Below are 72089 nucleotides of genomic sequence, written 5' to 3'. Positions count from 1 at the left end.
GAAATACTGGTTTTCATCCCCAGAAGAAGACATTTTCTCTACAAAATGAAGCTTTGTAGCAAAATAGGACACATTGCTTCCAGAATACCTTTTCTCTTCTACCAATTGAGGACATTACTAACAGAAACACCTTTTCTCCTCTACAAAATAAGGACATTTCCAACAGATATATCCTTTTCTGACAGATTTTAGAAAAATTTCACAGGAATATCAATACTTAGACCAGAAATAAAAAGGTCTCTCTTAGGTATCACTCTTTACCCTTGCAAAAATATGCTTTTCTTACCCAAATAATGTTTTTCATCTCTACAAACAGCATTTTCTAGACATAAAGGTGGTTTTCATCAACAAAAGAAATCGATTTCTCTTCAAAATTAGTGTTTGTAGCCAAATATGACACATTGTTTCCAGAATAACTCTTTTCATCTAAAAAAGAATGACATTTCCAACAGAAGTATCCATTTCTGACAGATTTTAGAAGTAGGTCACATGAATATCAATACTTATCCCAGAAATGAAAAGTACACTCTTAAGTATCACTCTTCATCCTTGCAAAACTATGGTTTTCTTCCCAAACTAATGCTTTTCATCCCTACAAATAGCAATTTCTCCCTAAATTACTGGTTTTCATCCCCAAAAGAAGACACATTCTCTTTAAAATGATGCTTTGTAACAAATGATGACTCACTGATTCCAGAATATCTCTCTTCCCCTACAAAATAATGACATTAACATAAGAATTATCCATTTCAGACAAATTTCCGATGTATTTCACACTAATATCAAGACTTACACCAGAAAAAAATGTGTTCTCTCTTAGGTATCACTCTTGAATCTTGCAAAAAATTCATTTTCTTACCAATACAAAGCTTGTCATCATTACAAGTAGCATTTTCTACCCAAAAAAGTGGTTTTCATCCCCAATAGAAATCGTTTTCTCTACAAATGGTCCCCTGTAGCAACATATGAAACACTGTTATTGGAATACCTCTTTCCCTCTTCAAAATAAGGACATTTCCAACAGAAATATCGATTTCTGACAAATTTTAGAAGAATGGCACACAAGTATCAGTACCTATCCCAGAAATAACTAAGTTCTCTCCTAAGAATCATTCTTTATCCTTGCAAAAACATGGTTTTCTCACCAAAATTATGCTTTTTATCCCTTTAAAATAGCGCTGTTTCTCAGAAATACTGGTTTTCATCCCCAGAAGAAGACATTTTCTCTACAAAATGAAGCTTTGTAGCAAAATAGGACACATTGCTTCCAGAATACCTTTTCTCTTCTACCAATTGAGGACATTACTAACAGAAACACCTTTTCTCCTCTACAAAATAAGGACATTTCCAACAGATATATCCTTTTCTGACAGATTTTAGAAAAATTTCACAGGAATATCAATACTTAGACCAGAAATAAAAAGGTCTCTCTTAGGTATCACTCTTTACCCTTGCAAAAATATGCTTTTCTTAACCAAATAATGTTTTTCATCTCTACAAACAGCATTTTCTAGACATAGAGGTGGTTTACATCACCAAAAGAAATCGATTTCTCTTCAAAATTAGTGTTTGTAGCCAAATATGACACATTGTTTCCAGAATAACTCTTTTCATCTAAAAAAGAATGACATTTCTAACAGAAATATCCATTTCTGACAGATTTTAGAAGTAGGTCACATGAATATCAATACTTATCCCAGAAATTAAAAGTACACTCTTAGGTATCACTCTTCATCCTTGCAAAACTATGGTTTTCTTCCCAAACTAATGCTTTTCATCCCTACAAATAGCAATTTCTCCCTAAATTACTGGTTTTCATCCCCAAAAGAAGACACATTCTCTTTAAAATGATGCTTTGTAACAAACGATGACTCACTGATTCCAGAATATCTCTCTTCCCCTACAAAATAATGACATTAACATAAGAATTATCCATTTCAGACAAATTTCCGATGTATTTCACACTAATATCAAGACTTACACCAGAAAAAAATGTGTTCTCTCTTAGGTATCACTCTTGAATCTTGCAAAAAATTCATTTTCTTACCAATACAAAGCTTGTCATCATTACAAATAGCATTTTCTACCCAAAAAAGTGGTTTTCATCCCCAATAGAAATCGTTTTCTCTACAAATGGTCCCCTGTAGCAACATATGAAACACTGTTATTGGAATACCTCTTTCCCTCTTCAAAATAAGGACATTTCCAACAGAAATATCGATTTCTGACAAATTTTAGAAGAATGGCACACAAATATCAGTACCTATCCCAGAAATAACTAAGTTCTCTCCTAAGAATCATTCTTTATCCTTGCAAAAACATGGTTTTCTCACCAAAATTATGCTTTTTATCCCTTTAAAATAGCGCTGTTTCCCAGAAATACTGGTTTTCATCCCCAGAAGAAGACATTTTCTCTACAAAATGAAGCTTTGTAGCAAAATAGGACACATTGCTTCCAGAATACCTTTTCTCTTCTACCAATTGAGGACATTACTAACAGAAACACCTTTTCTCCTCTACAAAATAAGGACATTTCCAACAGATATATCCTTTTCTGACAGATTTTAGAAAAATTTCACAGGAATATCAATACTTAGACCAGAAATAAAAAGGTCTCTCTTAGGTATCACTCTTTACCCTTGCAAAAATATGCTTTTCTTACCCAAATAATGTTTTTCATCTCTACAAACAGCATTTTCTAGACATAGAGGTGGTTTACATCACCAAAAGAAATCGATTTCTCTTCAAAATTAGTGTTTGTAGCCAAATATGACACATTGTTTCCAGAATAACTCTTTTCATCTAAAAAAGAATGACATTTCCAACAGAAGTATCCATTTCTGACAGATTTTAGAAGTAGGTCACATGAATATCAATACTTATCCCAGAAATGAAAAGTACACTCTTAAGTATCACTCTTCATCCTTGCAAAACTATGGTTTTCTTCCCAAACTAATGCTTTTCATCCCTACAAATAGCAATTTCTCCCTAAATTACTGGTTTTCATCCCCAAAAGAAGACACATTCTCTTTAAAATGATGCTTTGTAACAAATGATGACTCACTGATTCCAGAATATCTCTCTTCCCCTACAAAATAATGACATTAACATAAGAATTATCCATTTCAGACAAATTTCCGATGTATTTCACACTAATATCAAGACTTACACCAGAAAAAAATGTGTTCTCTCTTAGGTATCACTCTTGAATCTTGCAAAAAATTCATTTTCTTACCAATACAAAGCTTGTCATCATTACAAATAGCATTTTCTACCCAAAAAAGTGGTTTTCATCCCCAATAGAAATCGTTTTCTCTACAAATGGTCCCCTGTAGCAACATATGAAACACTGTTATTGGAATACCTCTTTCCCTCTTCAAAATAAGGACATTTCCAACAGAAATATCGATTTCTGACAAATTTTAGAAGAATGGCACACAAATATCAGTACCTATCCCAGAAATAACTAAGTTCTCTCCTAAGAATCATTCTTTATCCTTGCAAAAACATGGTTTTCTCACCAAAATTATGCTTTTTATCGCTTTAAAATAGCGCTGTTTCCCAGAAATACTGGTTTTCATCCCCAGAAGAAGACATTTTCTCTACAAAATGAAGCTTTGTAGCAAAATAGGACACATTGCTTCCAGAATACCTTTTCTCTTCTACCAATTGAGGACATTACTAACAGAAACACCTTTTCTCCTCTACAAAATAAGGACATTTCCAACAGATATATCCTTTTCTGACAGATTTTAGAAAAATTTCACAGGAATATCAATACTTAGACCAGAAATAAAAAGGTCTCTCTTAGGTATCACTCTTTACCCTTGCAAAAATATGCTTTTCTTACCCAAATAATGTTTTTCATCTCTACAAACAGCATTTTCTAGACATAGAGGTGGTTTACATCACCAAAAGAAATCGATTTCTCTTCAAAATTAGTGTTTGTAGCCAAATATGACACATTGTTTCCAGAATAACTCTTTTCATCTAAAAAAGAATGACATTTCCAACAGAAGTATCCATTTCTGACAGATTTTAGAAGTAGGTCACATGAATATCAATACTTATCCCAGAAATGAAAAGTACACTCTTAAGTATCACTCTTCATCCTTGCAAAACTATGGTTTTCTTCCCAAACTAATGCTTTTCATCCCTACAAATAGCAATTTCTCCCTAAATTACTGGTTTTCATCCCCAAAAGAAGACACATTCTCTTTAAAATGATGCTTTGTAACAAATGATGACTCACTGATTCCAGAATATCTCTCTTCCCCTACAAAATAATGACATTAACATAAGAATTATCCATTTCAGACAAATTTCCGATGTATTTCACACTAATATCAAGACTTACACCAGAAAAAAATGTGTTCTCTCTTAGGTATCACTCTTGAATCTTGCAAAAAATTCATTTTCTTACCAATACAAAGCTTGTCATCATTACAAGTAGCATTTTCTACCCAAAAAAGTGGTTTTCATCCCCAATAGAAATCGTTTTCTCTACAAATGGTCCCCTGTAGCAACATATGAAACACTGTTATTGGAATACCTCTTTCCCTCTTCAAAATAAGGACATTTCCAACAGAAATATCGATTTCTGACAAATTTTAGAAGAATGGCACACAAGTATCAGTACCTATCCCAGAAATAACTAAGTTCTCTCCTAAGAATCATTCTTTATCCTTGCAAAAACATGGTTTTCTCACCAAAATTATGCTTTTTATCCCTTTAAAATAGCGCTGTTTCTCAGAAATACTGGTTTTCATCCCCAGAAGAAGACATTTTCTCTACAAAATGAAGCTTTGTAGCAAAATAGGACACATTGCTTCCAGAATACCTTTTCTCTTCTACCAATTGAGGACATTACTAACAGAAACACCTTTTCTCCTCTACAAAATAAGGACATTTCCAACAGATATATCCTTTTCTGACAGATTTTAGAAAAATTTCACAGGAATATCAATACTTAGACCAGAAATAAAAAGGTCTCTCTTAGGTATCACTCTTTACCCTTGCAAAAATATGCTTTTCTTAACCAAATAATGTTTTTCATCTCTACAAACAGCATTTTCTAGACATAGAGGTGGTTTACATCACCAAAAGAAATCGATTTCTCTTCAAAATTAGTGTTTGTAGCCAAATATGACACATTGTTTCCAGAATAACTCTTTTCATCTAAAAAAGAATGACATTTCTAACAGAAATATCCATTTCTGACAGATTTTAGAAGTAGGTCACATGAATATCAATACTTATCCCAGAAATTAAAAGTACACTCTTAGGTATCACTCTTCATCCTTGCAAAACTATGGTTTTCTTCCCAAACTAATGCTTTTCATCCCTACAAATAGCAATTTCTCCCTAAATTACTGGTTTTCATCCCCAAAAGAAGACACATTCTCTTTAAAATGATGCTTTGTAACAAACGATGACTCACTGATTCCAGAATATCTCTCTTCCCCTACAAAATAATGACATTAACATAAGAATTATCCATTTCAGACAAATTTCCGATGTATTTCACACTAATATCAAGACTTACACCAGAAAAAAATGTGTTCTCTCTTAGGTATCACTCTTGAATCTTGCAAAAAATTCATTTTCTTACCAATACAAAGCTTGTCATCATTACAAGTAGCATTTTCTACCCAAAAAAGTGGTTTTCATCCCCAATAGATATCGTTTTCTCTACAAATGGTCCCCTGTAGCAACATATGAAACACTGTTATTGGAATACCTCTTTCCCTCTTCAAAATAAGGACATTTCCAACAGAAATATCGATTTCTGACAAATTTTAGAAGAATGGCACACAAATATCAGTACCTATCCCAAAAATAACTAAGTTCTCTCCTAAGAATCATTCTTTATCCTTGCAAAAACATGGTTTTCTCACCAAAATTATGCTTTTTATCCCTTTAAAATAGTGCTGTTTCCCAGAAATACTGGTTTTCATCCCCAGAAGAAGACATTTTCTCTACAAAATGAAGCTTTGTAGCAAAATAGGACACATTGCTTCCAGAATACCTTTTCTCTTCTACCAATTGAGGACATTACTAACAGAAACACCTTTTCTCCTCTACAAAATAAGGACATTTCCAACAGATATATCCTTTTCTGACAGATTTTAGAAAAATTTCACAGGAATATCAATACTTAGACCAGAAATAAAAAGGTCTCTCTTAGGTATCACTCTTTACCCTTGCAAAAATATGCTTTTCTTACCCAAATAATGTTTTTCATCTCTACAAACAGCATTTTCTAGACATAAAGGTGGTTTTCATCAACAAAAGAAATCGATTTCTCTTCAAAATTAGCGTTTGTAGCCAAATACGACACATTGTTTCCAGAATAACTCTTTTCATCTAAAAAAGAATGACATTTCCAACAGAAGTATCCATTTCTGACAGATTTTAGAAGTAGGTCACATGAATATCAATACTTATCCCAGAAATTAAAAGTACACTCTTAGGTATCACTCTTCATCCTTGCAAAACTATGGTTTTCTTCCCAAACTAATGCTTTTCATCCCTACAAATAGCAATTTCTCCCTAAATTACTGGTTTTCATCCCCAAAAGAAGACACATTCTCTTTAAAATGATGCTTTGTAACAAATGATGACTCACTGATTCCAGAATATCTCTCTTCCCCTACAAAATAATGACATTAACATAAGAATTATCCATTTCAGACAAATTTCCGATGTATTTCACACTAATATCAAGACTTACACCAGAAAAAAATGTGTTCTCTCTTAGGTATCACTCTTGAATCTTGCAAAAAATTCATTTTCTTACCAATACAAAGCTTGTCATCATTACAAGTAGCATTTTCTACCCAAAAAAGTGGTTTTCATCCCCAATAGAAATCGTTTTCTCTACAAATGGTCCCCTGTAGCAACATATGAAACACTGTTATTGGAATACCTCTTTCCCTCTTCAAAATAAGGCCATTTCCAACAGAAATATCGATTTCTGACAAATTTTAGAAGAATGGCACACAAGTATCAGTACCTATCCCAGAAATAACTAAGTTCTCTCCTAAGAATCATTCTTTATCCTTGCAAAAACATGGTTTTCTCACCAAAATTATGCTTTTTATCCCTTTAAAATAGCGCTGTTTCCCAGAAATACTGGTTTTCATCCCCAGAAGAAGACATTTTCTCTACAAAATGAAGCTTTGTAGCAAAATAGGACACATTGCTTCCAGAATACCTTTTCTCTTCTACCAATTGAGGACATTACTAACAGAAACACCTTTTCTCCTCTACAAAATAAGGACATTTCCAACAGATATATCCTTTTCTGACAGATTTTAGAAAAATTTCGCAGGAATATCAATACTTAGACCAGAAATAAAAAGGTCTCTCTTAGGTATCACTCTTTACCCTTGCAAAAATATGCTTTTCTTACCCAAATAATGTTTTTCATCTCTACAAACAGCATTTTCTAGACATAGAGGTGGTTTACATCACCAAAAGAAATCGATTTCTCTTCAAAATTAGTGTTTGTAGCCAAATATGACACACTGTTTCCAGAATAACTCTTTTCATCTAAAAAAGAATGACATTTCTAACAGAAATATCCATTTCTGACAGATTTTAGAAGTAGGTCACATGAATATCAATACTTATCCCAGAAATTAAAAGTACACTCTTAGGTATCACTCTTCATCCTTGCAAAACTATGGTTTTCTTCCCAAACTAATGCTTTTCATCCCTACAAATAGCAATTTCTCCCTAAATTACTGGTTTTCATCCCCAAAAGAAGACACATTCTCTTTAAAATGATGCTTTGTAACAAATGATGACTCACTGATTCCAGAATATCTCTCTTCCCCTACAAAATAATGACATTAACATAAGAATTATCCATTTCAGACAAATTTCCGATGTATTTCACACTAATATCAAGACTTACACCAGAAAAAAATGTGTTCTCTCTTAGGTATCACTCTTGAATCTTGCAAAAAATTCATTTTCTTACCAATACAAAGCTTGTCATCATTACAAGTAGCATTTTCTACCCAAAAAAGTGGTTTTCATCCCCAATAGAAATCGTTTTCTCTACAAATGGTCCCCTGTAGCAACATATGAAACACTGTTATTGGAATACCTCTTTCCCTCTTCAAAATAAGGCCATTTCCAACAGAAATATCGATTTCTGACAAATTTTAGAAGAATGGCACACAAATATCAGTACCTATCCCAAAAATAACTAAGTTCTCTCCTAAGAATCATTCTTTATCCTTGCAAAAACATGGTTTTCTCACCAAAATTATGCTTTTTATCCCTTTAAAATAGCGCTGTTTCTCAGAAATACTGGTTTTCATCCCCAGAAGAAGACATTTTCTCTTCAAAATGAAGCTTTGTAGCAAAATAGGACACATTGCTTCCAGAATACCTTTTCTCTTCTGCCAATTAAGGACATTACTAACAGAAACACCTTTTCTCCTCTACAAAATAAGGACATTTCCAACAGATATATCCTTTTCTGACAGATTTTAGAAAAATTTCACAGGAATATCAATACTTAGACCAGAAATAAAAAGGTCTCTCTTAGGTATCACTCTTTACCCTTGCAAAAATATGCTTTTCTTACCCAAATAATGTTTTTCATCTCTACAAACAGCATTTTCTAGACATAGAGGTGGTTTACATCACCAAAAGAAATCGATTTCTCTTCAAAATTAGTGTTTGTAGCCAAATATGACACATTGTTTCCAGAATAACTCTTTTCATCTAAAAAAGAATGACATTTCTAACAGAAATATCCATTTCTGACAGATTTTAGAAGTAGGTCACATGAATATCAATACTTATCCCAGAAATGAAAAGTACACTCTTAGGTATCACTCTTCATCCTTGCAAAACTATGGTTTTCTTCCCAAACTAATGCTTTTCATCCCTACAAATAGCAATTTCTCCCTAAATTACTGGTTTTCATCCCCAAAAGAAGACACATTCTCTTTAAAATGATGCTTTGTAACAAACGATGACTCACTGATTCCAGAATATCTCTCTTCCCCTACAAAATAATGACATTAACATAAGAATTATCCATTTCAGACAAATTTCCGATGTATTTCACACTAATATCAAGACTTACACCAGAAAAAAATGTGTTCTCTCTTAGGTATCACTCTTGAATCTTGCAAAAAATTCATTTTCTTACCAATACAAAGCTTGTCATCATTACAAGTAGCATTTTCTACCCAAAAAAGTGGTTTTCATCCCCAATAGATATCGTTTTCTCTACAAATGGTCCCCTGTAGCAACATATGAAACACTGTTATTGGAATACCTCTTTCCCTCTTCAAAATAAGGACATTTCCAACAGAAATATCGATTTCTGACAAATTTTAGAAGAATGGCACACAAATATCAGTACCTATCCCAAAAATAACTAAGTTCTCTCCTAAGAATCATTCTTTATCCTTGCAAAAACATGGTTTTCTCACCAAAATTATGCTTTTTATCCCTTTAAAATAGTGCTGTTTCCCAGAAATACTGGTTTTCATCCCCAGAAGAAGACATTTTCTCTACAAAATGAAGCTTTGTAGCAAAATAGGACACATTGCTTCCAGAATACCTTTTCTCTTCTACCAATTGAGGACATTACTAACAGAAACACCTTTTCTCCTCTACAAAATAAGGACATTTCCAACAGATATATCCTTTTCTGACAGATTTTAGAAAAATTTCACAGGAATATCAATACTTAGACCAGAAATAAAAAGGTCTCTCTTAGGTATCACTCTTTACCCTTGCAAAAATATGCTTTTCTTACCCAAATAATGTTTTTCATCTCTACAAACAGCATTTTCTAGACATAAAGGTGGTTTTCATCAACAAAAGAAATCGATTTCTCTTCAAAATTAGCGTTTGTAGCCAAATACGACACATTGTTTCCAGAATAACTCTTTTCATCTAAAAAAGAATGACATTTCCAACAGAAGTATCCATTTCTGACAGATTTTAGAAGTAGTTCACATGAATATCAATACTTATCCCAGAAATTAAAAGTACACTCTTAGGTATCACTCTTCATCCTTGCAAAACTATGGTTTTCTTCCCAAACTAATGCTTTTCATCCCTACAAATAGCAATTTCTCCCTAAATTACTGGTTTTCATCCCCAAAAGAAGACACATTCTCTTTAAAATGATGCTTTGTAACAAATGATGACTCACTGATTCCAGAATATCTCTCTTCCCCTACAAAATAATGACATTAACATAAGAATTATCCATTTCAGACAAATTTCCGATGTATTTCACACTAATATCAAGACTTACACCAGAAAAAAATGTGTTCTCTCTTAGGTATCACTCTTGAATCTTGCAAAAAATTCATTTTCTTACCAATACAAAGCTTGTCATCATTACAAGTAGCATTTTCTACCCAAAAAAGTGGTTTTCATCCCCAATAGAAATCGTTTTCTCTACAAATGGTCCCCTGTAGCAACATATGAAACACTGTTATCGGAATACCTCTTTCCCTCTTCAAAATAAGGACATTTCCAACAGAAATATCGATTTCTGACAAATTTTAGAAGAATGGCACACAAGTATCAGTACCTATCCCAGAAATAACTAAGTTCTCTCCTAAGAATCATTCTTTATCCTTGCAAAAACATGGTTTTCTCACCAAAATTATGCTTTTTATCCCTTTAAAATAGCGCTGTTTCTCAGAAATACTGGTTTTCATCCCCAGAAGAAGACATTTTCTCTACAAAATGAAGCTTTGTAGCAAAATAGGACACATTGCTTCCAGAATACCTTTTCTCTTCTACCAATTGAGGACATTACTAACAGAAACACCTTTTCTCCTCTACAAAATAAGGACATTTCCAACAGATATATCCTTTTCTGACAGATTTTAGAAAAATTTCACAGGAATATCAATACTTAGACCAGAAATAAAAAGGTCTCTCTTAGGTATCACTCTTTACCCTTGCAAAAATATGCTTTTCTTAACCAAATAATGTTTTTCATCTCTACAAACAGCATTTTCTAGACATAGAGGTGGTTTACATCACCAAAAGAAATCGATTTCTCTTCAAAATTAGTGTTTGTAGCCAAATATGACACATTGTTTCCAGAATAACTCTTTTCATCTAAAAAAGAATGACATTTCTAACAGAAATATCCATTTCTGACAGATTTTAGAAGTAGGTCACATGAATATCAATACTTATCCCAGAAATTAAAAGTACACTCTTAGGTATCACTCTTCATCCTTGCAAAACTATGGTTTTCTTCCCAAACTAATGCTTTTCATCCCTACAAATAGCAATTTCTCCCTAAATTACTGGTTTTCATCCCCAAAAGAAGACACATTCTCTTTAAAATGATGCTTTGTAACAAACGATGACTCACTGATTCCAGAATATCTCTCTTCCCCTACAAAATAATGACATTAACATAAGAATTATCCATTTCAGACAAATTTCCGATGTATTTCACACTAATATCAAGACTTACACCAGAAAAAAATGTGTTCTCTCTTAGGTATCACTCTTGAATCTTGCAAAAAATTCATTTTCTTACCAATACAAAGCTTGTCATCATTACAAGTAGCATTTTCTACCCAAAAAAGTGGTTTTCATCCCCAATAGATATCGTTTTCTCTACAAATGGTCCCCTGTAGCAACATATGAAACACTGTTATTGGAATACCTCTTTCCCTCTTCAAAATAAGGACATTTCCAACAGAAATATCGATTTCTGACAAATTTTAGAAGAATGGCACACAAATATCAGTACCTATCCCAAAAATAACTAAGTTCTCTCCTAAGAATCATTCTTTATCCTTGCAAAAACATGGTTTTCTCACCAAAATTATGCTTTTTATCCCTTTAAAATAGTGCTGTTTCCCAGAAATACTGGTTTTCATCCCCAGAAGAAGACATTTTCTCTACAAAATGAAGCTTTGTAGCAAAATAGGACACATTGCTTCCAGAATACCTTTTCTCTTCTACCAATTGAGGACATTACTAACAGAAACACCTTTTCTCCTCTACAAAATAAGGACATTTCCAACAGATATATCCTTTTCTGACAGATTTTAGAAAAATTTCACAGGAATATCAATACTTAGACCAGAAATAAAAAGGTCTCTCTTAGGTATCACTCTTTACCCTTGCAAAAATATGCTTTTCTTACCCAAATAATGTTTTTCATCTCTACAAACAGCATTTTCTAGACATAAAGGTGGTTTTCATCAACAAAAGAAATCGATTTCTCTTCAAAATTAGCGTTTGTAGCCAAATACGACACATTGTTTCCAGAATAACTCTTTTCATCTAAAAAAGAATGACATTTCCAACAGAAGTATCCATTTCTGACAGATTTTAGAAGTAGGTCACATGAATATCAATACTTATCCCAGAAATTAAAAGTACACTCTTAGGTATCACTCTTCATCCTTGCAAAACTATGGTTTTCTTCCCAAACTAATGCTTTTCATCCCTACAAATAGCAATTTCTCCCTAAATTACTGGTTTTCATCCCCAAAAGAAGACACATTCTCTTTAAAATGATGCTTTGTAACAAATGATGACTCACTGATTCCAGAATATCTCTCTTCCCCTACAAAATAATGACATTAACATAAGAATTATCCATTTCAGACAAATTTCCGATGTATTTCACACTAATATCAAGACTTACACCAGAAAAAAATGTGTTCTCTCTTAGGTATCACTCTTGAATCTTGCAAAAAATTCATTTTCTTACCAATACAAAGCTTGTCATCATTACAAGTAGCATTTTCTACCCAAAAAAGTGGTTTTCATCCCCAATAGAAATCGTTTTCTCTACAAATGGTCCCCTGTAGCAACATATGAAACACTGTTATTGGAATACCTCTTTCCCTCTTCAAAATAAGGCCATTTCCAACAGAAATATCGATTTCTGACAAATTTTAGAAGAATGGCACACAAGTATCAGTACCTATCCCAGAAATAACTAAGTTCTCTCCTAAGAATCATTCTTTATCCTTGCAAAAACATGGTTTTCTCACCAAAATTATGCTTTTTATCCCTTTAAAATAGCGCTGTTTCCCAGAAATACTGGTTTTCATCCCCAGAAGAAGACATTTTCTCTACAAAATGAAGCTTTGTAGCAAAATAGGACACATTGCTTCCAGAATACCTTTTCTCTTCTACCAATTGAGGACATTACTAACAGAAACACCTTTTCTCCTCTACAAAATAAGGACATTTCCAACAGATATATCCTTTTCTGACAGATTTTAGAAAAATTTCGCAGGAATATCAATACTTAGACCAGAAATAAAAAGGTCTCTCTTAGGTATCACTCTTTACCCTTGCAAAAATATGCTTTTCTTACCCAAATAATGTTTTTCATCTCTACAAACAGCATTTTCTAGACATAGAGGTGGTTTACATCACCAAAAGAAATCGATTTCTCTTCAAAATTAGTGTTTGTAGCCAAATATGACACACTGTTTCCAGAATAACTCTTTTCATCTAAAAAAGAATGACATTTCTAACAGAAATATCCATTTCTGACAGATTTTAGAAGTAGGTCACATGAATATCAATACTTATCCCAGAAATTAAAAGTACACTCTTAGGTATCACTCTTCATCCTTGCAAAACTATGGTTTTCTTCCCAAACTAATGCTTTTCATCCCTACAAATAGCAATTTCTCCCTAAATTACTGGTTTTCATCCCCAAAAGAAGACACATTCTCTTTAAAATGATGCTTTGTAACAAATGATGACTCACTGATTCCAGAATATCTCTCTTCCCCTACAAAATAATGACATTAACATAAGAATTATCCATTTCAGACAAATTTCCGATGTATTTCACACTAATATCAAGACTTACACCAGAAAAAAATGTGTTCTCTCTTAGGTATCACTCTTGAATCTTGCAAAAAATTCATTTTCTTACCAATACAAAGCTTGTCATCATTACAAGTAGCATTTTCTACCCAAAAAAGTGGTTTTCATCCCCAATAGAAATCGTTTTCTCTACAAATGGTCCCCTGTAGCAACATATGAAACACTGTTATTGGAATACCTCTTTCCCTCTTCAAAATAAGGCCATTTCCAACAGAAATATCGATTTCTGACAAATTTTAGAAGAATGGCACACAAATATCAGTACCTATCCCAAAAATAACTAAGTTCTCTCCTAAGAATCATTCTTTATCCTTGCAAAAACATGGTTTTCTCACCAAAATTATGCTTTTTATCCCTTTAAAATAGCGCTGTTTCTCAGAAATACTGGTTTTCATCCCCAGAAGAAGACATTTTCTCTTCAAAATGAAGCTTTGTAGCAAAATAGGACACATTGCTTCCAGAATACCTTTTCTCTTCTGCCAATTAAGGACATTACTAACAGAAACACCTTTTCTCCTCTACAAAATAAGGACATTTCCAACAGATATATCCTTTTCTGACAGATTTTAGAAAAATTTCACAGGAATATCAATACTTAGACCAGAAATAAAAAGGTCTCTCTTAGGTATCACTCTTTACCCTTGCAAAAATATGCTTTTCTTACCCAAATAATGTTTTTCATCTCTACAAACAGCATTTTCTAGACATAGAGGTGGTTTACATCACCAAAAGAAATCAATTTCTCTTCAAAATTAGTGTTTGTAGCCAAATATGACACATTGTTTCCAGAATAACTCTTTTCATCTAAAAAAGAATGACATTTCCAACAGAAGTATCCATTTCTGACAGATTTTAGAAGTAGGTCACATGAATATCAATACTTATCCCAGAAATGAAAAGTACACTCTTAGGTATCACTCTTCATCCTTGCAAAACTATGGTTTTCTTCCCAAACTAATGCTTTTCATCCCTACAAATAGCAATTTCTCCCTAAATTACTGGTTTTCATCCCCAAAAGAAGACACATTCTCTTTAAAATGATGCTTTGTAACAAATGATGACTCACTGATTCCAGAATATCTGTCTTCCCCTACAAAATAATGACATTAACATAAGAATTATCCATTTCAGACAAATTTCCGATGTATTTCACACTAATATCAAGACTTACACCAGAAAAAAATGTGTTCTCTCTTAGGTATCACTCTTGAATCTTGCAAAAAATTCATTTTCTTACCAATAAAAGCTTGTCATCATTACAAATAGCATTTTCTACCCAAAAAAGTGGTTTTCATCCCCAGTAGAAATCGTTTTCTCTACAAATGGTCCCCTGTAGCAACATATGAAACACTGTTATTGGAATACCTCTTTCCCTCTTCAAAATAAGGACATTTCCAACAGAAATACCGATTTCTGACAAATTTTAGAAGAATGGCACACTAATATCAGTACCTATCCCAGAAATAAAAAGTTCTCTCCTAAGAATCATTCTTTATCCTTGCAAAAACATGGTTTTCTCACCAAAATTATGCTTTTTATCCCTTTAAAATAGCGCTGTTTCCCAGAAATACTGGTTTTCATCCCCAGAAGAAGACATTTTCTCTACAAAATGAAGCTTTGTAGCAAAATAGGACACATTGCTTCCTGAATACCTTTTCTCTTCTGCCAATTAAGGACATTACTAACAGAAACACCTTTTCTCCTCTACAAAATAAGGACATTTCCAACAGATATATCCTTTTCTGACAGATTTTAGAAAAATTTCACAGGAATATCAATACTTAGACCAGAAATAAAAAGGTCTCTCTTAGGTATCACTCTTTACCCTTGCAAAAATATGCTTTTCTTACCCAAATAATGTTTTTCATCTCTACAAACAGCATTTTCTAGACATAGAGGTGGTTTACATCACCAAAAGAAATCGATTTCTCTTCAGAATTAGTGTTTGTAGCCAAATATGACACACTGTTTCCAGAATAACTCTTTTCATCTAAAAAAGAATGACATTTCTAACAGAAATATCCATTTCTGACAGATTTTAGAAGTAGGTCACATGAATATCAATACTTATACCAGAAATTAAAAGTACACTCTTAGGTATCACTCTTAATCCTTGCAAAACTATGGTTTTCTTCCCAAACTAATGCTTTTCATCCCTACAAATAGCAATTTCTCCCTAAATTACTGGTTTTCATCCCCAAAAGAAGACACATTCTCTTTAAAATGATGCTTTGTAACAAATGATGACTCACTGATTCCAGAATATCTCTCTTCCCCTACAAAATAATGACATTAACATAAGAATTATCCATTTCAGACAAATTTCCGATGTATTTCACACTAATATCAAGACTTACACCAGAAAAAAATGTGTTCTCTCTTAGGTATCACTCTTGAATCTTGCAAAAAATTCATTTTCTTACCAATACAAAGCTTGTCATCATTACAAGTAGCATTTTCTACCCAAAAAAGTGGTTTTCATCCCCAATAGAAATCGTTTTCTCTACAAATGGTCCCCTGTAGCAACATATGAAACACTGTTATTGGAATACCTCTTTCCCTCTTCAAAATAAGGCCATTTCCAACAGAAATATCGATTTCTGACAAATTTTAGAAGAATGGCACACAAGTATCAGTACCTATCCCAGAAATAACTAAGTTCTCTCCTAAGAATCATTCTTTATCCTTGCAAAAACATGGTTTTCTCACCAAAATTATGCTTTTTATCCCTTTAAAATAGCGCTGTTTCTCAGAAATACTGGTTTTCATCCCCAGAAGAAGACATTTTCTCTACAAAATGAAGCTTTGTAGCAAAATAGGACACATTGCTTCCAGAATACCTTTTCTCTTCTACAAATTGAGGACATTACTAACAGAAACACCTTTTCTCCTCTACAAAATAAGGACATTTCCAACAGATATATCCTTTTCTGACAGATTTTAGAAAAATTTCGCAGGAATATCAATACTTATACCAGAAATAAAAAGGTCTCTCTTAGGTATCACTCTTTACCCTTGCAAAAATATGCTTTTCTTACCCAAATAATGTTTTTCATCTCTACAAACAGCATTTTCTAGACATAGAGGTGGTTTACATCACCAAAAGAAATCGATTTCTCTTCAAAATTAGTGTTTGTAGCCAAATATGACACACTGTTTCCAGAATAACTCTTTTCATCTAAAAAAGAATGACATTTCTAACAGAAATATCCATTTCTGACAGATTTTAGAAGTAGGTCACATGAATATCAATACTTATCCCAGAAATTAAAAGTACACTCTTAGGTATCACTCTTCATCCTTGCAAAACTATGGTTTTCTTCCCAAACTAATGCTTTTCATCCCTACAAATAGCAATTTCTCCCTAAATTACTGGTTTTCATCCCCAAAAGAAGACACATTCTCTTTAAAATGATGCTTTGTAACAAATGATGACTCACTGATTCCAGAATATCTCTCTTCCCCTACAAAATAATGACATTAACATAAGAATTATCCATTTCAGACAAATTTCCGATGTATTTCACACTAATATCAAGACTTACACCAGAAAAAAATGTGTTCTCTCTTAGGTATCACTCTTGAATCTTGCAAAAAATTCATTTTCTTGCCAATACAAAGCTTGTCATCATTACAAGTAGCATTTTCTACCCAAAAAAGTGGTTTTCATCCCCAATAGAAATCGTTTTCTCTACAAATGGTCCCCTGTAGCAACATATGAAACACTGTTATTGGAATACCTCTTTCCCTCTTCAAAATAAGGCCATTTCCAACAGAAATATCGATTTCTGACAAATTTTAGAAGAATGGCACACAAATATCAGTACCTATCCCAAAAATAACTAAGTTCTCTCCTAAGAATCATTCTTTATCCTTGCAAAAACATGGTTTTCTCACCAAAATTATGCTTTTTATCCCTTTAAAATAGCGCTGTTTCCCAGAAATACTGGTTTTCATCCCCAGAAGAAGACATTTTCTCTACAAAATGAAGCTTTGTAGCAAAATAGGACACATTGCTTCCAGAATACCTTTTCTCTTCTGCCAATTAAGGACATTACTAACAGAAACACCTTTTCTCCTCTACAAAATAAGGACATTTCCAACAGATATATCCTTTTCTGACAGATTTTAGAAAAATTTCACAGGAATATCAATACTTAGACCAGAAATAAAAAGGTCTCTCTTAGGTATCACTCTTTACCCTTGCAAAAATATGCTTTTCTTACCCAAATAATGTTTTTCATCTCTACAAACAGCATTTTCTAGACATAAAGGTGGTTTTCATCACCAAAAGAAATCGATTTCTCTTCAGAATTAGTGTTTGTAGCCAAATATGACACACTGTTTCCAGAATAACTCTTTTCATCTAAAAAAGAATGACATTTCTAACAGAAATATCCATTTCTGACAGATTTTAGAAGTAGGTCACATGAATATCAATACTTATACCAGAAATTAAAAGTACACTCTTAGGTATCACTCTTCATCCTTGCAAAACTATGGTTTTCTTCCCAAACTAATGCTTTTCATCCCTACAAATAGCAATTTCTCCCTAAATTACTGGTTTTCATCCCCAAAAGAAGACACATTCTCTTTAAAATGATGCTTTGTAACAAATGATGACTCACTGATTCCAGAATATCTCTCTTCCCCTACAAAATAATGACATTAACATAAGAATTATCCATTTCAGACAAATTTCCGATGTATTTCACACTAATATCAAGACTTACACCAGAAAAAAATGTGTTCTCTCTTAGGTATCACTCTTGAATCTTGCAAAAAATTCATTTTCTTACCAATACAAAGCTTGTCATCATTACAAGTAGCATTTTCTACCCAAAAAAGTGGTTTTCATCCCCAATAGAAATCGTTTTCTCTACAAATGGTCCCCTGTAGCAACATATGAAACACTGTTATTGGAATACCTCTTTCCCTCTTCAAAATAAGGCCATTTCCAACAGAAATATCGATTTCTGACAAATTTTAGAAGAATGGCACACAAGTATCAGTACCTATCCCAGAAATAACTAAGTTCTCTCCTAAGAATCATTCTTTATCCTTGCAAAAACATGGTTTTCTCACCAAAATTATGCTTTTTATCCCTTTAAAATAGCGCTGTTTCTCAGAAATACTGGTTTTCATCCCCAGAAGAAGACATTTTCTCTACAAAATGAAGCTTTGTAGCAAAATAGGACACATTGCTTCCAGAATACCTTTTCTCTTCTACCAATTGAGGACATTACTAACAGAAACACCTTTTCTCCTCTACAAAATAAGGACATTTCCAACAGATATATCCTTTTCTGACAGATTTTAGAAAAATTTCGCAGGAATATCAATACTTATACCAGAAATAAAAAGGTCTCTCTTAGGTATCACTCTTTACCCTTGCAAAAATATGCTTTTCTTACCCAAATAATGTTTTTCATCTCTACAAACAGCATTTTCTAGACATAGAGGTGGTTTACATCACCAAAAGAAATCGATTTCTCTTCAAAATTAGTGTTTGTAGCCAAATATGACACACTGTTTCCAGAATAACTCTTTTCATCTAAAAAAGAATGACATTTCTAACAGAAATATCCATTTCTGACAGATTTTAGAAGTAGGTCACATGAATATCAATACTTATCCCAGAAATTAAAAGTACACTCTTAGGTATCACTCTTCATCCTTGCAAAACTATGGTTTTCTTCCCAAACTAATGCTTTTCATCCCTACAAATAGCAATTTCTCCCTAAATTACTGGTTTTCATCCCCAAAAGAAGACACATTCTCTTTAAAATGATGCTTTGTAACAAATGATGACTCACTGATTCCAGAATATCTCTCTTCCCCTACAAAATAATGACATTAACATAAGAATTATCCATTTCAGACAAATTTCCGATGTATTTCACACTAATATCAAGACTTACACCAGAAAAAAATGTGTTCTCTCTTAGGTATCACTCTTGAATCTTGCAAAAAATTCATTTTCTTACCAATACAAAGCTTGTCATCATTACAAATAGCATTTTCTACCCAAAAAAGTGGTTTTCATCCCCAATAGAAATCGTTTTCTCTACAAATGGTCCCCTGTAGCAACATATGAAACACTGTTATTGGAATACCTCTTTCCCTCTTCAAAATAAGGCCATTTCCAACAGAAATATCGATTTCTGACAAATTTTAGAAGAATGGCACACAAATATCAGTACCTATCCCAAAAATAACTAAGTTCTCTCCTAAGAATCATTCTTTATCCTTGCAAAAACATGGTTTTCTCACCAAAATTATGCTTTTTATCCCTTTAAAATAGCGCTGTTTCCCAGAAATACTGGTTTTCATCCCCAGAAGAAGACATTTTCTCTACAAAATGAAGCTTTGTAGCAAAATAGGACACATTGCTTCCAGAATACCTTTTCTCTTCTGCCAATTAAGGACATTACTAACAGAAACACCTTTTCTCCTCTACAAAATAAGGACATTTCCAACAGATATATCCTTTTCTGACAGATTTTAGAAAAATTTCACAGGAATATCAATACTTATACCAGAAATAAAAAGGTCTCTCTTAGGTATCACTCCGTACCCTTGCAAAAATATGCTTTTCTTATCCAAATAATGTTTTTCATTTCTACAAACAGCATTTTCTAGACATAAAGGTGGTTTTCATCACCAAAAGAAATCGATTTCTCTTCAAAATTAGCGTTTGTAGCCAAATATGACACATTGTTTCCAGAATAACTCTTTTCATCTAAAAAAGAATGACATTTCCAACAGAAATATCCATTTCTGACAGATTTTAGAAGTAGGTCACATGAATATCAATACTTATCCCAGAAATGAAAAGTACACTCTTAGGTATCACTCTTCATCCTTGCAAAACTATGGTTTTCTTCCCAAACTAATGCTTTTCATCCCTACAAATAGCAATTTCTCCCTAAATTACTGGTTTTCATCCCCAAAAGAAGACACATTCTCTTTAAAATGATGCTTTGTAACAAATGATGACTCACTGATTCCAGAATATCTCTCTTCCCCTACAAAATAATGACATTAACATAAGAATTATCCATTTCAGACAAATTTCCGATGTATTTCACACTAATATCAAGACTTACACCAGAAAAAAATGTGTTCTCTCTTAGGTATCACTCTTGAATCTTGCAAAAAATTCATTTTCTTACCAATAAAAGCTTGTCATCATTACAAGTAGCATTTTCTACCCAAAAAAGTGGTTTTCATCCCCAATAGAAATCGTTTTCTCTACAAATGGTCCCCTGTAGACACATATGAAACACTGTTATTGGAATACCTCTTTCCCTCTTCAAAATAAGGCCATTTCCAACAGAAATATCGATTTCTGACAAATTTTAGAAGAATGGAACGCAAATATCAGTACCTATTCCAGAAATAAAAAGTTCTCTCCTAAGAATCATTCTTTATCCATGCAAAAACACGGTTTTCTCACCAAAATTATGCTTTTTATCCCTTTAAAATAGCGCTGTTTCCCAGAAATACTGGTTTTCATCCCCAGAAGAAGACATTTTCTCTACAAAAGGAAGCTTTGTAGCAAAATAGGACACATTGCTTCCAGAATACCTTTTCTCTTCTACCAATTGAGGACATTACTAACAGAAACACCTTTTCTCCTCTACAAAATAAGGACATTTCCAACAGATATATCCTTTTCTGACAGATTTTAGAAAAATTTCACAGGAATATCAATACTTAGACCAGAAATAAAAAGGTCTCTCTTAGGTATCACTCTTTACCCTTGCAAAAATATGCTTTTCTTACCCAAATAATGTTTTTCATCTCTACAAACAGCATTTTCTAGACATAGAGGTGGTTTACATCACCAAAAGAAATCGATTTCTCTTCAGAATTAGTGTTTGTAGCCAAATATGACACACTGTTTCCAGAATAACTCTTTTCATCTAAAAAAGAATGACATTTCTAACAGAAATATCCATTTCTGACAGATTTTAGAAGTAGGTCACATGAATATCAATACTTATCCCAGAAATTAAAAGTACACTCTTAGGTATCACTCTTCATCCTTGCAAAACTATGGTTTTCTTCCCAAACTAATGCTTTTCATCCCTACAAATAGCAATTTCTCCCTAAATTACTGGTTTTCATCCCCAAAAGAAGACACATTCTCTTTAAAATGATGCTTTGTAACAAATGATGACTCACTGATTCCAGAATATCTCTCTTCCCCTACAAAATAATGACATTAACATAAGAATTATCCATTTCAGACAAATTTCCGATGTATTTCACACTAATATCAAGACTTACACCAGAAAAAAATGTGTTCTCTCTTAGGTATCACTCTTGAATCTTGCAAAAAATTCATTTTCTTACCAATACAAAGCTTGTCATCATTACAAATAGCATTTTCTACCCAAAAAAGTGGTTTTCATCCCCAATAGAAATCGTTTTCTCTACAAATGGTCCCCTGTAGCAACATATGAAACACTGTTATTGGAATACCTCTTTCCCTCTTCAAAATAAGGCCATTTCCAACAGAAATATCGATTTCTGACAAATTTTAGAAGAATGGCACACAAATATCAGTACCTATCCCAAAAATAACTAAGTTCTCTCCTAAGAATCATTCTTTATCCTTGCAAAAACATGGTTTTCTCACCAAAATTATGCTTTTTATCCCTTTAAAATAGCGCTGTTTCCCAGAAATACTGGTTTTCATCCCCAGAAGAAGACATTTTCTCTACAAAATGAAGCTTTGTAGCAAAATAGGACACATTGCTTCCAGAATACCTTTTCTCTTCTGCCAATTAAGGACATTACTAACAGAAACACCTTTTCTCCTCTACAAAATAAGGACATTTCCAACAGATATATCCTTTTCTGACAGATTTTAGAAAAATTTCACAGGAATATCAATACTTAGACCAGAAATAAAAAGGTCTCTCTTAGGTATCACTCTTTACCCTTGCAAAAATATGCTTTTCTTACCCAAATAATGTTTTTCATCTCTACAAACAGCATTTTCTAGACATAGAGGTGGTTTACATCACCAAAAGAAATCGATTTCTCTTCAAAATTAGTGTTTGTAGCCAAATATGACACATTGTTTCCAGAATAACTCTTTTCATCTAAAAAAGAATGACATTTCCAACAGAAGTATCCATTTCTGACAGATTTTAGAAGTAGGTCACATGAATATCAATACTTATCCCAGAAATGAAAAGTACACTCTTAGGTATCACTCTTCATCCTTGCAAAACTATGGTTTTCTTCCCAAACTAATGCTTTTCATCCCTACAAATAGCAATTTCTCCCTAAATTACTGGTTTTCATCCCCAAAAGAAGACACATTCTCTTTAAAATGATGCTTTGTAACAAATGATGACTCACTGATTCCAGAATATCTCTCTTCCCCTACAAAATAATGACATTAACATAAGAATTATCCATTTCAGACAAATTTCCGATGTATTTCACACTAATATCAAGACTTACACCAGAAAAAAATGTGTTCTCTCTTAGGTATCACTCTTGAATCTTGCAAAAAATTCATTTTCTTACCAATACAAAGCTTGTCATCATTACAAGTAGCATTTTCTACCCAAAAAAGTGGTTTTCATCCCCAATAGAAATCGTTTTCTCTACAAATGGTCCCCTGTAGCAACATATGAAACACTGTTATTGGAATACCTCTTTCCCTCTTCAAAATAAGGCCATTTCCAACAGAAATATCGATTTCTGACAAATTTTAGAAGAATGGCACACAAGTATCAGTACCTATCCCAGAAATAACTAAGTTCTCTCCTAAGAATCATTCTTTATCCTTGCAAAAACATGGTTTTCTCACCAAAATTATGCTTTTTATCCCTTTAAAATAGCGCTGTTTCTCAGAAATACTGGTTTTCATCCCCAGAAGAAGACATTTTCTCTACAAAATGAAGCTTTGTAGCAAAATAGGACACATTGCTTCCAGAATACCTTTTCTCTTCTACCAATTGAGGACATTACTAACAGAAACACCTTTTCTCCTCTACAAAATAAGGACATTTCCAACAGATATATCCTTTTCTGACAGATTTTAGAAAAATTTCGCAGGAATATCAATACTTATACCAGAAATAAAAAGGTCTCTCTTAGGTATCACTCTTTACCCTTGCAAAAATATGCTTTTCTTACCCAAATAATGTTTTTCATCTCTACAAACAGCATTTTCTAGACATAGAGGTGGTTTACATCACCAAAAGAAATCGATTTCTCTTCAAAATTAGTGTTTGTAGCCAAATATGACACACTGTTTCCAGAATAACTCTTTTCATCTAAAAAAGAATGACATTTCTAACAGAAATATCCATTTCTGACAGATTTTAGAAGTAGGTCACATGAATATCAATACTTATCCCAGAAATTAAAAGTACACTCTTAGGTATCACTCTTCATCCTTGCAAAACTATGGTTTTCTTCCCAAACTAATGCTTTTCATCCCTACAAATAGCAATTTCTCCCTAAATTACTGGTTTTCATCCCCAAAAGAAGACACATTCTCTTTAAAATGATGCTTTGTAACAAATGATGACTCACTGATTCCAGAATATCTCTCTTCCCCTACAAAATAATGACATTAACATAAGAATTATCCATTTCAGACAAATTTCCGATGTATTTCACACTAATATCAAGACTTACACCAGAAAAAAATGTGTTCTCTCTTAGGTATCACTCTTGAATCTTGCAAAAAATTCATTTTCTTACCAATACAAAGCTTGTCATCATTACAAATAGCATTTTCTACCCAAAAAAGTGGTTTTCATCCCCAATAGAAATCGTTTTCTCTACAAATGGTCCCCTGTAGCAACATATGAAACACTGTTATTGGAATACCTCTTTCCCTCTTCAAAATAAGGCCATTTCCAACAGAAATATCGATTTCTGACAAATTTTAGAAGAATGGCACACAAATATCAGTACCTATCCCAAAAATAACTAAGTTCTCTCCTAAGAATCATTCTTTATCCTTGCAAAAACATGGTTTTCTCACCAAAATTATGCTTTTTATCCCTTTAAAATAGCGCTGTTTCCCAGAAATACTGGTTTTCATCCCCAGAAGAAGACATTTTCTCTACAAAATGAAGCTTTGTAGCAAAATAGGACACATTGCTTCCAGAATACCTTTTCTCTTCTGCCAATTAAGGACATTACTAACAGAAACACCTTTTCTCCTCTACAAAATAAGGACATTTCCAACAGATATATCCTTTTCTGACAGATTTTAGAAAAATTTCACAGGAATATCAATACTTAGACCAGAAATAAAAAGGTCTCTCTTAGGTATCACTCTTTACCCTTGCAAAAATATGCTTTTCTTACCCAAATAATGTTTTTCATCTCTACAAACAGCATTTTCTAGACATAGAGGTGGTTTACATCACCAAAAGAAATCGATTTCTCTTCAAAATTAGTGTTTGTAGCCAAATATGACACATTGTTTCCAGAATAACTCTTTTCATCTAAAAAAGAATGACATTTCCAACAGAAGTATCCATTTCTGACAGATTTTAGAAGTAGGTCACATGAATATCAATACTTATCCCAGAAATGAAAAGTACACTCTTAGGTATCACTCTTCATCCTTGCAAAACTATGGTTTTCTTCCCAAACTAATGCTTTTCATCCCTACAAATAGCAATTTCTCCCTAAATTACTGGTTTTCATCCCCAAAAGAAGACACATTCTCTTTAAAATGATGCTTTGTAACAAATGATGACTCACTGATTCCAGAATATCTCTCTTCCCCTACAAAATAATGACATTAACATAAGAATTATCCATTTCAGACAAATTTCCGATGTATTTCACACTAATATCAAGACTTACACCAGAAAAAAATGTGTTCTCTCTTAGGTATCACTCTTGAATCTTGCAAAAAATTCATTTTCTTACCAATAAAAGCTTGTCATCATTACAAGTAGCATTTTCTACCCAAAAAAGTGGTTTTCATCCCCAATAGAAATCGTTTTCTCTACAAATGGTCCCCTGTAGACACATATGAAACACTGTTATTGGAATACCTCTTTCCCTCTTCAAAATAAGGCCATTTCCAACAGAAATATCGATTTCTGACAAATTTTAGAAGAATGGAACGCAAATATCAGTACCTATTCCAGAAATAAAAAGTTCTCTCCTAAGAATCATTCTTTATCCATGCAAAAACACGGTTTTCTCACCAAAATTATGCTTTTTATCCCTTTAAAATAGCGCTGTTTCCCAGAAATACTGGTTTTCATCCCCAGAAGAAGACATTTTCTCTACAAAAGGAAGCTTTGTAGCAAAATAGGACACATTGCTTCCAGAATACCTTTTCTCTTCTACCAATTGAGGACATTACTAACAGAAACACCTTTTCTCCTCTACAAAATAAGGACATTTCCAACAGATATATCCTTTTCTGACAGATTTTAGAAAAATTTCACAGGAATATCAATACTTAGACCAGAAATAAAAAGGTCTCTCTTAGGTATCACTCTTTACCCTTGCAAAAATATGCTTTTCTTACCCAAATAATGTTTTTCATCTCTACAAACAGCATTTTCTAGACATAGAGGTGGTTTACATCACCAAAAGAAATCGATTTCTCTTCAGAATTAGTGTTTGTAGCCAAATATGACACACTGTTTCCAGAATAACTCTTTTCATCTAAAAAAGAATGACATTTCTAACAGAAATATCCATTTCTGACAGATTTTAGAAGTAGGTCACATGAATATCAATACTTATCCCAGAAATTAAAAGTACACTCTTAGGTATCACTCTTCATCCTTGCAAAACTATGGTTTTCTTCCCAAACTAATGCTTTTCATCCCTACAAATAGCAATTTCTCCCTAAATTACTGGTTTTCATCCCCAAAAGAAGACACATTCTCTTTAAAATGATGCTTTGTAACAAATGATGACTCACTGATTCCAGAATATCTCTCTTCCCCTACAAAATAATGACATTAACATAAGAATTATCCATTTCAGACAAATTTCCGATGTATTTCACACTAATATCAAGACTTACACCAGAAAAAAATGTGTTCTCTCTTAGGTATCACTCTTGAATCTTGCAAAAAATTCATTTTCTTACCAATACAAAGCTTGTCATCATTACAAATAGCATTTTCTACCCAAAAAAGTGGTTTTCATCCCCAATAGAAATCGTTTTCTCTACAAATGGTCCCCTGTAGCAACATATGAAACACTGTTATTGGAATACCTCTTTCCCTCTTCAAAATAAGGCCATTTCCAACAGAAATATCGATTTCTGACAAATTTTAGAAGAATGGCACACAAATATCAGTACCTATCCCAAAAATAACTAAGTTCTCTCCTAAGAATCATTCTTTATCCTTGCAAAAACATGGTTTTCTCACCAAAATTATGCTTTTTATCCCTTTAAAATAGCGCTGTTTCCCAGAAATACTGGTTTTCATCCCCAGAAGAAGACATTTTCTCTACAAAATGAAGCTTTGTAGCAAAATAGGACACATTGCTTCCAGAATACCTTTTCTCTTCTGCCAATTAAGGACATTACTAACAGAAACACCTTTTCTCCTCTACAAAATAAGGACATTTCCAACAGATATATCCTTTTCTGACAGATTTTAGAAAAATTTCACAGGAATATCAATACTTAGACCAGAAATAAAAAGGTCTCTCTTAGGTATCACTCTTTACCCTTGCAAAAATATGCTTTTCTTACCCAAATAATGTTTTTCATCTCTACAAACAGCATTTTCTAGACATAGAGGTGGTTTACATCACCAAAAGAAATCGATTTCTCTTCAAAATTAGTGTTTGTAGCCAAATATGACACATTGTTTCCAGAATAACTCTTTTCATCTAAAAAAGAATGACATTTCCAACAGAAGTATCCATTTCTGACAGATTTTAGAAGTAGGTCACATGAATATCAATACTTATCCCAGAAATGAAAAGTACACTCTTAGGTATCACTCTTCATCCTTGCAAAACTATGGTTTTCTTCCCAAACTAATGCTTTTCATCCCTACAAATAGCAATTTCTCCCTAAATTACTGGTTTTCATCCCCAAAAGAAGACACATTCTCTTTAAAATGATGCTTTGTAACAAATGATGACTCACTGATTCCAGAATATCTCTCTTCCCCTACAAAATAATGACATTAACATAAGAATTATCCATTTCAGACAAATTTCCGATGTATTTCACACTAATATCAAGACTTACACCAGAAAAAAATGTGTTCTCTCTTAGGTATCACTCTTGAATCTTGCAAAAAATTCATTTTCTTACCAATAAAAGCTTGTCATCATTACAAGTAGCATTTTCTACCCAAAAAAGTGGTTTTCATCCCCAATAGAAATCGTTTTCTCTACAAATGGTCCCCTGTAGCAACATATGAAACACTGTTATTGGAATACCTCTTTCCCTCTTCAAAATAAGGACAATTCCAACAGAAATATCGATTTCTGACAAATTTTAGAAGAATGGCACGCAAATATCAGTACCTATTCCAGAAATAAAAAGTTCTCTCCTAAGAATCATTCTTTATCCTTGCAAAAACACGGTTTTCTCACCAAAATTATGCTTTTTATCCCTTTAAAATAGCGCTGTTTCCCAGAAATACTGGTTTTCATCCCCAGAAGAAGACATTTTCTCTACAAAAGGAAGCTTTGTAGCAAAATAGGACACATTGCTTCCAGAATACCTTTTCTCTTCTACCAATTGAGGACATTACTAACAGAAACACCTTTTCTCCTCTACAAAATAAGGACATTTCCAACAGATATATCCTTTTCTGACAGATTTTAGAAAAATTTCACAGGAATATCAATACTTAGACCAGAAATAAAAAGGTCTCTCTTAGGTATCACTCTTTACCCTTGCAAAAATATGCTTTTCTTACCCAAATAATGTTTTTCATCTCTACAAACAGCATTTGCTAGACAAAAAGGTGGTTTACATCACCAAAAGAAATCGATTTCTCTTCAAAATTAGTGTTTGTAGCCAAATATGACACATTGTTTCCAGAATAACTCTTTTCATCTAAAAAAGAATGACATTTCCAACAGAAATATCCATTTCTGACAGATTTTAGAAGTAGGTCACATGAATATCAAGACTTATCCCAGAAATTAAAAGTACACTCTTAGGTATCACTCTTCATCCTTGCAAAACTATGGTTTTCTTCCCAAACTAATGCTTTTCATCCCTACAAATAGCAATTTCTCCCTAAATTACTGGTTTTCATCCCCAAAAGAAGACACATTCTCTTTAAAATGATGCTTTGTAACAAATGATGACTCACTGATTCCAGAATATCTGTCTTCCCCTACAAAATAATGACATTAACATAAGAATTATCCATTTCAGACAAATTTCCGATGTATTTCACACTAATATCAAGACTTACACCAGAAAAAAATGTGTTCTCTCTTAGGTATCACTCTTGAATCTTGCAAAAAATTCATTTTCTTACCAATACAAAGCTTGTCATCATTACAAGTAGCATTTTCTACCCAAAAAAGTGGTTTTCATCCCCAATAGAAATTGTTTTCTCTACAAATGGTCCCCTGTAGCAACATATGAAACACTTATTGGAATACCTCTTTCCCTCTTCAAAATAAGGACATTTCCAACAGAAATATCGATTTCTGACAAATTTTAGAAGAATGTCACACAAATATCAGTACCTATCCCAGAAATAAAAAGTTCTCTCCTAAGAATCATTCTTTATCCTTGCAAAAACATGGTTTTCTCACCAAAATTATGCTTTTCATCCCTTTAAAATAGTGCTGTTTCCCAGAAATACTGGTTTTCATCCCCAGAAGAAGACATTTTCTCTAGAAAATGAAGCTTTGTAGCAAAATAGGACACATTGCTTCCAGAATACCTTTTCTCTTCTACAAATTGAGGACATTACTAACAGAAACACCTTTTCTCATCTACAAATTAAGGACATTTCCAACAGATATATCCTTTTCTGACAGATTTTAGAAAAATTTCACAGGAATATCAATACTTATACCAGAAATGAAAAGGTCTCTCTTAGGTATCACTCTTTACCCTTGCAAAAATATGCTTTTCTTACCCAAATAATGTTTTTCATCTCTACAAACAGCATTTTCTAGACATAAAGGTGGTTTTCATCACCAAAAGAAATCGATTTCTCTTCAAAATTAGTGTTTGTAGCCAAATATGACACATTGTTTCCAGAATAACTCTTGTCATCTAAAAAAGAATGACATTTCCAACAGAAATATCCATTTCTGACAGATTTTAGAAGTAGGTCACATGAATATCAATACTTATCCCAGAAATGAAAAGTACACTCTTAGGTATCACTCTTCATCCTTGCAAAACTATGGTTTTCTTCCCAAACTAATGCTTTTCATCCCTACAAATAGCAATTTCTCCCTAAATTACTGGTTTTCATCCCCAAAAGAAGACACATTCTCTTTAAAATGATGCTTTGTAACAAATGATGACTCGCTGATTCCAGAATATCTCTCTTCCCCTACAAAATAATGACATTAACATAAGAATTATCCATTTCAGACAAATTTCCGATGTATTTCACACTAATATCAAGACTTACACCAGAAAAAAATGTGTTCTCTCTTACGTATCAATCTTGAATCTTGCAAAAAATTCATTTTCTTACCAATACAAAGCTTGCCATCATTACAAGTAGCATTTTCTACCCAAAAAAGTGGTTTTCATCCCCAGTAGAAATCGTTTTCTCTACAAATGGTCCCCTGCAGCAACATATGAAACACTGTTATTGGAATACCTCTTTCCCTCATCAAAGTAAGGACATTTCCAACAGAAATACCGATTTCTGACAAATTTTAGAAGAATGGCACACAAATATCAGTACCTATCCCAGAAATAAAAAGTTCTCTCCTAAGAATCATTCTTTATCCTTGCAAAAACATGGTTTTCTCACCAAAATTATGCTTTTTATCCCTTTAAAATAGCGTTGTTTCCCAGAAATACTGGTTTTCATCCCCAGAAGAAGACATTTTCTCTACAAAATGAAGCTTTGTAGCAAAATAGGACACATTGCTTCCAGAATACCTTTTCTCTTCTACCAATTGAGGACATTACTAACAGAAACACCTTTTCTCCTCTACAAAATAAGGACATTTCCAACAGATATATCCTTTTCTGACAGATTTTAGAAAAATTTCACAGGAATATCAATACTTATACCAGAAATAAAAAGGTCTCTCTTAGGTATCACTCTTTACCCTTGCAAAAATATGCTTTTCTTACCAAAATAATGTTTTTCATCTCTACAAACGGCATTTTCTAGACATAAAGGTGGTTTACATCACCAAAAGAAATCGTTTTCTCTTCAAAATTAGCGTTTGTAGCCAAATATGACACACTGTTTCCAGAATAACTCTTTTCATCTAAAAAAGAATGACATTTCCAACAGAAATATCCATTTCTGACAGATTTTAGAAGTAGGTCACATGAATATCAATACTTATCCCAGAAATGAAAAGTACACTCTTAGGTATCACTCTTCATCCTTGCAAAACTATGGTTTTCTTCCCAAACTAATGCTTTTCATCCCTACAAATAGCAATTTCTCCCTAAATTACTGGTTTTCATCCCCAAAAGAAGACACATTCTCTTTAAAATGATGCTTTGTAACAAATGATGACTCGCTGATTCCAGAATATCTCTCTTCCCCTACAAAATAATGACATTAACATAAGAATTATCCATTTCAGACAAATTTCCGATGTATTTCACACTAATATCAAGACTTACACCAGAAAAAAATGTGTTCTCTCTTAGGTATCACTCTTGAATCTTGCAAAAAATTCATTTTCTTAGCAATACAAAGCTTGCCATCATTACAAGTAGCATTTTCTACCCAAAAAAGTGGTTTTCATCCCCAGTAGAAATCGTTTTCTCTACAAATGGTCCCCTGTAGCAACATATGAAACACTGTTATTGGAATACCTCTTTCCCTCATAAAAGTAAGGACATTTCCAACATAAATACCGATTTCTGACAAATTTTAGAAGAATGGCACACAAATATCAGTACCTATCCCAGAAATAAAAAGTTCTCTCCTAAGAATCATTCTTTATCCTTGCAAAAACATGGTTTTCTCACCAAAATTATGCTTTTTATCCCTTTAAAATAGCGTTGTCTCCCAGAAATACTAGTTTTCATCCCCAGAAGAAGACATTTTCTCTACAAAATGAAGCTTTGTAGCAAAACAGGACACATTGCTTCCAGAATACCTTTTCTCTTCTACTAATTGAGGACATTACTAACAGAAACACCTTTTCTCCTCTACAAAATAAGGACATTTCCAACAGATATATCCTTTTCTGACAGATTTTAGAAAAATTTCACAGGAATATCAATACTTATACCAGAAATAAAAAGGTCTCTCTTAGGTATCACTCTTTACCCTTGCAAAAATATGCTTTTCTTACCAAAATAATGTTTTTCATCTCTACAAACAGCATTTTCTAGACATAAAGGTGGTTTTCATCACCAAAAGAAATCGTTTTCTCTTCAAAATTAGCGTTTGTAGCCAAATATGACACATTGTTTCCAGAATAACTCTTTTCATCTAAAAAAGAATGACATTTCTAACAGAAATATCCATTTCTGACAGATTTTAGAAGTAGGTCACATGAATATCAATACTTATCCCAGAAATTAAAAGTACACTCTTAGGTATCACTCTTCATCCTTGCAAAACTATGGTTTTCTTCCCAAACTAATGCTTTTCATCCCTACAAATAGCAATTTCTCCCTAAATTACTGGTTTTCATCCCCAAAAGAAGACACATTCTCTTTAAAATGATGCTTTGTAACAAACGATGACTCACTGATTCCAGAATATCTCTCTTCCCCTACAAAATAATGACATTAACATAAGAATTATCCATTTCAGACAAATTTCCGATGTATTTCACACTAATATCAAGACTTACACCAGAAAAAAATGTGTTCTCTCTTAGGTATCACTCTTGAATCTTGCAAAAAATTCATTTTCTTACCAATACAAAGCTTGTCATCATTACAAGTAGCATTTTCTACCCAAAAAAGTGGTTTTCATCCCCAGTAGAAATCGTTTTCTCTACAAATGGTCCCCTGTAGCAACATATGAAACACTGTTATTGGAATACCTCTTTCCCTCATAAAAGTAAGGACATTTCCAACATAAATACCGATTTCTGACAAATTTTAGAAGAATGGCACACAAATATCAGTACCTATCCCAGAAATAAAAAGTTCTCTCCTAAGAATCATTCTTTATCCTTGCAAAAACATGGTTTTCTCACCAAAATTATGCTTTTTATCCCTTTAAAATAGCGTTGTCTCCCAGAAATACTGGTTTTCATCCCCAGAAGAAGACATTTTCTCTACAAAATGAAGCTTTGTAGCAAAATAGGACACATTGCTTCCAGAATACCTTTTCTCTTCTACAAATTGAGGACATTACTAACAGAAACACCTTTTCTCCTCTGCAAAATAAGGACATTTCCAACAGATATATCCTTTTCTGACAGATTTTAGAAAAATTTCACAGGAATATCAATACTTAGACCAGAAATAAAAAGGTCTCTCTTAGGTATCACTCTTTACCCTTGCAAAAATATGCTTTTCTTACCAAAATAATGTTTTTCATCTCTACAAACGGCATTTTCTAGACATAAAGGTGGTTTACATCACCAAAAGAAATCGTTTTCTCTTCAAAATTAGCGTTTGTAGCCAAATATGACACATTGTTTCCAGAATAACTCTTTTCATCTAAAAAAGAATGACATTTCCAACAGAAATATCCATTTCTGACTGATTTTAGAAGTAGGTCACATGAATATCAATACTTATCCCAGAAATGAAAAGTACACTCTTAGGTATCACTCTTCATCCTTGCAAAACTATGGTTTTCTTCCCAAACTAATGCTTTTCATCCCTACAAATAGCAATTTCTCCCTAAATTACTGGTTTTCATCCCCAAAAGAAGACACATTCTCTTTAAAATGATGCTTTGTAACAAATGATGACTCGCTGATTCCAGAATATTTCTCCTCCCCTACAAAATAATGACATTAACATAAGAATTATCCATTTCAGACAAATTTCCGATGTATTTCACACTAATATCAAGACTTACACCAGAAAAAAATGTGTTCTCTCTTACGTATCAATCTTGAATCTTGCAAAAAATTCATTTTCTTACCAATACAAAGATTGCCATCATTACAAGTAGCATTTTCTACCCAAAAAAGTGGTTTTCATCCCCAGTAGAAATCGTTTTCTCTACAATTGGTCCCCTGTAGCAACATATGAAACACTGTTATTGGAATACCTCTTTCCCTCATAAAAGTAAGGACATTTCCAACATAAATACCGATTTCTGACAAATTTTAGAAGAATGGCACACAAATATCAGTACCTATCCCAGAAATAAAAAGTTCTCTCCTAAGAATCATTCTTTATCCTTGCAAAAACATGGTTTTCTCACCAAAATTATGCTTTTTATCCCTTTAAAATAGCGTTGTCTCCCAGAAATACTGGTTTTCATCCCCAGAAGAAGACATTTTCTCTACAAAATGAAGCTTTGTAGCAAAACAGGACACATTGCTTCCAGAATACCTTTTCTCTTCTACCAATTGAGGACATTACTAACAGAAACACCTTTTCTCCTCTGCAAAATAAGGACATTTCCAACAGATATATCCTTTTCTGACAGATTTTAGAAAAATTTCACAGGAATATCAATACTTAGACCAGAAATAAAAAGGTCTCTCTTAGGTATCACTCTTTACCCTTGCAAAAATATGCTTTTCTTACCCAAATAATGTTTTTCATCTCTACACACAGCATTTTCTAGACATAAGTGTGGTTTTCATCAGCAAAAGAAATCGATTTCTCTTCAAAATTAGCGTTTGTAGCCAAATATGACACATTGTTTCCAGAATAACTCTTTTCATCTAAAAAAGAATGACATTTCCAACAGAAATATCCATTTCTGACAGATTTTAGAAGTAGGTCACATGAATATCAATACTTATCCCAGAAATGAAAAGTACACTCTTAGGTATCACTCTTCATCCTTGCAAAACTATGGTTTTCTTCCCAAACTAATGCTTTTCATCCCTACAAATAGCAATTTCTCCCTAAATTACTGGTTTTCATCCCCAAAAGAAGACACATTCTCTTTAAAATGATGATTTGTAACAAATGATGACTCACTGATTCCAGAATATCTGTCTTCCCCTACAAAATAATGACATTAACATAAGAATTATCCATTTCAGACAAATTTCCGATGTATTTCACACTAATATCAAGACTTACACCAGAAAAAAATGTGTTCTCTCTTACGTATCACTCTTGAATCTTGCAAAAAATTCATTTTCTTACCAATACAAAGCTTGTCATCATTACAAGTAGCATTTTCTACCCAAAAAAGTGGTTATCATCCCCAGTAGAAATCGTTTTCTCTACAAATGGTCCCCTGTAGCAACATATGAAACACTGTTATTGGAATACCTCTTTCCCTCTTCAAAATAAGGACATTTCCAACAGAAATATCGATTTCTGACAAATTTTAGAAGAATGGCACACAAATATCAGTACCTATCCCAGAAATAAAAAGTTCTCTCCTTAGAATCATTCTTTATCCTTTCAAAAACATGGTTTTCTCACCAAAATTATGCTTTTTATCCCTTTAAAATAGCGTTGTCTCCCAGAAATACTGGTTTTCATCCCCAGAAGAAGACATTTTCTCTACAAAATGAAGCTTTGTAGCAAAATAGGACACATTGCTTCCAGAATACCTTTTCTCTTCTACCAATTGAGGACATTACTAACAGAAACACCTTTTCTCCTCTGCAAAATAAGGACATTTCCAACAGATATATCCTTTTCTGACAGATTTTAGAAAAATTTCACAGGAATATCAATACTTACACCAGAAATAAAAAGGTCTCTCTTAGGTATCACTATTTACCCTTGCAAAAATATGCTTTTCTTACCAAAATAATGTTTTTCATCTCTACAAACAGCATTTTCTAGACATAAAGGTGGTTTTCATCACCAAAAGAAATCGATTTCTCTTCAAAATTAGCGTTTGTAGCCAAATATGACACATTGTTTCCAGAATAACTCTTTTCATCTAAAAAAGAATGACATTTCCAACAGAAATATCCATTTCTGACTGATTTTAGAAGTAGGTCACATGAATATCAATACTTATCCCAGAAATGAAAAGTACACTCTTAGGTATCACTCTTCATCCTTGCAAAACTATGGTTTTCTTCCCAAACTAATGCTTTTCATCCCTACAAATAGCAATTTCTCCCTAAATTACTGGTTTTCATCCCCAAAAGAAGACACATTCTCTTTAAAATGATGCTTTGTAACAAATGATGACTCGCTGATTCCAGAATATCTGTCTTCCCCTACAAAATAATGACATTAACATAAGAATTATCCATTTCAGACAAATTTCCGATGTATTTCACACTAATATCAAGACTTACACCAGAAAAAAATGTGTTCTCTCTTAGGTATCACTCTTTAATCTTGCAAAAAATTCATTTTCTTGCCAATACAAAGCTTGCCATCATTACAAGTAGCATTTTCTACCCAAAAAAGTGGTTTTCATCCCCAGTAGAAATCGTTTTCTCTACAAATGGTCCCCTGCAGCAACATATGAAACACTTTTTGGAATACCTCTTTCCCTCTTCAAAGTAAGGACATTTCCAACAGAAATACCGATTTCTGACAAATTTTAGAAGAATGTCACACAAATATATCACCTATCCCAGAAATAAAAAGTTCTCTCCTAAGAATCATTCTTTATCCTTGCAAAAACATGGTTTTCTCACCAAAATTATGCTTTTTATCCCTTTAAAATAGCGTTGTCTCCCAGAAATACTGGTTTTCATCCCCAGAAGAAGACATTTTCTCTACAAAATGAAGCTTTGTAGCAAAATAGGACACATTGCTTCAAGAATACCTTTTCTCTTCTACCAATTGAGGACATTACTAACAGAAACACCTTTTCTCCTCTACAAAATAAGGACATTTCCAACAGATATATCCTTTTCTGACAGATTTTAGAAAAATTTCACAGGAATATCAATACTTAGACCAGAAATAAAAAGGTCTCTCTTAGGTATCACTCTTTACCCTTGCAAAAATATGCTTTTCTTACCCAAATAATGTTTTTCATCTCTACAAACAGCATTTTCTAGACATAAGGGTGGTTTTCATCACCAAAAGAAATCGATTTCTCTTCAAAATTAGCGTTTGTAGCCAAATATGACACATTGTTTCCAGAATAACACTTTTCATCTAAAAAAGAATGACATTTCCAACAGAAATATCCATTTCTGACAGATTTTAGAAGTAGGTCACATGAATATCAATACTTATCCCAGAAATGAAAAGTACACTCTTAGGTATCACTCTTCATCCTTGCAAAACTATGGTTTTCTTCCCAAACTAATGCTTTTCATCCCTACAAATAGCAATTTCTCCCTAAATTACTGGTTTTCATCCCCAAAAGAAGACACATTCTCTTTAAAATGATGCTTTGTAACAAATGATGACTCACTGATTCCAGAATATCTCTCTTCCCCTACAAAATAATGACATTAACATAAGAATTATCCATTTCAGACAAATTTCCGATGTATTTCACACTAATATCAAGACTTACACCAGAAAAAAATGTGTTCTCTCTTAGATATCACTCTTGAATCTTGCAAAAAATTTGTTTTCTTACCAATACAAAGCTTGTCATCATTACAAGTAGCATTTTCTACACAAATAATTGGTTTTCATCCCCAGTAGAAATCGTTTTCTCTACAAATGGTCTTCTGTAGCAACATATGAAACACTCTAATTGGAATACCTCTTTCCCTCTTCAAAATAAGGACATTTCCAACAGAAATATCGATTTCTGACAAATTTTAGAAGAATGGCACACAAATATCAGTACCTATTCCAGAAATAAAAAGTTCTCTCCTAAGAATCATTCTTTATCCTTGCAAAAACATGGTTTTCTCACCAAAATTATGATTTTTATCCCTTTAAAATAGCGTTGTCTCCCAGAAATACTGGTTTTCATCCCCAGAGGAAGACATTTTCTCTACAAAATGAAGCTTTGTAGCAAAATAGGACACATTGCTTCCAGAATACCTTTTCTCTTCTACCAATTGAGGACATTACTAACAGAAACACCTTTTCTCCTCTACAAAATAAGGACATTTCCAACAGATATATCCTTTTCTGACAGATTTTAGAAAAATTTCACAGGAATATCAATACTTAGACCAGAAATAAAAAGGTCTCTCTTAGGTATCACTCTTTACCCTTGCAAAAATATGCTTTTCTTACCAAAATACTGTTTTTCATCTCTACAAACAGCATTTTCTAGACATAAAGGTGGTTTTCATCAACAAAAGAAATCGATTTCTCTACAAAATTAGCGTTTGTAGCCAAATATGACACATTGTTTCCAGAATAACTCTTTTCATCTAAAAAAGAATGACATTTCCAACAGAAATATCCATTTCTGACAGATTTTAGAAGTAGGTCACATGAATATCAATACTTATCCCAGAAATGAAAAGTACACTCTTAGGTATCACTCTTAATCCTTGCAAAACTATGGTTTTCTTCCCAAACTAATGCTTTTCATCCCTACAAATAGCAATTTCTCCCTAAATTACTGGTTTTCATCCCCAAAAGAAGACACATTCTCTTTAAAATGATGCTTTGTAACAAATGATGACTCACTGATTCCAGAATATCTCTCTTCCCCTACAAAATAATGACATTAACATAAGAATTATCCATTTCAGACAAATTTCCGATGTATTTCACACTAATATCAAGACTTACACCAGAAAAAAATGTGTTCTCTCTTACGTATCACTCCTGAATCTTGCAAAAAATTCATTTTCTTACCAATACAAAGCTTGTCATCATTACAAGTAGCATTTTCTACCCAAAAAAATTGGTTTGGATCCCCAATAGAAATCGTTTTCTCTACAAATGGTCCCCTGTAGCAACATATGAAACACTGTTATTGGAATACCTCTTTCCCTCTTCAATATAAAAACATTTCCAACAGAAATACCGATTTCTGACAAATTTTAGAAGAATGGCACACAAATATCAGTACCTATTCCAGAAATAAAAAGTTCTCTCCTAAGAATCATTCTTTATCCTTGCAAAAACATGGTTTTCTCACCAAAATTATGATTTTTATCCCTTTAAAATAGCGTTGTCTCCCAGAAATACTGGTTTTCATCCCCAGAGGAAGACATTTTCTCTACAAAATGAAGCTTTGTAGCAAAATAGGACACATTGCTTCCAGAATACCTTTTCTCTTCTACCAATTGAGGACACTACTAACAGAAACACCTTTTCTCCTCTACAAAATAAGGACATTTCCAACAGATATATCCTTTTCTGACAGATTTTAGAAAAATTTCACAGGAATATCAATACTTATACCAGAAATAAAAAGGTCTCTCTTAGGTATCACTCTTTACCCTTGCAAAAATATGCTTTTCTTACCAAAATACTGTTTTTCATCTCTACAAACAGCATTTTCTAGACATAAGGGTGGTTTTCATCACCAAAAGAAATCGATTTCTCTTCAAAATTAGCGTTTGTAGCCAAATATGACACATTGTTTCCAGAATAACACTTTTCATCTAAAAAAGAATGACATTTCCAACAGAAATATCCATTTCTGACAGATTTTAGAAGTAGGTCACATGAATATCAATACTTATCCCAGAAATGAAAAGTACACTCTTAGGTATCACTCTTTATCCTTGCAAAACTATGGTTTTCTTCCCAAACTAATGCTTTTCATCCCTACAAATAGCAATTTCTCCCTAAATTACTGGTTTTCATCCCCAAAAGAAGACACATTCTCTTTAAAATGATGCTTTGTAACAAATTATGACTCACTGATTCCAGAATATCTCTCTTCCCCTACAAAATAATGACATTAACATAAGAATTATCCATTTCAGACAAATTTCCGATGTATTTCACACTAATATCAAGACTTACACCAGAAAAAAATGTGTTCTCTCTTAGGTATCACTCTTGAATCTTGCAAAAAATTTGTTTTCTTACCAATACAAAGCTTGTCATCATTACAAGTAGCATTTTCTACACAAATAATTGGTTTTCATCCCCAGTAGAAATCGTTTTCTCTACAAATGGTCTTCTGTAGCAACATATGAAACACTCTTATTGGAATACCTCTTTCCCTCTTCAAAATAAGGACATTTCCAACAGAAATATCGATTTCTGACAAATTTTAGAAGAATGGCACACAAATATCAGTACCTATTCCAGAAATAAAAAGTTCTCTCCTAAGAATCATTCTTTATCCTTGCAAAAACATGGTTTTCTCACCAAAATTATGATTTTTATCCCTTTAAAATAGCGTTGTCTCCCAGAAATACTGGTTTTCATCCCCAGAGGAAGACATTTTCTCTACAAAATGAAGCTTTGTAGCAAAATAGGACACATTGCTTCCAGAATACCTTTTCTCTTCTACCAATTGAGGACATTACTAACAGAAACACCTTTTCTCCTCTACAAAATAAGGACATTTCCAACAGATATATCCTTTTCTGACAGATTTTAGAAAAATTTCACAGGAATATCAATACTTATACCAGAAATAAAAAGGTCTCTCTTAGGTATCACTCTTTACCCTTGCAAAAATATGCTTTTCTTACCAAAATACTGTTTTTCATCTCTACAAACAGCATTTTCTAGACATAAAGGTGGTTTTCATCAACAAAAGAAATCGATTTCTCTACAAAATTAGCGTTTGTAGCCAAATATGACACATTGTTTCCAGAATAACTCTTTTCATCTAAAAAAGAATGACATTTCCAACAGAAATATCCATTTCTGACAGATTTTAGAAGTAGGTCACATGAATATCAAGACTTATCCCAGAAATGAAAAGTACACTCTTAGGTATCACTCTTCATCCTTGCAAAACTATGGTTTTCTTCCCAAACTAATGCTTTTCATCCCTACAAATAGCAATTTCTCCCTAAATTACTGGTTTTCATCCCCAAAAGAAGACATATTCTCTTTAAAATGATGCTTTGTAACAAATGATGACTCACTGATTCCAGAATATCTCTCTTCCCCTACAAAATAATGACATTAACATAAGAATTATCCATTTCAGACAAATTTCCGATGTATTTCACACTAATATCAAGACTTACACCAGAAAAAAATGTGTTCTCTCTTAGGTATCACTCTTGAATCTTGCAAAAAATTTGTTTTCTTACCAATACAAAGCTTGTCATCATTACAAGTAGCATTTTCTACACAAATAATTGGTTTTCATCCCCAGTAGAAATCGTTTTCTCTACAAATGGTCTTCTGTAGCAACATATGAAACACTCTTATTGGAATACCTCTTTCCCTCTTCAAAATAAGGACATTTCCAACAGAAATATCGATTTCTGACAAATTTTAGAAGAATGGCACACAAATATCAGTACCTATTCCAGAAATAAAAAGTTCTCTCCTAAGAATCATTCTTTATCCTTGCAAAAACATGGTTTTCTCACCAAAATTATGATTTTTATCCCTTTAAAATAGCGTTGTCTCCCAGAAATACTGGTTTTCATCCCCAGAGGAAGACATTTTCTCTACAAAATGAAGCTTTGTAGCAAAATAGGACACATTGCTTCCAGAATACCTTTTCTCTTCTACCAATTGAGGACATTACTAACAGAAACACCTTTTCTCCTCTACAAAATAAGGACATTTCCAACAGATATATCCTTTTCTGACAGATTTTAGAAAAATTTCACAGGAATATCAATACTTATACCAGAAATAAAAAGGTCTCTCTTAGGTATCACTCTTTACCCTTGCAAAAATATGCTTTTCTTACCAAAATACTGTTTTTCATCTCTACAAACAGCATTTTCTAGACATAAAGGTGGTTTTCATCAACAAAAGAAATCGATTTCTCTACAAAATTAGCGTTTGTAGCCAAATATGACACATTGTTTCCAGAATAACTCTTTTCATCTAAAAAAGAATGACATTTCCAACAGAAATATCCATTTCTGACAGATTTTAGAAGTAGGTCACATGAATATCAAGACTTATCCCAGAAATTAAAAGTACACTCTTAGGTATCACTCTTCATCCTTGCAAAACTATGGTTTTCTTCCCAAACTAATGCTTTTCATCCCTACAAATAGCAATTTCTCCCTAAATTACTGGTTTTCATCCCCAAAAGAAGACACATTCTCTTTAAAATGATGCTTTGTAACAAATGATGACTCACTGATTCCAGAATATCTCTCTTCCCCTACAAAATAATGACATTAACATAAGAATTATCCATTTCAGACAAATTTCCGATGTATTTCACACTAATATCAAGACTTACACCAGAAAAAAATGTGTTCTCTCTTACGTATCACTCCTGAATCTTGCAAAAAATTCATTTTCTTACCAATACAAAGCTTGTCATCATTACAAGTAGCATTTTCTACCCAAAAAAATTGGTTTGGATCCCCAATAGAAATCGTTTTCTCTACAAATGGTCCCCTGTAGCAACATATGAAACACTGTTATTGGAATACCTCTTTCCCTCTTCAATATAAAAACATTTCCAACAGAAATACCGATTTCTGACAAATTTTAGAAGAATGGCACACAAATATCAGTACCTATCCCAGAAATAAAAAGTTCTCTCCTAAGAATCATTCTTTATCCTTGCAAAAACATGGTTTTCTCACCAAAATTATGCTTTTTATCCCTTTAAAATAGCGCTGTTTCCCAGAAATACTGGTTTTCATCCCCAGAAGAAGACATTTTCTCTACAAAATGAAGCTTTGTAGCAAAATAGGACACATTGCTTCCAGAATACCTTTTCTCTTCTACCAATTGAGGACATTACTAACAGAAACACCTTTTCTCCTCTACAAAATAAGGACATTTCCAACAGATATATCCTTTTCTGACAGATTTTAGAAAAATTTCACAGGAATATCAATACTTATACCAGAAATAAAAAGGTCTCTCTTAGGTATCACTCTTTACCCTTGCAAAAATATGCTTTTCTTACCAAAATAATGTTTTTCATTTCTACAAACAGCATTTTCTAGTCATAAATGTGGTTTTCATCAGCAAAAGAAATCGATTTCTCTTCAAAATTAGCGTTTGTAGCCAAATATGACACATTGTTTCCAGAATAACTCTTTTCATCTAAAAAAGAATGACATTTCCAACAGAAATATCCATTTCTGACAGATTTTAGAAGTAGGTCACATGAATATCAATACTTATCCCAGAAATGAAAAGTACACTCTTAGGTATCACTCTTCATCCTTGCAAAACTATGGTTTTCTTCCCAAACTAATGCTTTTCATCCCTACAAATAGCAATTTCTCCCTAAATTACTGGTTTTCATCCCCAAAAGAAGACACATTCTCTTTAAAATGATGCTTTGTAACAAATTATGACTCACTGATTCCAGAATATCTCTCTTCCCCTACAAAATAATGACATTAACATAAGAATTATCCATTTCAGACAAATTTCCGATGTATTTCACACTAATATCAAGACTTACACCAGAAAAAAATGTGTTCTCTCTTAGGTATCACTCTTGAATCTTGCAAAAAATTTGTTTTCTTACCAATACAAAGCTTGTCATCATTACAAGTAGCATTTTCTACACAAATAATTGGTTTTCATCCCCAGTAGAAATCGTTTTCTCTACAAATGGTCTTCTGTAGCAACATATGAAACACTCTTATTGGAATACCTCTTTCCCTCTTCAAAATAAGGACATTTCCAACAGAAATATCGATTTCTGACAAATTTTAGAAGAATGGCACACAAATATCAGTACCTATTCCAGAAATAAAAAGTTCTCTCCTAAGAATCATTATTTATCCTTGAAAAAACATGGTTTTCTCACCAAAATTATGATTTTTATCCCTTTAAAATAGCGTTGTCTCCCAGAAATACTGGTTTTCATCCCCAGAAGAAGACATTTTCTCTACAAAATGAAGCTTTGTAGCAAAATAGGACACATTGCTTCCAGAATACCTTTTCTCTTCTACCAATTGAGGACATTACTAACAGAAACACCTTTTCTCCTCTACAAAATAAGGACATTTCCAACAGATATATCCTTTTCTGACAGATTTTAGAAAAATTTCACAGGAATATCAATACTTATACCAGAAATAAAAAGGTCTCTCTTAGGTATCACTCTTTACCCTTGCAAAAATATGCTTTTCTTACCAAAATACTGTTTTTCATCTCTACAAACAGCATTTTCTAGACATAAAGGTGGTTTTCATCAACAAAAGAAATCGATTTCTCTACAAAATTAGCGTTTGTAGCCAAATATGACACATTGTTTCCAGAATAACTCTTTTCATCTAAAAAAGAATGACATTTCCAACAGAAATATCCATTTCTGACTGATTTTAGAAGTAGGTCACATGAATATCAATACTTATCCCAGAAATGAAAAGTACACTCTTAGGTATCACTCTTCATCCTTGCAAAACTATGGTTTTCTTCCCAAACTAATGCTTTTCATCCCTACAAATAGCAATTTCTCCCTAAATTACTGGTTTTCATCCCCAAAAGAAGACACATTCTCTTTAAAATGATGCTTTGTAACAAATGATGACTCACTGATTCCAGAATATCTCTCTTCCCCTACAAAATAATGACATTAACATAAGAATTATCCATTTCAGACAAATTTCCGATGTATTTCACACTAATATCAAGACTTACACCAGAAAAAAATGTGTTCTCTCTTACGTATCACTCCTGAATCTTGCAAAAAATTCATTTTCTTACCAATACAAAGCTTGTCATCATTACAAGTAGCATTTTCTACCCAAAAAAATTGGTTTGCATCCCCAATAGAAATCGTTTTCTCTACAAATGGTCCCCTGTAGCAACATATGAAACACTGTTATTGGAATACCTCTTTCCCTCTTCAATATAAGGACATTTCCAACAGAAATATCGATTTCTGACAAATTTTAGAAGAATGGCACACAAATATCAGTACCTATCCCAGAAATAAAAAGTTCTCTCCTAAGAATCATTCTTTATCCTTGCAAAAACATGGTTTTCTCACCAAAATTATGCTTTTTATCCCTTTAAAATAGCGCTGTTTCCCAGAAATACTGGTTTTCATCCCCAGAAGAAGACATTTTCTCTACAAAATGAAGCTTTGTAGCAAAATAGGACACATTGCTTCCAGAATACCTTTTCTCTTCTACCAATTGAGGACATTACTAACAGAAACACCTTTTCTCCTCTACAAAATAAGGACATTTCCAACAGATATATCCTTTTCTGACAGATTTTAGAAAAATTTCATAGGAATATCAATACTTATACCAGAAATAAAAAGGTCTCTCTTAAGTATCACTCTTTACCCTTGCAAAAATATGCTTTTCTTACCAAAATACTGTTTTTCATCTCTACAAACAGCATTTTCTAGACATAAAGGTGGTTTTCATCAACAAAAGAAATCGATTTCTCTTCAAAATTAGCGTTTGTAGCCAAATATGACACATTGTTTCCAGAATAACTCTTTTCATCTAAAAAAGAATGACATTTCCAACAGAAATATCCATTTCTGACAGAATTTAGAAGTAGGTCACATGAATATCAATACTTATCCCAGAAATGAAAAGTACACTCTTAGGTATCACTCTTCATCCTTGCAAAACTATGGTTTTCTTCCCAAACTAATGCTTTTCATCCCTACAAATAGCAATTTCTCCCTAAATTACTGGTTTTCATCCCCAAAAGAAGACACATTCTCTTTAAAATGATGCTTTGTAACAAATGATGACTCACTGATTCCAGAATATCTCTCTTCCCCTACAAAATAATGACATTAACATAAGAATTATCCATTTCAGACAAATTTCCGATGTATTTCACACTAATATCAAGACTTACACCAGAAAAAAATGTGTTCTCTCTTACGTATCACTCCTGAATCTTGCAAAAAATTCATTTTCTTACCAATACAAAGCTTGTCATCATTACAAGTAGCATTTTCTACCCAAAAAAATTGGTTTGCATCCCCAATAGAAATCGTTTTCTCTACAAATGGTCCCCTGTAGCAACATATGAAACACTGTTATTGGAATACCTCTTTCCCTCTTCAATATAAAAACATTTCCAACAGAAATATCGATTTCTGACAAATTTTAGAAGAATGGCACACAAATATCAGTACCTATCCCAGAAATAAAAAGTTCTCTCCTAAGAATCATTCTTTATCCTTGCAAAAACATGGTTTTCTCACCAAAATTATGCTTTTTATCCCTTTAAAATAGCGCTGTTTCCCAGAAATACTGGTTTTCATCCCCAGAAGAAGATATTTTCTCTACAAAATGAAGCTTTGTAGCAAAATAGGACACATTGCTTCCAGAATACCTTTTCTCTTCTACCAATTGAGGACATTACTAACAGAAACACCTTTTCTCCTCTACAAAATAAGGACATTTCCAACAGATATATCCTTTTCTGACAGATTTTAGAAAAATTTCATAGGAATATCAATACTTATATGATGTATTAGGCGGCACGAACTCACGGGATGTAACGCGATAGGCCTCCCTGTGCTCGGTAATGTATATGTATGAGGCTGAAATTGGAGCCCTATATAAGGGTCTCACACGGTTCATTAAACGCCATTTTACAGCTCACCATATTGGTGTGATCAGCGTGTAACTTGGTCATGGGGCCGTCAGATGCACATTCTCAATGATGGACGTAGTTCTTTAGGTTACCTTACACAAGGCAACAATTGGTGCCCCGTGTGAGGACGTCCTGAGAGTGAGTGTGCGACGGCTAACCGCGAGACGGACGCGAATCCTACGGTTAGATCCCGTGGAAGCGCCGGAGGGGCGATATATTGACTGCAGCTACTGATTATCCTGCGGTAAGACCGTGGAAGACCGTGGGACTTTGGGCCCGGGTATATATACAAAGGGTGCGAGGACGTACGGTGTCGAGCACCAGAAAAAACATGGATTCCGTCACAAAGGTACTATTACGGGTTTGTAAAACCCACTGCGGTAGGAATGCTCCTTCTAAGAAGGAGATTGTTGCCGTTATTACTTTTTTGCAGGAAGCGGAGCTTTCACCCTCCCCTTGTAATTTGCTCGATTCGGAGCGGTGGGAATCTTTCACCGCTGCCCTGCTCCTAAGAGCAACAAACGATTATAAGGCGGAGGAGTTAAAAACCTGGGTTTTGGTCCTGGGTGCGCTTAAAGCGGCTAAGGAGGAGAAAAAGATCCAGGCAGTCGCGAATGGGGTTTTTGGGGTGGGTTCCGGGACGTCTGGGGTCCCGGAGGGTGCGGAGGAACCGCTCCCTTGCGGCGACTCCGTACCCAAGATGGCGCCGACCACGCCGGCCGTTTTCACAATGGCCATGGCGGCGCCCGAAACAACTCCGGAAGGGATGGCGGAAGTTGCCTCATCTGGGGAGGCGCCGCCATATTATCCCCGCCTATACCCCTGTTTGCAGAGCTTTCGTTCACCTGAGGGGGGTGGGTCCTGTCCGAGGGAGGGAGAGTCATGGGGGGAGGCGCGCCGTGGAGGCGTTAAGCCACCCCTAGACCCGTCCCCGGAGGAGGGACCTCATTCCCCGAAAGGGGAGGAACGAAAGGTACTGCCTGCCCCTACCCCTTTGGTTTCGCCTCCCGAGGAGGGGGAGGAGAAAGGGGAGGAACAAAAGGTACTGTCTGCCTTCACCCCGTCGGTTTCGTCTCCCGCAAAGGGGGAGGAGAAAGGGGAGGAACGGAAGGAATTGCCTGTCCCCACCCAGTCGGTCGTGGTTCCCCGGAGGAGGGGGGAGAAGTGGGAGGAGCGAGAGATATCGCGTAAGCCCACTGATTGGACTGACATTTGCGATACAATGCGAGAGGTGGGGCTCAAGGAGCGGGACTGGGCAGTGTTCCCAATTGTAGTCAAACAGGAGGGACCGGTTTGGGTACCTTTGGAAGCAAAAGCAGTTGCTCGGTTTATAGAGGCGATTGACAAAAAGGGATTGAGATCCCCGATGACAATGAGTGCCTTTGAGGCTCTCGTAGCCCCAGGTCCCCTACTCCCATATGATATTGAAAGCCTTATGAGAGTAGCCCTCGAACCAGTACAGTTTACTGTGTGGAAGGAGGAGTGGATAATACAACTCAAAGCTGTTTTAGCACAGGCTGCGCGCGATCCACAGCATCCAGCAAATGGGAAGGAGGGAGATCCAAAAACTGATTTAATGAGGCTTTCAGGTTCATCTGCGGATTTGGCTGGATCTGCAGAGAGGCAGCTTAGGGACCTCCGCCCAGGAGAGCTGCTTGCCACCACGGGGGCAGCTACCTCTGCTTTTATACACTTTATAAGAAAAGCAGAGCCTGTAGCCCCGTGGTCAGAGATTATGCAGGGTCCCTCAGAGTCATTCTCTGAGTTTGCCAATCGATTGATACGGGCAGTATAAGGATCGGAACTGCCTAAGGAAGCGCTGACTTCTGTTATAAAGGATTCTTTTCAGGCATGGTTGATGGGAACCCGCCAGCCGCAACCGCGAAGTGACTCTTCAGAAAAAGGAAAAAGAACAGATAAAGAACTGCTGCTAGTACCAACGAGAAGGACATCTGTTGTATCACTTGCTGTGTGTCTTTGTGTAATTGCATTCATTACCGGGGGAGAGGGTACTCACTTAACATCACAACCAGAAAATATTTGGGTTACATGGTCTAATCGAACTGGGCAGAAAGATTTCTGCCTTAGCCTGCAGTCAGCCACATCACCGTTTAGAACATGCCTTATAGGTGTACCCAGGTGGGACCCAAAGGAGTTTAACGGATATGTGCATAAGAACAACTGCAAGAGAGATGCAGTGGACAAAGTTTTCTTTATGAAAGCATTTGAGTCTAAATTCACTGACTGGGCCAGAATGTCTGCATGTTTTATTAGATCCTTGAACACCTCCTTGCCCTGGGATCCACCAGAGTTGCAGCTTCTTGGATCCCAATCGGTTGGTAACGTAACATGGAATAAGAACTCTCAAAAGTGGGAACGCCCGGTTAGATGTTTGTATTTTTCGGGTTTTAGGACACCGGGTCAACTGTCCAATCGCAGGGTATGGGAAGGCCTACTCGGGAATGGGGCACCATTCTCGGGAACAACTGGGTCGGAACCCTTTACTTTACTTAACCCCATTCAATTTGACATATATAGCTTGTCAGGGGCATATTGTGGTTTCTCAGCTGAAAGGGTGGAGGGATTCTCCCATCCCTGCTCCGGGGATGGCTCCAAGAATGGATTTGCAGACCAATGCATAAAGCAGGGTGGGAGGTGGCTCTCTTACAATCAGAAGTATGTGGTACGTCATCCTAACGGGTCCACCTATAATCTCTCATGCTACTGGGGCCCTGACGATCTGGCATGTTCTGGTTGTTGTTCTCGAAAAGAACCTTTAGCTGGGGAAGGAATAAACTGCAATGGTACAGCCAAGGCCCTTCCTAAGGACATATTTTTGATATGTGGGGATAGAGCTTGGCAAGGGATACCAAAGAATCCAGTTGGGGGGCCGTGTTATTTGGGAAAGCTGACCTTGTTGGCTCCCAGTCACACTGCAATGATAAGTGTTATGAAAAAGATCAATCGAGCTCGACGCCAGAAAAGGTCAATAAAAACATTGGACCAGGATTGTAGTGATGAGGTTCAGCTGTGGGGTCCCACAGCTAGAATCTTTGCATCCGTCTTAGCTCCGGGAGTAGCTTCAGCCCAGGCCCTAAGAGAAATTGAGAGATTGGCATGCTGGTCCGTGAAGCAAGCTAATGTCACCACAGCAGTCCTGTCGGAACTCCTGATGGACGTTAACAACATCAGACACGCTGTTCTTCAAAATAGAGCTGCAATTGACTTTCTGCTGCTTGCTCAAGGGCACGGGTGCAAGGACTTTGAAGGGATGTGTTGTTTCAATCTGAGCGACCACAGCGATTCGATACATAGGAAGTTGGAATGGATGCAAGAACACACGAAGAAGATCGCAATAGATGATGCATTCGGAAGCTGGTTGGAGGGACTGTTTGGTAATCTGGGCCCATGGCTTAAGCAGTTTCTCAAAGTATTAATCATAGGTATTTTATTCTTTTTAGCTTTAATGATTTGCTTACCTTGTTTGTTTCAATGTGTCCAGGGTTGTTTACAGCGTATGATAGAAAGAATGTTTAACGAAAAAATGGAGTACTAACGGGTATATGATAAACTTTGAGAAGAAGGAACTGTATAAACCCAAGATGCCTTGGATATAATCATTAGAAAACTACTGATGTTATTAGATATTGCACTACCTACCTCTGTAGCTTGTCTACCTCACTTTTTAGATAACTTATTAAGTTTAAATTATAGAGACTAACATTTTTATATTAGGATTAAGGATTAGCGTTCGGGATGTAACGGGGCATACTTTATCGAGCATGGAGAGGGGGAAATGATGTATTAGGCGGCACGAACTCACGGGATGTAACGCGATAGGCCTCCCTGTGCTCGGTAATGTATATGTATGATGCTGAAATTGGAGCCCTATATAAGGGTCTCACACGGTTCATTAAACGCCATTTTACAGCTCACCATATTGGTGTGATCAGCGTGTAACTTGGTCATGGGGCCGTCAGATGCACATTCTCAATGATGGACGTAGTTCTTTAGGTTACCTTACACAAGGCAACACTTATACAAGAAATAAAAAGGTCTCTCTTAGGTATCACTCTTTACCCTTGCAAAAATATGCTTTTCTTACCAAAATAATGTTTTTCATTTCTACAAACAGCATTTTCTAGTCATAAATGTGGTTTTCATCAGCAAAAGAAATCGATTTCTCTTCAAAATTAGCGTTTGTAGCCAAATATGACACATTGTTTCCAGAATAACTCTTTTCATCTAAAAAAGAATGACATTTCCAACAGAAATATCCATTTCTGACAGATTTTAGAAGTAGGTCACATGAATATCAATACTTATCCCAGAAATGAAAAGTACACTCTTAGGGTACACTCTTAGGTATCACTCTTCATCCTTGCAAAACTATGGTTTTCTTCCCAAACTAATGCTTTTCATCCCTACAAATAGCAATTTCTCCCTAAATTACTGGTTTTCATCCCCAAAAGAAGACACATTCTCTTTAAAGTGATGCTTTGTAACAAATGATGACTCACTGATTCCAGAATATCTCTCTTCCCCTACAAAATAATGACATTAACATAAGAATTATCCATTTCAGACAAATTTCCGATGTATTTCACACTAATATCAAGACTTACACCAGAAAAAAATGTGTTCTCTCTTAGGTATCACTCTTGAATCTTGCAAAAAATTCATTATCTTACCAATACAAAGCTTGTCATCATTACAAGTAGCATTTTCTACCCAAAAAAGTGGTTTTCATCCCCAGTAGAAATCGTTTTCTCTACAAATGGTCCCCTGTAGCAACATATGAAACACTGTTATTGGAATACCTCTTTCCCTCTTCAAAATAAGGACATTTCCAACAGAAATATCGATTTCTGACAAATTTTAGAAGAATGGCACACAAATATCAGTACCTATCCCAGAAATAAAAAGTTCTCTCCTAAGAATCATTCTTTATCCTTGCAAAAACATGGTTTTCTCACCAAAATTATGCTTTTTATCCCTTTAAAATAGCGCTGTTTCCCAGAAATACTGGTTTTCATCCCCAGAAGAAGACATTTTCTCTACAAAATGAAGCTTTGTAGCAAAATAGGACACATTGCTTCCAGAATACCTTTTCTCTTCTACCAATTGAGGACATTACTAACAGAAACACCTTTTCTCCTCTACAAAATAAGGACATTTCCAACAGATATATCCTTTTCTGACAGATTTTAGAAAAATTTCACAGGAATATCAATACTTATACCAGAAATAAAAAGGTCTCTCTTAGGTATCACTCCGTACCCTTGCAAAAATATGCTTTTCTTATCCAAATAATGTTTTTCATTTCTACAAACAGCATTTTCTAGACATAAAGGTGGTTTTCATCACCAAAAGAAATCGATTTCTCTTCAAAATTAGCGTTTGTAGCCAAATATGACACATTGTTTCCAGAATAACTCTTTTCATCTAAAAAAGAATGACATTTCCAACAGAAATATCCATTTCTGACAGATTTTAGAAGTAGGTCACATGAATATCAATACTTATCCCAGAAATGAAAAGTACACTCTTAGGTATCACTCTTCATCCTTGCAAAACTATGGTTTTCTTCCCAAACTAATGCTTTTCATCCCTACAAATAGCAATTTCTCCCTAAATTACTGGTTTTCATCCCCAAAAGAAGACACATTCTCTTTAAAATGATGCTTTGTAACAAATGATGACTCACTGATTCCAGAATATCTCTCTTCCCCTACAAAATAATGACATTAACATAAGAATTATCCATTTCAGACAAATTTCCGATGTATTTCACACTAATATCAAGACTTACACCAGAAAAAAAATGTGTTCTCTCTTAGGTATCACTCTTGAATCTTGCAAAAAATTTATTTTCTTACCAATACAAAGCTTGTCATCATTACAAGCAACATTTTCTACCCAAAAAAGTGGTTTTCATCCCCAATAGAAATCGTTTTCTCTATAAATTGTCCCCTGTAGAAACAATATGAAACACTGTTATTGGAATACCTCTTTCCCTCTTCAAAATAAGGACATTTCCAACAGAAATATTGATTTCTGACAAATTTTAGGAGAATGGCACACAAATATCAGTACCTATCCCAGAAATAAAATGTTCTCTCCTAAGAATCATTCTTTATCCTTGCAAAAACATGGTTTTCTCACCAAAATTATGCTTTTTATCCCTTTAAAATAGCGCTGTTTCCCAGAAATACTGGTTTTCATCCCCAGAAGAAGACATTTTCTCTACAAAATGAAGCTTTCTAGCAAAATAGGACACATTGCTTCCAGAATACCTTTTCTCTTCTACAAATTGAGGACATTACTAACAGAAACACCTTTTCTCCTCTACAAAATAAGGACATTTCCAACAGATATATCCTTTTCTGACAGATTTTAGAAAAATTTCACAGGAATATCAATACTTAGACCAGAAATAAAAAGGTCTCTCTTAGGTATCACTCTTTACCCTTGCAAAAATATGCTTTTCTTACCCAAATAATGTTTTTCATCTCTACAAACAGCATTTTCTAGACATAAAGGTGGTTTTCATCACCAAAAGAAATCGATTTCTCTTCAAAATTAGCGTTTGTAGCCAAATATGACACATTGTTTCCAGAATAACTCTTTTCATCTAAAAAAGAATGACATTTCCAACAGAAGTATCCATTTCTGACAGATATTAGAAGTAGGTCACATGAATATCAATACTTATCCCAGAAATGAAAAGTACACTCTTAGGTATCACTCTTCATCCTTGCAAAACTATGGTTTTCTTCCCAAACTAATGCTTTTCATCCCTACAAATAGCAATTTCTCCCTAAATTACTGGTTTTCATCCCCAAAAGAAGACACATTCTCTTTAAAATGATGCTTTGTAACAAATGATGACTCACTGATTCCAGAATATCTCTCTTCCCCTACAAAATAATGACATTAACATAAGAATTATCCATTTCAGACAAATTCCCGATGTATTTCACACTAATATCAAGACTTACACCAGAAAAAAATGTGTTCTCTCTTAGGTATCACTCTTGAATCTTGCAAAAAATTCATTATCTTACCAATACAAAGCTTGTCATCATTACAAGTAGCATTTTCTACCCAAAAAAGTGGTTTTCATCCCCAGTAGAAATCGTTTTCTCTACAAATGGTCCCCTGTAGCAACATATGAAACACTGTTATTGGAATACCTCTTTCCCTCTTCAAAATAAGGACATTTCCAACAGAAATATCGATTTCTGACAAATTTTAGAAGAATGGCACACAAATATCAGTACCTATCCCAGAAATAAAAAGTTCTCTCCTAAGAATCATTCTTTATCCTTGCAAAAACATGGTTTTCTCACCAAAATTATGCTTTTTATCCCTTTAAAATAGCGCTGTTTCCCAGAAATACTGGTTTTCATCCCCAGAAGAAGACATTTTCTCTACAAAATGAAGCTTTGTAGCAAAATAGGACACGTTGCTTCCAGAATACCTTTTCTCTTCTACCAATTGAGGACATTACTAACAGAAACACCTTTTCTCCTCTACAAAATAAGGACATTTCCAACAGATATATACTTTTCTGACAGATTTTAGAAAAATTTCACAGGAATATCAATACTTATACCAGAAATAAAAAGGTCTCTCTTAGGTATCACTCTTTACACTTGCAAAAATATGCTTTTCTTACCAAAATAATGTTTTTCATCTCTACATACAGCATTTTCTAGACATAAAGGTGGTTTTCATCACCAAAAGAAATCGATTTCTCTTCAAAATTAGCGTTTGTAGCCAAATATGACACATTGTTTCCAGAATAACTCTTTTCATCTAAAAAAGAATGACATTTCCAACAGAAATATCCATTTCTGACAGATTTTAGAAGTAGGTCACATGAATATCAATACTTATCCCAGAAATGAAAAGTACACTCTTAGGTATCACTCTTCATCCTTGCAAAACTATGGTTTTCTTCCCAAACTAATGCTTTTCATCCCTACAAATAGCAATTTCTCCCTAAATTACTGGTTTTCATCCCCAAAAGAAGACACATTCTCTTTAAAATGATGCTTTGTAACAAATGATGACTCACTGATTCCAGAATATCTCTCTTCCCCTACAAAATAGTGACATTAACATAAGAATTATCCATTTCAGACAAATTTCCGATGTATTTCACACTAATATCAAGACTTACACCAGAAAAAAAATGTGTTCTCTCTTAGGTATCACTCTTGAATCTTGCAAAAAATTTATTTTCTTACCAATACAAAGCTTGTCATCATTACAAGTAGCATTTTCTACCCAAAAAAGTGGTTTTCATCCCCAATAGAAATCGTTTTCTCTATAAATTGTCCCCTGTAGAAACAATATGAAACACTGTTATTGGAATACCTCTTTCCCTCTTCAAAATAAGGACATTTCCAACAGAAATATTGATTTCTGACAAATTTTAGAAGAATGGCACACAAATATCAGTACCTATCCCAGAAATAAAATGTTCTCTCCTAAGAATCATTCTTTATCCTTGCAAAAACATGGTTTTCTCACCAAAATTATGCTTTTTATCCCTTTAAAATAGCGCTGTTTCCCAGAAATACTGGTTTTCATCCCCAGAAGAAGACATTTTCTCTACAAAATGAAGCTTTGTAGCAAAATAGGACACATTGCTTCCAGAATACCTTTTCTCTTCTACCAATTGAGGACATTACTAACAGAAACACCTTTTCTCCTCTACAAAATAAGGACATTTCCAACAGATATATCCTTTTCTGACAGATTTTAGAAAAATTTCACAGGAATATCAATACTTAGACCAGAAATAAAAAGGTCTCTCTTAGGTATCACTCTTTACCCTTGCAAAAATATGCTTTTCTTACCCAAATAATGTTTTTCATCTCTACAAACAGCATTTTCTAGACATAAAGGTGGTTTTCATCACCAAAAGAAATCGATTTCTCTTCAAAATTAGCGTTTGTAGCCAAATATGACACATTGTTTCCAGAATAACTCTTTTCATCTAAAAAAGAATGACATTTCCAACAGAAGTATCCATTTCTGACAGATATTAGAAGTAGGTCACATGAATATCAATACTTATCCCAGAAATGAAAAGTACACTCTTAGGTATCACTCTTCATCCTTGCAAAACTATGGTTTTCTTCCCAAACTAATGCTTTTCATCCCTACAAATAGCAATTTCTCCCTAAATTACTGGTTTTCATCCCCAAAAGAAGACACATTCTCTTTAAAATGATGCTTTGTAACAAATGATGACTCACTGATTCCAGAATATCTCTCTTCCCCTACAAAATAATGACATTAACATAAGAATTATCCATTTCAGACAAATTTCCGATGTATTTCACACTAATATCAAGACTTACACCAGAAAAAAAATGTGTTCTCTCTTAGGTATCACTCTTGAATCTTGCAAAAAATTCATTATCTTACCAATACAAAGCTTGTCATCATTACAAGTAGCATTTTCTACCCAAAAAAGTGGTTTTCATCCCCAGTAGAAATCGTTTTCTCTACAAATGGTCCCCTGTAGCAACATATGAAACACTGTTATTGGAATACCTCTTTCCCTCTTCAAAATAAGGACATTTCCAACAGAAATATCGATTTCTGACAAATTTTAGAAGAATGGCACACAAATATCAGTACCTATTCCAGAAAAAAAAAGTTCTCTCCTAAGAATCATTCTTTATCCTTGCAAAAACATGGTTTTCTCACCAAAATTATGCTTTTTATCCCTTTAAAATAGCGCTGTTTCCCAGAAATACTGGTTTTCATCCCCAGAAGAAGACATTTTCTCTACAAAATGAAGCTTTGTAGCAAAATAGGACACGTTGCTTCCAGAATACCTTTTCTCTTCTACCAATTGAGGACATTACTAACAGAAACACCTTTTCTCCTCTACAAAATAAGGACATTTCCAACAGATATATCCTTTTCTGACAGATTTTAGAAAAATTTCACAGGAATATCAATACTTAGACCAGAAATAAAAAGGTCTCTCTTAGGTATCACTCTTTACACTTGCAAAAATATGCTTTTCTTACCAAAATAATGTTTTTCATCTCTACAAACAGCATTTTCTAGACATAAAGGTGGTTTTCATCACCAAAAGAAATCGATTTCTCTTCAAAATTAGCGTTTGTAGCCAAATATGACACATTGTTTCCAGAATAACTCTTTTCATCTAAAAAAGAATGACATTTCCAACAGAAATATCCATTTCTGACAGATTTTAGAAGTAGGTCACATGAATATCAATACTTATCCCAGAAATGAAAAGTACACTCTTAGGTATCACTCTTCATCCTTGCAAAACTATGGTTTTCTTCCCAAACTAATGCTTTTCATCCCTACAAATAGCAATTTCTCCCTAAATTACTGGTTTTCATCCCCAAAAGAAGACACATTCTCTTTAAAATGATGCTTTGTAACAAATGATGACTCACTGATTCCAGAATATCTCTCTTCCCCTACAAAATAGTGACATTAACATAAGAATTATCCATTTCAGACAAATTTCCAATGTATTTCACACTAATATCAAGACTTACACCAGAAAAAAAATGTGTTCTCTCTTAGGTATCACTCTTGAATCTTGCAAAAAATTTATTTTCTTACCAATACAAAGCTTGTCATCATTACAAGTAACATTTTCTACCCAAAAAAGTGGTTTTCATCCCCAATAGAAATCGTTTTCTCTATAAATTGTCCCCTGTAGAAACAATATGAAACACTGTTATTGGAATACCTCTTTCCCTCTTCAAAATAAGGACATTTCCAACAGAAATATTGATTTCTGACAAATTTTAGAAGAATGGCACACAAATATCAGTACCTATCCCAGAAATAAAATGTTCTCTCCTAAGAATCATTCTTTATCCTTGCAAAAACATGGTTTTCTCACCAAAATTATGCTTTTTATCCCTTTAAAATAGCGCTGTTTCCCAGAAATACTGGTTTTCATCCCCAGAAGAAGACATTTTCTCTACAAAATGAAGCTTTGTAGCAAAATAGGACACATTGCTTCCAGAATACCTTTTCTCTTCTACCAATTGAGGACATTACTAACAGAAACACCTTTTCTCCTCTACAAAATAAGGACATTTCCAACAGATATATCCTTTTCTGACAGATTTTAGAAAAATTTCACAGGAATATCAATACTTAGACCAGAAATAAAAAGGTCTCTCTTAGGTATCACTCTTTACCCTTGCAAAAATATGCTTTTCTTACCCAAATAATGTTTTTCATCTCTACAAACAGCATTTTCTAGACATAAAGGTGGTTTTCATCACCAAAAGAAATCGATTTCTCTTCAAAATTAGCGTTTGTAGCCAAATATGACACATTGTTTCCAGAATAACTCTTTTCATCTAAAAAAGAATGACATTTCCAACAGAAGTATCCATTTCTGACAGATTTTAGAAGTAGGTCACATGAATATCAATACTTATCCCAGAAATGAAAAGTACACTCTTAGGTATCACTCTTCATCCTTGCAAAACTATGGTTTTCTTCCCAAACTAATGCTTTTCATCCCTACAAATAGCAATTTCTCCCTAAATTACTGGTTTTCATCCCCAAAAGAAGACACATTCTCTTTAAAATGATGCTTTGTAACAAATGATGACTCACTGATTCCAGAATATCTCTCTTCCCCTACAAAATAATGACATTAACATAAGAATTATCCATTTCAGACAAATTTCCGATGTATTTCACACTAATATCAAGACTTACACCAGAAAAAAATGTGTTCTCTCTTAGGTATCACTCTTGAATCTTGCAAAAAATTCATTATCTTACCAATACAAAGCTTGTCATCATTACAAGTAGCATTTTCTACCCAAAAAAGTGGTTTTCATCCCCAGTAGAAATCGTTTTCTCTACAAATGGTCCCCTGTAGCAACATATGAAACACTGTTATTGGAATACCTCTTTCCCTCTTCAAAATAAGGACATTTCCAACAGAAATATCGATTTCTGACAAATTTTAGAAGAATGGCACACAAATATCAGTACCTATTCCAGAAAAAAAAAGTTCTCTCCTAAGAATCATTCTTTATCCTTGCAAAAACATGGTTTTCTCACCAAAATTATGCTTTTTATCCCTTTAAAATAGCGCTGTTTCCCAGAAATACTGGTTTTCATCCCCAGAAGAAGACATTTTCTCTACAAAATGAAGCTTTGTAGCAAAATAGGACACGTTGCTTCCAGAATACCTTTTCTCTTCTACCAATTGAGGACATTACTAACAGAAACACCTTTTCTCCTCTACAAAATAAGGACATTTCCAACAGATATATCCTTTTCTGACAGATTTTAGAAAAATTTCACAGGAATATCAATACTTAGACCAGAAATAAAAAGGTCTCTCTTAGGTATCACTCTTTACCCTTGCAAAAATATGCTTTTCTTACCCAAATAATGTTTTTCATCTCTACAAACAGCATTTTCTAGACATAAAGGTGGTTTTCATCACCAAAAGAAATCGATTTCTCTTCAAAATTAGCGTTTGTAGCCAAATATGACACATTGTTTCCAGAATAACTCTTTTCATCTAAAAAAGAATGACATTTCCAACAGAAATATCCATTTCTGACAGATTTTAGAAGTAGGTCACATGAATATCAATACTTATCCCAGAAATGAAAAGTACACTCTTAGGTATCACTCTTCATCCTTGCAAAACTATGGTTTTCTTCCCAAACTAATGCTTTTCATCCCTACAAATAGCAATTTCTCCCTAAATTACTGGTTTTCATCCCCAAAAGAAGACACATTCTCTTTAAAATGATGCTTTGTAACAAATGATGACTCACTGATTCCAGAATATCTCTCTTCCCCTACAAAATAATGACATTAACATAAGAATTATCCATTTCAGACAAATTTCCGATGTATTTCACACTAATATCAAGACTTACACCAGAAAAAAAATGTGTTCTCTCTTAGGTATCACTCTTGAATCTTGCAAAAAATTTATTTTCTTACCAATACAAAGCTTGTCATCATTACAAGTAGCATTTTCTACCCAAAAAAGTGGTTTTCATCCCCAATAGAAATCGTTTTCTCTATAAATTGTCCCCTGTAGAAACAATATGAAACACTGTTATTGGAATACCTCTTTCCCTCTTCAAAATAAGGACATTTCCAACAGAAATAGCGATTTCTGACAAATTTTAGAAGAATGGCACACAAATATCAGTACCTATCCCAGAAATAAAATGTTCTCTCCTAAGAATCATTCTTTATCCTTGCAAAAACATGGTTTTCTCACCAAAATTATGCTTTTTATCCCTTTAAAATAGCGCTGTTTCCCAGAAATACTGGTTTTCATCCCCAGAAGAAGACATTTTCTCTACAAAATGAAGCTTTGTAGCAAAATAGGACACATTGCTTCCAGAATACCTTTTCTCTTCTACCAATTGAGGACATTACTAACAGAAACACCTTTTCTCCTCTACAAAATAAGGACATTTCCAACAGATATATCCTTTTCTGACAGATTTTAGAAAAATTTCACAGGAATATCAATACTTAGACCAGAAATAAAAAGGTCTCTCTTAGGTATCACTCTTTACCCTTGCAAAAATATGCTTTTCTTACCCAAATAATGTTTTTCATCTCTACAAACAGCATTTTCTAGACATAAAGGTGGTTTTCATCACCAAAAGAAATCGATTTCTCTTCAAAATTAGCGTTTGTAGCCAAATATGACACATTGTTTCCAGAATAACTCTTTTCATCTAAAAAAGAATGACATTTCCAACAGAAATATCCATTTCTGACAGATTTTAGAAGTAGGTCACATGAATATCAATACTTATCCCAGAAATGAAAAGTACACTCTTAGGTATCACTCTTCATCCTTGCAAAACTATGGTTTTCTTCCCAAACTAATGCTTTTCATCCCTACAAATAGCAATTTCTCCCTAAATTACTGGTTTTCATCCCCAAAAGAAGACACATTCTCTTTAAAATGATGCTTTGTAACAAATGATGACTCACTGATTCCAGAATATCTCTCTTCCCCTACAAAATAATGACATTAACATAAGAATTATCCATTTCAGACAAATTTCCGATGTATTTCACACTAATATCAAGACTTACACCAGAAAAAAATGTGTTCTCTCTTAGGTATCAATCTTGAATCTTGCAAAAAATTCATTTTCTTGCCAATACAAAGCTTGTCATCATTACAAATAGCATTTTCTACCCAAAAAAGTGGTTTTCATCCCCAATAGAAATCGTTTTCTCTACAAATGGTCCCCTGTAGCAACATATGAAACACTGTTATTGGAATACCTCTTTCCCTCTTCAAAATAAGGCCATTTCCAACAGAAATATCTATTTCTGACAAATTTTAGAAGAATGGCACACAAATATCAGTACCTATCCCAGAAATAACTAAGTTCTCTCCTAAGAATCATTCTTTATCCTTGCAAAAACATGGTTTTCTCACCAAAATTATGCTTTTTATCCCTTTAAAATAGCGCTGTTTCCCAGAAATACTGGTTTTCATCCCCAGAAGAAGACATTTTCTCTACAAAATGAAGCTTTGTAGCAAAATAGGACACATTGCTTCCAGAATACCTTTTCTCTTCTACCAATTGAGGACATTACTAACAGAAACACCTTTTCTCCTCTACAAAATAAGGACATTTCCAACAGATATATCCTTTTCTGACAGATTTTAGAAAAATTTCACAGGAATATCAATACTTAGACCAGAAATAAAAAGGTCTCTCTTAGGTATCACTCTTTACCCTTGCAAAAATATGCTTTTCTTACCCAAATAATGTTTTTCATCTCTACAAACAGCATTTTCTAGACATAAAGGTGGTTTTCATCAACAAAAGAAATCGATTTCTCTTCAAAATTAGTGTTTGTAGCCAAATATGACACATTGTTTCCAGAATAACTCTTTTCATCTAAAAAAGAATGACATTTCCAACAGAAGTATCCATTTCTGACAGATTTTAGAAGTAGGTCACATGAATATCAATACTTATCCCAGAAATGAAAAGTACACTCTTAAGTATCACTCTTCATCCTTGCAAAACTATGGTTTTCTTCCCAAACTAATGCTTTTCATCCCTACAAATAGCAATTTCTCCCTAAATTACTGGTTTTCATCCCCAAAAGAAGACACATTCTCTTTAAAATGATGCTTTGTAACAAATGATGACTCACTGATTCCAGAATATCTCTCTTCCCCTACAAAATAATGACATTAACATAAGAATTATCCATTTCAGACAAATTTCCGATGTATTTCACACTAATATCAAGACTTACACCAGAAAAAAATGTGTTCTCTCTTAGGTATCACTCTTGAATCTTGCAAAAAATTCATTTTCTTACCAATAAAAGCTTGTCATCATTACAAGTAGCATTTTCTACCCAAAAAAGTGGTTTTCATCCCCAATAGAAATCGTTTTCTCTACAAATGGTCCCCTGTAGCAACATATGAAACACTGTTATTGGAATACCTCTTTCCCTCTTCAAAATAAGGACATTTCCAACAGAAATATCGATTTCTGACAAATTTTAGAAGAATGGCACACAAGTATCAGTACCTATCCCAGAAATAACTAAGTTCTCTCCTAAGAATCATTCTTTATCCTTGCAAAAACATGGTTTTCTCACCAAAATTATGCTTTTTATCCCTTTAAAATAGCGCTGTTTCTCAGAAATACTGGTTTTCATCCCCAGAAGAAGACATTTTCTCTACAAAATGAAGCTTTGTAGCAAAATAGGACACATTGCTTCCAGAATACCTTTTCTCTTCTACCAATTGAGGACATTACTAACAGAAACACCTTTTCTCCTCTACAAAATAAGGACATTTCCAACAGATATATCCTTTTCTGACAGATTTTAGAAAAATTTCGCAGGAATATCAATACTTAGACCAGAAATAAAAAGGTCTCTCTTAGGTATCACTCTTTACCCTTGCAAAAATATGCTTTTCTTAACCAAATAATGTTTTTCATCTCTACAAACAGCATTTTCTAGACATAAAGGTGGTTTACATCACCAAAAGAAATCGATTTCTCTTCAAAATTAGCGTTTGTAGCCAAATATGACACATTGTTTCCAGAATAACTCTTTTCATCTAAAAAAGAATGACATTTCTAACAGAAATATCCATTTCTGACAGATTTTAGAAGTAGGTCACATGAATATCAATACTTATCCCAGAAATTAAAAGTACACTCTTAGGTATCACTCTTCATCCTTGCAAAACTATGGTTTTCTTCCCAAACTAATGCTTTTCATCCCTACAAATAGCAATTTCTCCCTAAATTACTGGTTTTCATCCCCAAAAGAAGACACATTCTCTTTAAAATGATGCTTTGTAACAAACGATGACTCACTGATTCCAGAATATCTCTCTTCCCCTACAAAATAATGACATTAACATAAGAATTATCCATTTCAGACAAATTTCCGATGTATTTCACACTAATATCAAGACTTACACCAGAAAAAAATGTGTTCTCTCTTAGGTATCACTCTTGAATCTTGCAAAAAATTCATTTTCTTGCCAATACAAAGCTTGTCATCATTACAAATAGCATTTTCTACCCAAAAAAGTGGTTTTCATCCCCAATAGAAATCGTTTTCTCTACAAATGGTCCCCTGTAGCAACATATGAAACACTGTTATTGGAATACCTCTTTCCCTCTTCAAAATAAGGACATTTCCAACAGAAATATCGATTTCTGACAAATTTTAGAAGAATGGCACACAAATATCAGTACCTATCCCAGAAATAACTAAGTTCTCTCCTAAGAATCATTCTTTATCCTTGCAAAAACATGGTTTTCTCACCAAAATTATGCTTTTTATCCCTTTAAAATAGCGCTGTTTCCCAGAAATACTGGTTTTCATCCCCAGAAGAAGACATTTTCTCTACAAAATGAAGCTTTGTAGCAAAATAGGACACATTGCTTCCAGAATACCTTTTCTCTTTTACCAATTGAGGACATTACTAACAGAAACACCTTTTCTCCTCTACAAAATAAGGACATTTCCAACAGATATATCCTTTTCTGACAGATTTTAGAAAAATTTCACAGGAATATCAATACTTAGACCAGAAATAAAAAGGTCTCTCTTAGGTATCACTCTTTACCCTTGCAAAAATATGCTTTTCTTACCCAAATAATGTTTTTCATCTCTACAAACAGCATTTTCTAGACATAGAGGTGGTTTACATCACCAAAAGAAATCGATTTCTCTTCAAAATTAGTGTTTGTAGCCAAATATGACACATTGTTTCCAGAATAACTCTTTTCATCTAAAAAAGAATGACATTTCCAACAGAAGTATCCATTTCTGACAGATTTTAGAAGTAGGTCACATGAATATCAATACTTATCCCAGAAATGAAAAGTACACTCTTAAGTATCACTCTTCATCCTTGCAAAACTATGGTTTTCTTCCCAAACTAATGCTTTTCATCCCTACAAATAGCAATTTCTCCCTAAATTACTGGTTTTCATCCCCAAAAGAAGACACATTCTCTTTAAAATGATGCTTTGTAACAAATGATGACTCACTGATTCCAGAATATCTCTCTTCCCCTACAAAATAATGACATTAACATAAGAATTATCCATTTCAGACAAATTTCCGATGTATTTCACACTAATATCAAGACTTACACCAGAAAAAAATGTGTTCTCTCTTAGGTATCACTCTTGAATCTTGCAAAAAATTCATTTTCTTACCAATACAAAGCTTGTCATCATTACAAGTAGCATTTTCTACCCAAAAAAGTGGTTTTCATCCCCAATAGAAATCGTTTTCTCTACAAATGGTCCCCTGTAGCAACATATGAAACACTGTTATTGGAATACCTCTTTCCCTCTTCAAAATAAGGCCATTTCCAACAGAAATATCGATTTCTGACAAATTTTAGAAGAATGGCACACAAGTATCAGTACCTATCCCAGAAATAACTAAGTTCTCTCCTAAGAATCATTCTTTATCCTTGCAAAAACATGGTTTTCTCACCAAAATTATGCTTTTTATCCCTTTAAAATAGCGCTGTTTCTCAGAAATACTGGTTTTCATCCCCAGAAGAAGACATTTTCTCTACAAAATGAAGCTTTGTAGCAAAATAGGACACATTGCTTCCAGAATACCTTTTCTCTTCTACCAATTGAGGACATTACTAACAGAAACACCTTTTCTCCTCTACAAAATAAGGACATTTCCAACAGATATATCCTTTTCTGACAGATTTTAGAAAAATTTCACAGGAATATCAATACTTAGACCAGAAATAAAAAGGTCTCTCTTAGGTATCACTCTTTACCCTTGCAAAAATATGCTTTTCTTAACCAAATAATGTTTTTCATCTCTACAAACAGCATTTTCTAGACATAGAGGTGGTTTACATCACCAAAAGAAATCGATTTCTCTTCAAAATTAGTGTTTGTAGCCAAATATGACACATTGTTTCCAGAATAACTCTTTTCATCTAAAAAAGAATGACATTTCTAACAGAAATATCCATTTCTGACAGATTTTAGAAGTAGGTCACATGAATATCAATACTTATCCCAGAAATTAAAAGTACACTCTTAGGTATCACTCTTCATCCTTGCAAAACTATGGTTTTCTTCCCAAACTAATGCTTTTCATCCCTACAAATAGCAATTTCTCCCTAAATTACTGGTTTTCATCCCCAAAAGAAGACACATTCTCTTTAAAATGATGCTTTGTAACAAACGATGACTCACTGATTCCAGAATATCTCTCTTCCCCTACAAAATAATGACATTAACATAAGAATTATCCATTTCAGACAAATTTCCGATGTATTTCACACTAATATCAAGACTTACACCAGAAAAAAATGTGTTCTCTCTTAGGTATCACTCTTGAATCTTGCAAAAAATTCATTTTCTTGCCAATACAAAGCTTGTCATCATTACAAATAGCATTTTCTACCCAAAAAAGTGGTTTTCATCCCCAATAGAAATCGTTTTCTCTACAAATGGTCCCCTGTAGCAACATATGAAACACTGTTATTGGAATACCTCTTTCCCTCTTCAAAATAAGGACATTTCCAACAGAAATATCGATTTCTGACAAATTTTAGAAGAATGGCACACAAATATCAGTACCTATCCCAGAAATAACTAAGTTCTCTCCTAAGAATCATTCTTTATCCTTGCAAAAACATGGTTTTCTCACCAAAATTATGCTTTTTATCCCTTTAAAATAGCGCTGTTTCCCAGAAATACTGGTTTTCATCCCCAGAAGAAGACATTTTCTCTACAAAATGAAGCTTTGTAGCAAAATAGGACACATTGCTTCCAGAATACCTTTTCTCTTTTACCAATTGAGGACATTACTAACAGAAACACCTTTTCTCCTCTACAAAATAAGGACATTTCCAACAGATATATCCTTTTCTGACAGATTTTAGAAAAATTTCACAGGAATATCAATACTTAGACCAGAAATAAAAAGGTCTCTCTTAGGTATCACTCTTTACCCTTGCAAAAATATGCTTTTCTTACCCAAATAATGTTTTTCATCTCTACAAACAGCATTTTCTAGACATAGAGGTGGTTTACATCACCAAAAGAAATCGATTTCTCTTCAAAATTAGTGTTTGTAGCCAAATATGACACATTGTTTCCAGAATAACTCTTTTCATCTAAAAAAGAATGACATTTCCAACAGAAGTATCCATTTCTGACAGATTTTAGAAGTAGGTCACATGAATATCAATACTTATCCCAGAAATGAAAAGTACACTCTTAAGTATCACTCTTCATCCTTGCAAAACTATGGTTTTCTTCCCAAACTAATGCTTTTCATCCCTACAAATAGCAATTTCTCCCTAAATTACTGGTTTTCATCCCCAAAAGAAGACACATTCTCTTTAAAATGATGCTTTGTAACAAATGATGACTCACTGATTCCAGAATATCTCTCTTCCCCTACAAAATAATGACATTAACATAAGAATTATCCATTTCAGACAAATTTCCGATGTATTTCACACTAATATCAAGACTTACACCAGAAAAAAATGTGTTCTCTCTTAGGTATCACTCTTGAATCTTGCAAAAAATTCATTTTCTTACCAATACAAAGCTTGTCATCATTACAAGTAGCATTTTCTACCCAAAAAAGTGGTTTTCATCCCCAATAGAAATCGTTTTCTCTACAAATGGTCCCCTGTAGCAACATATGAAACACTGTTATTGGAATACCTCTTTCCCTCTTCAAAATAAGGACATTTCCAACAGAAATATCGATTTCTGACAAATTTTAGAAGAATGGCACACAAGTATCAGTACCTATCCCAGAAATAACTAAGTTCTCTCCTAAGAATCATTCTTTATCCTTGCAAAAACATGGTTTTCTCACCAAAATTATGCTTTTTATCCCTTTAAAATAGCGCTGTTTCTCAGAAATACTGGTTTTCATCCCCAGAAGAAGACATTTTCTCTACAAAATGAAGCTTTGTAGCAAAATAGGACACATTGCTTCCAGAATACCTTTTCTCTTCTACCAATTGAGGACATTACTAACAGAAACACCTTTTCTCCTCTACAAAATAAGGACATTTCCAACAGATATATCCTTTTCTGACAGATTTTAGAAAAATTTCACAGGAATATCAATACTTAGACCAGAAATAAAAAGGTCTCTCTTAGGTATCACTCTTTACCCTTGCAAAAATATGCTTTTCTTAACCAAATAATGTTTTTCATCTCTACAAACAGCATTTTCTAGACATAGAGGTGGTTTACATCACCAAAAGAAATCGATTTCTCTTCAAAATTAGTGTTTGTAGCCAAATATGACACATTGTTTCCAGAATAACTCTTTTCATCTAAAAAAGAATGACATTTCTAACAGAAATATCCATTTCTGACAGATTTTAGAAGTAGGTCACATGAATATCAATACTTATCCCAGAAATTAAAAGTACACTCTTAGGTATCACTCTTCATCCTTGCAAAACTATGGTTTTCTTCCCAAACTAATGCTTTTCATCCCTACAAATAGCAATTTCTCCCTAAATTACTGGTTTTCATCCCCAAAAGAAGACACATTCTCTTTAAAATGATGCTTTGTAACAAACGATGACTCACTGATTCCAGAATATCTCTCTTCCCCTACAAAATAATGACATTAACATAAGAATTATCCATTTCAGACAAATTTCCGATGTATTTCACACTAATATCAAGACTTACACCAGAAAAAAATGTGTTCTCTCTTAGGTATCACTCTTGAATCTTGCAAAAAATTCATTTTCTTGCCAATACAAAGCTTGTCATCATTACAAATAGCATTTTCTACCCAAAAAAGTGGTTTTCATCCCCAATAGAAATCGTTTTCTCTACAAATGGTCCCCTGTAGCAACATATGAAACACTGTTATTGGAATACCTCTTTCCCTCTTCAAAATAAGGACATTTCCAACAGAAATATCGATTTCTGACAAATTTTAGAAGAATGGCACACAAATATCAGTACCTATCCCAGAAATAACTAAGTTCTCTCCTAAGAATCATTCTTTATCCTTGCAAAAACATGGTTTTCTCACCAAAATTATGCTTTTTATCCCTTTAAAATAGCGCTGTTTCCCAGAAATACTGGTTTTCATCCCCAGAAGAAGACATTTTCTCTACAAAATGAAGCTTTGTAGCAAAATAGGACACATTGCTTCCAGAATACCTTTTCTCTTTTACCAATTGAGGACATTACTAACAGAAACACCTTTTCTCCTCTACAAAATAAGGACATTTCCAACAGATATATCCTTTTCTGACAGATTTTAGAAAAATTTCACAGGAATATCAATACTTAGACCAGAAATAAAAAGGTCTCTCTTAGGTATCACTCTTTACCCTTGCAAAAATATGCTTTTCTTACCCAAATAATGTTTTTCATCTCTACAAACAGCATTTTCTAGACATAGAGGTGGTTTACATCACCAAAAGAAATCGATTTCTCTTCAAAATTAGTGTTTGTAGCCAAATATGACACATTGTTTCCAGAATAACTCTTTTCATCTAAAAAAGAATGACATTTCCAACAGAAGTATCCATTTCTGACAGATTTTAGAAGTAGGTCACATGAATATCAATACTTATCCCAGAAATGAAAAGTACACTCTTAGGTATCACTCTTCATCCTTGCAAAACTATGGTTTTCTTCCCAAACTAATGCTTTTCATCCCTACAAATAGCAATTTCTCCCTAAATTACTGGTTTTCATCCCCAAAAGAAGACACATTCTCTTTAAAATGATGCTTTGTAACAAATGATGACTCACTGATTCCAGAATATCTCTCTTCCCCTACAAAATAATGACATTAACATAAGAATTATCCATTTCAGACAAATTTCCGATGTATTTCACACTAATATCAAGACTTACACCAGAAAAAAATGTGTTCTCTCTTAGGTATCACTCTTGAATCTTGCAAAAAATTCATTTTCTTACCAATACAAAGCTTGTCATCATTACAAGTAGCATTTTCTACCCAAAAAAGTGGTTTTCATCCCCAATAGAAATCGTTTTCTCTACAAATGGTCCCCTGTAGCAACATATGAAACACTGTTATTGGAATACCTCTTTCCCTCTTCAAAATAAGGACATTTCCAACAGAAATATCGATTTCTGACAAATTTTAGAAGAATGGCACACAAGTATCAGTACCTATCCCAGAAATAACTAAGTTCTCTCCTAAGAATCATTCTTTATCCTTGCAAAAACATGGTTTTCTCACCAAAATTATGCTTTTTATCCCTTTAAAATAGCGCTGTTTCTCAGAAATACTGGTTTTCATCCCCAGAAGAAGACATTTTCTCTACAAAATGAAGCTTTGTAGCAAAATAGGACACATTGCTTCCAGAATACCTTTTCTCTTCTACCAATTGAGGACATTACTAACAGAAACACCTTTTCTCCTCTACAAAATAAGGACATTTCCAACAGATATATCCTTTTCTGACAGATTTTAGAAAAATTTCACAGGAATATCAATACTTAGACCAGAAATAAAAAGGTCTCTCTTAGGTATCACTCTTTACCCTTGCAAAAATATGCTTTTCTTAACCAAATAATGTTTTTCATCTCTACAAACAGCATTTTCTAGACATAGAGGTGGTTTACATCACCAAAAGAAATCGATTTCTCTTCAAAATTAGTGTTTGTAGCCAAATACGACACATTGTTTCCAGAATAACTCTTTTCATCTAAAAAAGAATGACATTTCCAACAGAAGTATCCATTTCTGACAGATATTAGAAGTAGGTCACATGAATATCAATACTTATCCCAGAAATGAAAAGTACACTCTTAGGTATCACTCTTCATCCTTGCAAAACTATGGTTTTCTTCCCAAACTAATGCTTTTCATCCCTACAAATAGCAATTTCTCCCTAAATTACTGGTTTTCATCCCCAAAAGAAGACACATTCTCTTTAAAATGATGCTTTGTAACAAATGATGACTCACTGATTCCAGAATATCTCTCTTCCCCTACAAAATAATGACATTAACATAAGAATTATCCATTTCAGACAAATTTCCGATGTATTTCACACTAATATCAAGACTTACACCAGAAAAAAATGTGTTCTCTCTTAGGTATCACTCTTGAATCTTGCAAAAAATTCATTTTCTTACCAATACAAAGCTTGTCATCATTACAAGTAGCATTTTCTACCCAAAAAAGTGGTTTTCATCCCCAATAGAAATCGTTTTCTCTACAAATGGTCCCCTGTAGCAACATATGAAACACTGTTATTGGAATACCTCTTTCCCTCTTCAAAATAAGGACATTTCCAACAGAAATATCGATTTCTGACAAATTTTAGAAGAATGGCACACAAGTATCAGTACCTATCCCAGAAATAACTAAGTTCTCTCCTAAGAATCATTCTTTATCCTTGCAAAAACATGGTTTTCTCACCAAAATTATGCTTTTTATCCCTTTAAAATAGCGCTGTTTCTCAGAAATACTGGTTTTCATCCCCAGAAGAAGACATTTTCTCTACAAAATGAAGCTTTGTAGCAAAATAGGACACATTGCTTCCAGAATACCTTTTCTCTTCTACCAATTGAGGACATTACTAACAGAAACACCTTTTCTCCTCTACAAAATAAGGACATTTCCAACAGATATATCCTTTTCTGACAGATTTTAGAAAAATTTCGCAGGAATATCAATACTTAGACCAGAAATAAAAAGGTCTCTCTTAGGTATCACTCTTTACCCTTGCAAAAATATGCTTTTCTTACCCAAATAATGTTTTTCATCTCTACAAACAGCATTTTCTAGACATAGAGGTGGTTTACATCACCAAAAGAAATCGATTTCTCTTCAAAATTAGTGTTTGTAGCCAAATATGACACACTGTTTCCAGAATAACTCTTTTCATCTAAAAAAGAATGACATTTCTAACAGAAATATCCATTTCTGACAGATTTTAGAAGTAGGTCACATGAATATCAATACTTATCCCAGAAATTAAAAGTACACTCTTAGGTATCACTCTTCATCCTTGCAAAACTATGGTTTTCTTCCCAAACTAATGCTTTTCATCCCTACAAATAGCAATTTCTCCCTAAATTACTGGTTTTCATCCCCAAAAGAAGACACATTCTCTTTAAAATGATGCTTTGTAACAAATGATGACTCACTGATTCCAGAATATCTCTCTTCCCCTACAAAATAATGACATTAACATAAGAATTATCCATTTCAGACAAATTTCCGATGTATTTCACACTAATATCAAGACTTACACCAGAAAAAAATGTGTTCTCTCTTAGGTATCACTCTTGAATCTTGCAAAAAATTCATTTTCTTACCAATACAAAGCTTGTCATCATTACAAGTAGCATTTTCTACCCAAAAAAGTGGTTTTCATCCCCAATAGAAATCGTTTTCTCTACAAATGGTCCCCTGTAGCAACATATGAAACACTGTTATTGGAATACCTCTTTCCCTCTTCAAAATAAGGACATTTCCAACAGAAATATCGATTTCTGACAAATTTTAGAAGAATGGCACACAAGTATCAGTACCTATCCCAGAAATAACTAAGTTCTCTCCTAAGAATCATTCTTTATCCTTGCAAAAACATGGTTTTCTCACCAAAATTATGCTTTTTATCCCTTTAAAATAGCGCTGTTTCTCAGAAATACTGGTTTTCATCCCCAGAAGAAGACATTTTCTCTACAAAATGAAGCTTTGTAGCAAAATAGGACACATTGCTTCCAGAATACCTTTTCTCTTCTACCAATTGAGGACATTACTAACAGAAACACCTTTTCTCCTCTACAAAATAAGGACATTTCCAACAGATATATCCTTTTCTGACAGATTTTAGAAAAATTTCGCAGGAATATCA

General features: G+C 33.8%; 1 protein-coding gene across 1 annotated transcript; it reads left to right on the top strand.

Moving 5' to 3' along the window:
- The first annotated feature begins 48491 nt into the window (after positions 1-48491).
- LOC146762398 (uncharacterized) lies at positions 48492-50598 on the top strand. The gene has a single exon (XM_085539274.1). It carries the CDS (start codon positions 48519-48521, stop codon positions 50214-50216), a length of 1698 nt encoding a protein of 565 aa, XP_085395400.1. The 5' UTR covers positions 48492-48518; the 3' UTR covers positions 50217-50598.
- Positions 50599-72089: the final 21491 nt, after the last annotated feature.

This window comes from Coturnix japonica, chromosome 1 (assembly GCF_054131305.1).
Source record: "Coturnix japonica strain WE chromosome 1, WE-NBRP24, whole genome shotgun sequence".
NCBI classification, from domain to species: domain Eukaryota; kingdom Metazoa; phylum Chordata; class Aves; order Galliformes; family Phasianidae; genus Coturnix; species Coturnix japonica.
Note: the sequence above shows the minus strand (reverse complement) of the source record. Positions and strands in the feature narration are given on the sequence as shown.

Bases quoted from the DNA above. Each gene is read 5' to 3' on its own strand.
- LOC146762398 (XM_085539274.1), top strand. From the start codon at position 48,519: ATGGGAACCCGCCAGCCGCAACCGCGAAGTGACTCTTCAGAAAAAGGA.